The following is a 72089-nucleotide window of genomic DNA, read 5'->3' as shown; positions in this document are numbered from 1 at the left end:
AGGAGGTGGCCACAAAGGGTCAGGGCAGGAATTGGGGGGGTGACGGACTGTGCTAGGTCTGGGTCGTGAGGGCAAGCATGTGACCAGATGTGTTTTTTAACTCTTGCAACTATACACAAAAATGAGGGATTTTTATTCTCAGTAAAAAATGTTAAGGGAAAAAAACCCGTGGGTGTGGGGACCCAAGAAAGTTGATGCCATCACCTTATAGAACACGAACTGTCACACAGCAGACTCCATGCCTGGAACGCATGTGGGTGTTTCTTGTTACAGAGGCAGCCGGGAAGGCAGCGCAGCCCGGAGGTGATTTCTGGGGCTGTCATTCTACCAGCTCTGTGTTCTGCCTCCGTTCTGGGCAGGAGCTGTGCACACACGTCACTGCGGGGCATGACAGCCACCGGCTGGCCCTGGCCAGTGGCTCCCCACCACCACCAACCTTGGGGCTGTGACAAAGCCTTACTACCTTGAAATAACTCTGACATCACACAGGAGAGAGCAGAAAGTAAGAGAGCTAGAGCCAAGGTGCTGACCTCTTTGGCCTGCTGGTGGGCTAAACATTGGATTCCTCACTCTAAATCACCCAGTGAGGGAGAACTAGGCGCCAGGATGACATCCACCAACCTCCCTGCATCACAGGAGTGGACTCAGTGATGGATGCTTCCCTGACCCTGGCCTTCTGAATCAGAGGACAGGCTGCTGGAATGACCTCCACCGTGGTTGTGTGTCAGGATGCTCACTGAGTTGGGGGTGGTGGTGGAGGGACACCAAGCTGGTGGCCCAAGAGACCTGGCCTGTGAGCAGAAGGCAGGAGGCAGTGCATCATTCCTCTCCTGGGCCATGACGTAGGAAGAAAGTCTGGGGGATGACACGGAGCCCAGCTCCAAGGACAGAGATAAAATCTGCATATCCAAAAGCATTTTTATGGAGTCACCAATTCTACAAATTCCTACGGAGCACCTATAATGTACCAAGAACCATTCTAGAGCAAGTTGACCAAGAGGTTCCTGCCCTCCTGGACCTTATGCCCTACAGAGAAAGATTGTCAGTAAGCACCAGATCCAATACACCATGCTGGGGGGAGGGGAGGGGACTCAGTACAATGAGGAAAAATAAAATCTGGTAAGAGGGATGGGGAGAATCAGGAGCACAGAGGTGTGGTGTTGTTCTGGATGGGGCAATCAGGAGAGGCCTCGCTATCAGGTGACCTGTGAATAGAGAACAGGAGTGAGAGAATAAGGTATGCAATTACCTGGAAAAGTGTCCAAGCCAAAGGGACAGCAGGTGTAAAAGGCCCTGAGGAAGAAACTAGTGCATGTGTTCTAGAAGAGCCAGGAGGACCATATAGTGGAGATGTATGTAATGGGCTAAGGGAAGGGTGCCAAAGATGTTGGGTGGACCCTGAAGGCCTTCATACTATTTAGAGACAGGAGAAACCAGCAGGGCAGGAGAGCTTAAACAGAGGAATGACATGATCTGACTTGAGTCATATACACACACACCACTTGGGCTGATATGAAAAACAGAGCACAGGGGTCAAGATAGAAGCAGGGGAGGGAAAGGACACAACAGACGATGGTGGCCTGCATTACAGTGGCAGCCAGAAAGAGGGTGGAAGACAAGCAGAGTCTGGAGGTATTTAGGAAAGGCTATTACAGTGGAGCATGAGACAAGGAGAAGAATGAAGGAAAACACCAAGATCTGGGGCCTGAAAATCTGGAAGAAGGAAGTAGCCACTTACTGAGATGGACAAGACTATAGAAGGAGCAGGTCTGGGACAGGGAATAAATTGGGGTTTTTTAATGTTGGACTTGATAACAGTTTACAATGCCTATTAGTACACATGATGATGTCTTGGAGGCAGAGTCTGCAGATGTCTGAGCTGGAGATATAATTGGAACTTACTGAGCAGATGAAATTGCAAGTTTTGGGGATGGATGAACTCATGAAGAGACTTGGGGGTAGATCAAGACCAGTGCCTGTGGGTAATTTGAGGTCTAGGGGCTGGGCATTGAGAAGGAAATGGTAAAGATGGTGAGAAGGAATGGCTAAGGGGTAAGAAGGCATCCCAGAGGCCAAGCAGAGAAAATATGTCAAGAAGAGGGAAATTAGATGAAGACTGAGAAGTATCTGTGGACTTTAGCGACACAGAAGTCACCAGTAGCCTTGGCAAGAGTTTCATCAGAGTGTTACCAATGGAGAAAAGTTTGAGGGGTGTGGGAACAGAGATTCTACAAAAATGGCCCCCTGCTCTGCCAAAAGAAATGTTAAGTGTTCAAAATGGAAGGACAGGGTCACCAACACAAGGTACATTTTCCAGCTGTGGATCAGAGAAATAAAATTACCATGAAGAACATTATCGCAAGCTTCTGGTATAGACTGGGACAGAGCACCACAGCCCTGCCTCCCACTGGATAAAACTAACAACATCCAACACAAGGCAAAGAGCCAAGGAAAAGGCAAAACAGGCAGAGTAAAGAGAAGAATCAAAACTTAGAGAAGCAACACACCTAGGGGGTGAAGTTCTCGTCTGTTCGATTTCCCCTTCTCTCTTGCAGTGTTGGCCTGAGATGGGTTCCCAGCAGAGCTTCAGGAGAAGATAACTGACCTCCAAGACCAAGGGAAGACTTGTCTTCTGGCCACAACATCAGGAAGGGGGATGCTTGTAAGTCAAAGAGGATGGAAGGAAGACAGCAGAGAAGGGACTCCCCTCGTTCAGGTAAGAACCTGCTCAAGGCCCTAAGATGTAAAAGTGCATGCAAGGGAGGGACCCAAAGCAGCACTGCAAAGCCCCTACGCGTGGAACTGACATGAGAACCACCACCCATAGAGGAAGACCAAGTATAGCCTGAGCCCAGCTGGGCTGCTGCACACTAAAACAGAACCAAGAACACAAGCATTCTCCAGAGGAGTCTCCCAGCCGAAGATTCAGGATATCCAGCGTAGAAACCAAAATTGCTGAACACACAGAGAATGAGAGCAACCTAACTAATCCTTCAGGGAAAAGAGATACATGCCAACCCTGAGATGACCTAGACGCTGGAATTACTGAAGACGTCCGAGCAGCGGTTACAACAGATGTACAGGTGTACAGCTCTGGGAGTGGGGGGAAGGACAGGTGTTCTCAGTGAGAAGTAGATTCTATAAAAAGAACCAAGAGGTATGCATAATATCTGAAATCTTTTGAGAAGTATTTTCCATAGTAGAATGGAGGTGGCAGAGTGATGAATAAGATAAATTAAGATATCAACAGAAATTGCTCAATCTGAAAAACAGGAAGGAAGTAATGTAACAAAAAGAGCCTTGGAGACCCATGGGACACTATAAAAACATCTACTACTCATGTCATTGAAGTCCCACAAGAAGAGAAGAAAGATCAGCACAGTACAAAATATTTGAAGCAATGACGTTGAAAATTTTCCCAGATTCTGTGAAAGACATAAATCTGCCAATTCAGGGAGCTCGGCACATCCCAAAGAGAAGAAATTTTCAAAACAAAACACAGAGACCCATGTGTAGACACAGTGTATTCCACTACCAAATACTGAAGTTTTCTCTTGCTTCATCTTAAAAGCCTCCAGAGAAAAATGAAAACATTGTAAATATGGGGGGCAGAGGACAGCAATTAGGCAAACTGCAGACTTGTCACCAGACAGAAATGTCATCACAAAATTCTATACCCACCAAGAGTATCCCTCAGGAATGAAGACAAAATAAGACACTCTCAGTGGAAAACCAAGAAAATTCATCCCCAGCAGTACTCCTTTCAGAAATGCTAATGATGAAAGTAAATAAATAAAAGAAAAAAGAAATGCTAAGGAAAGTTCCTTGGGTTGAAGGAGAATGACACCAGAATCTAGAACTCCAGGAGTGAAGGAGGAACAGCAGATTTCATCAATATCTGGGCAAAAATAAAAGGATCATTTTTCCTCTTAAAAATGGATATGGGCGGGGCACCTGGGTGGCTCAGTGGTTTAAGCCTCTGCCTTCAGCTCGGGTCATGATCTCAGGGTCCTGGGATCGAGCCCCGCATCGGGCTCTCTGCTCAGCAGGGAGCCTGCTTCCCCCTCTCCCCCTGCCTGCCTCTCTGCCTACTTGTGATCTCTCTCTGTCTATCAAATAAATAAATAAAAATCTTAAAAAAAATGGATATGGGCATTGAAAGCAAAAAATTAAAACAACATGTGGTGGTGTTTCCAGGGTATATGGATGGAAAACATGTAAGTCCCACGAGAAAGGAGGTGTAGAAAGGGATCTACATGGTTGCAAGTGTTACATGCTATGTGAAGTGTAAACACTAACTCTAATTATACTGTTCAAGGCTAGCTAGAATTTTTTTTTAATTTAAAAGAAAGGCTAAGTATATCCATGGCAATCCCAAGAGCAAGCAATAAAAAAATATAATAATACAGAGCGATAAACCCAAAAGTCCAATAGATAAAGTGAAACAGAACACCAAGAAACATTCAAATAATCTGAAACAGGGCAAGAAAAAAGGAACAGAGAAACAAAAAAAACAGTGCAGGGAAGGAGAGACACAAAGAGTAGCCCTATATCCAACCAAATCAACAATTACACCAAAATAAGCCCCAAGCCACATCAATTGAAAGTTAGAGATTGTCAGTTGGAATAACAACAAAATGACTTAAGACTTAACGTAGACTGTCTACATGAAATCTACTTTAGGTGTGCCTGGGTAGTTCAGTCAGTTAAGCAGTTGCCTTTGACTCAGGTCATGATCCCAGGGTCCTAGGATCGAGCCCCGTATTGGGATCCCTGCTCAGCGGGGAGTTTGCTTCTACCTCTCCCTCTACCTGCCTCTCTGCCTACTTGTGTTTTCTCTCTCTCTCTGTCAAATAAACAAATAAGTATTTTTTTAAAGAAATCCGTTCTAAATACAATGATAAAAATTAGCTAAAAAGTCAAAGAAATAAAAAAAAACTAAACCATGTAAGAATGAATCAAATGAAAGCAGGAGCAGCCACCTTAGCATCAGACAAGGTTGGCTTCCGAACAAAGAATACCACCAGGAACAAAGACAGGTGTTGCATAATGGTAAAAGATCTATTAACCAAAATGACATAATAATCCTAAATGTGTATGCATTGAACAGGTATTCAAAACTCTTTATGCAAAGACTAAAAGATACAGAAAGAGCAACAGAAAAATCCACCACTCAACCTGTAGGTCTCGACTCCTTTTCCAGTAACTGAAAGAAAAAGTAGACCAGCCAAGCTGGCTGGCTGCTCAGAAATTCTGTATCGTTGCTGATTTTCCAACTGACATTTATATAACATTGCATTAAATAAGAGCAGAATGCACATTCTTTTTCCAAAGCACATGGGACCCTCACCAAGATAAACTATCTTAGGAGCCCCGACACAAAACTTGACAAATGTAGAATTGAAATCATATAAAACATGTTCTCTCATCATAAAGGAATTGGGCTAGAAGTCAAAACCAGAATGATAGCAGGAAAATCCCCAAACCTTTGGAAATTAAACAGTCAAGTCTAGATAACTCATGGGTCAACGAAAAAAAATTAGAAAATATTGTGAAATGAATGGAAATAAAAATACAACCCATCAGCAGGGGTGGGGTGCAGCTATAGCAGTGCTCAGAGGAAATTTATAGCATTAAATATTCCTAGGAGGAAAAGAAGGAAGGTTCCAAGCCGATAAGCTAACCACCCGACTCAGAAAACCAGAAAAGGAAGCGTGCATTAAACCCAAACCAAGCAGAGGGAGAAAATGTTAAGGGGTAAAATCACTGAAAATGAAAACAGGAAACCAATAGCGAAAACTCAATAAAACCAAAAGTCGCTCCTTTGAAGAGATCGATAAATTGATAAGCCACCAGTCAGACCAAGAAGAAAAAAAAAAAAAAAAGAGGAAAGACACAAAGGGTTGGTATCAGAAATGAGGTGATATTACTTCTAATCCAGGAGACATGAAAAAAGAATATTATGAACAGCTTTCTGCCTATCAGTTTGACAACATAGGTGAAATGAACAGAGTCCTTCAAAGACACAAGCTACCACGGTGGACTCAAAAAGAAATATATAAGCTGAATAGTCCTCAAACTAAGAAGGAGATGAATTTTTAGTTTAAAAAGCTTGCAACAAAGAAATGAAAGTCCCGGATGGTTTCACTGGTAAATTTAACCAAACACTGAAGGAGGATGCAAAGCTTGTTGTACAGAATCTCTTCCAGGAAGCAGAAGAGGAGGAGAGAATGCATCCCAGTTCATTTTGTGGGGACAGCATTACCCTGATATCCAAATCAAAAATATTACCAAAAAAACCTATAAACCAAAATCCTTCACGAACATAGATACAAAACAATTTCTCAATAAAATATTAGCAAACCCAGCAATATATAAAAAGGATAACACATATCAGCTGAACGGGGTGTATCTCAGAGATGTAAGGCTGGCTCATTATTTTAACGTCATTATAATTTGACCTGCCAACAGACCAAGAAGGAAAACTACATGATTATCTCGAAGGAAAAAAAAAAACAAAACACTGCATAAAGTTCAATGTGCATTTATAATAAAAGGTTTCAGGAGCTAGGACTAGAAGTGAATTTTCTTAATCTGATAAGGGACATCTAGGAAAAAACCTACAGATAATGGTGAAATACTGGAACTTTCCTCCCTAAGATCAGAAACAGTGAGAATGTCACCTTTCACCACTCCTAGCTCAAAATGAACCAGAAGTCCTACCCAGGTCAATGCAGCAAGAACAAGAAAGAAAAGGCATACAAATTGCAAAGGAAGAAATAAAACTGCCTCTGTTTACAGAAGGCATAATTACCTATGTAGAAAGTCTCAAAGAACCTGCAAAAAAAAAAAAATCCTACAACTAATAAATGAGCTTGGCCAAGTCACATCATTCAAGTTCCATATTTTAAAAATCAGCTTTATTTTACATACCAGCAACAAACAGCTAAAAGTCAAAAATTTAAAAAACAGTGCCATTCATAATAGCATCAAAAACCGTAAAAGACTTTGGCATAAATCTAACAAAATGTGTCATAAAATATGCTGAAAACTACAAACACTGATGGAAGCAACCAAAGAAAACCTGAGTAAATAGAGATGCTCTGTTCATGGATGAGAAGATGCGATATCATTATGATGCCAATTCTCCCCAAACTGATTTTACTGATTCAATCCCAATCAAAATCCCTTCAGAGTTTTGTTTGCAGGTATCCACAGCCTGACCCTCAAGTTTATATAGGATGACAAAGGAATGAACGTCCAAAACAATTTTGAAAAAAGAACAAAGTTGGAAAACTCACACTATTGACTTTCAGACCCTCTGTAAATCCATAGTCATCAAAATGGTATGATATCAGTGTACGGATGTCCACACAGATGAGTGGTAAGGAACAGACTGTGACAGGTTTGGCCAAGGATTCTGACAAAGATGCCAGGTAGAACAATGCAGTGCTGAAAAGTTGTCTTTTCAATGAACAGTGCTGAAAAAAAATTGAAGCTGTGAACAAGAAAATAACCTTGTCCCATTCCTTACCTCTTACACAAAAAATTATCTGAAAATAGATCATGCAAACTATATTTATAAAACCCCAAACTGGGGATGCCTGGGTGACTCAGTCGGTTAAGCATCCGACTCTTGATCTCAGGGACATGAGATCAAGCTCTGTGTTGGACTCCATGCTGGGTGCAGAACCTACTTTAAAAAAAAAAAAAACCCAAACTGTAAAGCTTATAAGAGAAATCATAAGAAAAAAATCTTATGACCTTATCTAAGAACATCCAGGCGTTCTTAGATATGACACCACAATCCACAAAAGGAAAGATTTTTTAAAACATTTTTCAAGACTTTAAAAAAAATCTGTTCTTTTTTTTTTTTTTAAGATCTTATTTATTTATTTGACAGAGAGAGAGACACAGCGAGAGAGGGAACACAAGCAGGAGGAGTAGGAGAGGGAGAAGCAGGCTTCCCGCCAAGTAGAGAGCCCAATGTGGGGCTTGATCCCAGGGCGCCAAGATCATGACCTGAGCAGAAAGCAGACAATTTTTTTTAACATTTTATTTATTTATTTGACAGAGATCACAAGTAGGCAGAGAGGCAGGCAGAGAGAGAGGGGAGCCGGCTCCCCACTGAGCACAGAGCCCAATGTGGGGCTCAATCTCAGGACCCTGGGATAATGACCTGAGCCGAAGGCAGAGGCTTTAACCCACTGAGCCACCCAGGTGCCCCCAAAATTCTGTTCTCTAAAAGATACTACAATGGGAATGAAAAACATTACCCTGAACGCGCCCGATCTCGTCTGATCTCGGGAATGAAAAACATTAGCCACACGACTGGTAGAAAATATCTGCAAATCACATTTCTGATACAGAATTTATATCCAGAATATATAAAGGACTGTCAAAATTCAATAATTAAAAAATGAGCGTTTTAAAAAATGGGCAAAAATTTGGACGCTTCATCACAGAAGCTCTATAGATGATAATGACACAAGAAGATGCTAAGCATCATTAGTCATTAGGGAAATGCCAAGTAAAACCATAATGACATACTACTACATACAAATTAGAAAGGCTACATTTTTTTAAAAAAAGAACAATGACAGTCACCAGCAAGGATGTGAAAGAATTGAAACTCTCATACACTGCTGATGGGAGCATAAATAGGTTTAAAACAGCTTGGAAGTTTCTTACGAAGTTAAACATCCACCTACCCATCAACCCAGCAATCCGATTCTTAAGAAAAATAAAAATTTATGTTCACACAAAAACGTTTACACCAATGAAAATCACCCACAAGTGGAAACAACTTAAGTGTTTTCCAGCTGAGGAAAAACTAGGGTATGTCCATCCAACGCTGTCCCGCTCAGCAGTAGAAAGGAACAAAACTACGGACCTGTACAATAATATGCAGAACTTCCAAAACCAGCATGTGAAACGGAAGAAGCCAGACCTACAGGCTGTATGCTTGCATTTCTAGCACGTTCCGGAAAAAAAGCAAGAACTATCAACACAGAGAATGGACCGGTGGTTGCTAAGGGCTGGGGGTGGTAGAAAGGGTTGACTACGTAAGGGCGTGGAGGAATCTGGGGGGACGAAAGAACTGGATTATATCTTGGTTACATGTGGAATCACATCAAAAAGGGTGATGCTGGTTTCCAAGCAAATCTTTTAAGTGAATTTTTGAAAAGAATATTTGGGGAATTATTGGTGACGTTTGAACACGGGTTGTGTCTGCAACGTCTGATTTCTTGCATTCGATCGCTATGTTGTGGTTTTGAAGGATAATATAGCCTTGATTTTAAAGAGATGCAGGAAGAAGTATTGAAGGTAAAACGCCATGCACTTTACTTTCAAGCAGATCTGGAAAATAACGCAGCACGTGTACACAGAAGAAACCACAAAGCAAATGTGGTAGAAGATATTGGCTATTGAGTAGAGGTGAAGGGCTTTTGAGAGTGCATTGAACTGTTCTCGCACCTTCGCTAAGTACGAACGGTTCTTAAAATTAAAAGCTTTCAGGAAAAGAAAGAATGGGAAGACGGAAATCAGAGACAGTGAGCGTAGACGATTTTGATGAGTTCTGCTGTGAAAGGAAGCCGAGAAATACAATAGATGTGGAGAGATATGAGGCCCCGGGGAGTCTGAGGTTTTTTTTTTTTTTTTTTTAATAGACGAGAAATAATATGTTGGTTTTGTGCTGATGAGACTAATCCAGTGGAGAAAAAAGTTGAATGGCATCAGAACAAACCACCGTTTTAAATACTTTTTTAAAAAAAGATTTTATTTATTTACTTGGCAGACAGACATCACAAGTAGGCAGAGAGGCAGAGAGAGGAGGAAGCAGGCTCTGTGCTGCACAGAGAGCCCGACGCGGGGTCCGATCCCAGGACCCTGAGATCACGACCCGAGCTGAAGGCAGAGGCTTAATCCACTGAGCCACCCAGGCACCCCGAGAACAAACCACAATTAATTCTAGACTCTGTACCGTAGGAAAACTTTGCCTGCTTTTCCAGCATCATATTGTACCCTCTCCCTCGGTGCATGGGCCTCCAGCCCTACTGACCTTTCTCTGTTCCTTCCTTCCCCAGGACACAGCCTACTCCATCCTCCCTGGGAGCCCTGCATTCCCCGTGCCCTCTGTCTGGAACACCTGTTCCACCAGTTCTGGAAACAGCGGCTTCTCGCCATGACCGTCTGGGTTCAAGGGTTGCCCCATCGAAGTTCTCCCTGTCCACCTGCTCTGCTCCCAGCCAGAATCACAGCAGCACTTATCCCAATACTGAATGATGCTGTGTGTCTTCTGGGGTGTTCTCTGTCTTCCAAGGGCCACCAGACTCTAGGACCCAGGGTAGTCAAGTTTTTGTCTTTTGCTTCCATGGTCCCACTACATACCTGGCCTATTTTTGTTAAATCAAGTTATGTTGAATGAATACAATTTTTAAAATACATCAGCTTGGGCACCTGAGTGGCTCCATTGGTTAAGCCAGTTAAGCGTCTGCCTTCAGCTCAGGTCATGATCTTGGCATCCTGGGATTGAACCCCACATCAGGTTCCTTATTCAGCAGGAAGCCTGCTTCTCCCTCTGCCTGCCGCTCCCCCTCCTTGGGCTCCTGCATGCAAGCACCCACTCTCTCTCAAATAAATAAAATCTTACATATTCACACACACACACGCACACACACACACACACACCAGCTAGCTGGCAGCATGATAGTTCTATAGGGACTCCACTCCCATGTTCCTAATGTTTCTTCTATCAGCCTCTGGTGACTTCCCTGCTCAAAACCCTTCACTAGCTCTGCTGCCAATAAGCAAGAGGAAGTGTGAACTCTGCTTGACGTAGGAAGGCACCAGGCTCTGGCTGCCAGCTGACCGCATCTCTTGGTCCCCTCCCCATGCATCTGAAGCAAGAGCTGTGTTGTATTTGCTTTGTGAGTCTTGTGTCCATTCCTCAGCTCTTCTCTCCTTGAAATTCCCTTCCTTGACACTTTTCCAGCCTTTACTATCCAAATCAAGCCTTCACTCCAGAAAGCTTCTAGCACCAGCCGACTCCCACATGGGAACTCATTCCTCCACAGACAACCATGACCCAGAACACCTGTTGGTGCTTACACTGTGCCAGGCTCGGGGCAAGGCCCTGCCCACATATTATCTCATTTAAATGCGATATAATCCAATGACAAGGGAATAGGACCATCTCCGTTGTACAGATGCAGGGATTAGAGTTTACAGCAATGAGGGCACTGGCTCCAAGACTCCAAGTCTCCGGGGCGATCAGGATTCCAGAGCCCAGGGTAAACCACTGCTGCGGCTAACCAAGGGGCTCATGTCAACTGGTTCTCTAGCCCTTCCTTTTCAGATGAGAACAACTACCTCTCATGGATGCTGAAAGGACAAGCAAGATTGCTTACAGGAAGGACTGCAGAACCATACTGCATTAGCTCCCGTTGGTCAGTGGGGCCTCTTATTGCTAGCTGTCTACCCCGGGTCTTCGCTACCCCGGGTCTGCACGGTATTTATGCACACAGGCACTCCAGGGTGTGTCCTCCAAGGCTTCCTCTGGGGACCCTAAAAAAATGCCTTGTGTTTGGTTGGAAATATTTTGTAAGGAACTCAGCACCTTTATCTACATTCTAGCTGGACCCTAAGGAGCCCTCGTGACGTGGGAACCTTACTCCGTGTTTGGATGTCAGCACTCGATCACGGCTCACCCTGCACACACCTCCCACGACCCCCAAGCCACAGGAGCACTTTGCTTCCATCGCATGAGCACAGACACCCTGCGGGCTGGATAGCATCACCGGCCTCAGGTGTTTATGTGAGGAAACAGAGGCACAGGCAGAAAACTCATCAAGTCCCCACAGCTACTGAGCACTGAACTGGGATATGAACTCAGAGTCTCCGGCTCCAGAGTTCATGCCTCTAACCCAACAGCCGCCTGTTCTCAGCCTCTCCCTGCTGTGGTTGGCACAGCACAAAGTCGCCTGTGTCCCGATCCCCAAATGGGCAGACAGGTTAGGTTAGGTAGCCGAGGGGGATTAAGGTTACAGGAGGAATTCAGGCTACTAATTATCTGATCTTGGGATGGGGAACACAGTGTGGATGATCCGGGTGAGCCCCAGGGAATCACAAGGGTCCCTGAAATGTGGAGGAGAGAGGAAGAAGGTCAGAGTCAGAGAACGATCTAGAAAAGCAGTGACACTGCTGGGTCTGGGGATGGAGGACTGGGCCACAGGCTCACGAGCGTAAGCGGCCTCTAGAAGCTGGGACAGGAAAGGAGTGGAAACTTCCTTAGGGCCTCTAAGAGGATCACAGCCCTGCCAACACCTTGATTTGAGCCCATGAGACTCCCTTTGTTCTTTGGACCTCCAGAACCATAATGTAATGAATCTTCCTTGTTTATAAGCACTAAGTTTGTGGTCCTTGGCCATAGCAGCTGTAGGGAACCCATATAGATACAAAAGCAGCTCACATTTCTTTCCTCTTCGTGGCTGACGAGGCCACAGGGGATCCATGGTAGGGTCCAAAGGCAAAGCCCCCATCCCAAACACCTTCCCCTCGCCTCCTGTGGGGAGATCCCATCTGCTGGGCTACCAGGTGAAACCAGACATTGTATCATGAGGCCAGATATGGTTCTCGGCGCTTCCCTATACATCAGGAACCAAGCTGGGGGAACAGACACCGGGGCTTTGCAACAGGCCTTATCAGCTCCAGAGTCCCCTCCTGGGGGCAGGGAGCTGAGCAGATCCCATCTGAGGCAGATGGACTAAACTTCATCATAGGAAGTCCAAGGACAGGGTAGAGTTGATCCTTCCAAAGGGCAGCTGGGTTCAGGGAGTGCCTTCACTGAGGAAGGGGGAGGAGAAGTAGAAGGGAGAGAGACAGAGATCGAGAGAGACATCAAATTTGCATGAGGGGAAGACAGGGTTTTAATTACTCCTTTTCTTAACTCCATTGTACCTTGAGGTATTTTAACATTACTCTCCTGGCAGGGAGGATTGATTGATTGTCTCTTGGCATTCAGAAACCCTGATTAATGTAAAACTAACCAGTCGTTCTGAACTCTGGGGAATTAATCACTTAAATGTGGGAATTACTCAATAAACCATTCAAACATGCAATAAACCAAGCCATTAAAAATTAATCGCTCGACATCCTGGCCATGTAAACAGGGCTAATAAGATCCTGGCAGCCGAGAGAAAGAAAGGGAGTGGGGAGCAATGCCTTTAACCAGCTGCCCCCAAGGACCAGAGGGGACTCGCCAATGTCCAGGCCACGTGTCACAGATCATCGGAGCAGGTGACATCTCTTCCCTGGGCCCCCCTTTCCACCCAGCCCGAGGACAAGGCCAGCAAGAGAGAGAGTGCTCACTGGGCTGGTGAGAGGTGGCAGGATTAGAGCTATACCTTTGACAAATATTTTAAGATTTATCTCTAATTTTTTATTTATCTGAGAGGGAGAGAGCAAGAGAGCACAAGCAGGGGGAGCGGCAGAGGGAGAGGGAGAAGCAGGCTCCCCACTGAGCAAGGAGCCCGATGCAGGGCTCAATCCCAGGACCCTGAGATCATGACCTGAGCCAAAGGCAGACACTTAACCCACTGAGCCACCCAGGCACTCCCTTTGACAATTATTTATTGAGCACCCACTGTGTGCCAGGCACTGTGCTGGGCTCTGCAGATAGGCCAGTGAACAGGAAGACCATGGAGCTGTCATGGGGTGTGCATATGTGTTATAGGGAGGCAGGAAACACTTGTTTTATACAATATTGGCTATAAAGAAAAATAAAACAAGGGACAAGTGTAGGTATATGGGAAGAAATTCCTATTATAAACAGACTGATCAGAGGAGGAGCCATTTGACCAAGATGTGAAGAGGGGAGGGCACCAAGCACACAGATATCTGGGGAAGAAGGAGGAAAAGACCTCGAGGTGGCAGTGTACCCAGCGTGGCTGGATGGGAGTAATCCGGACATGAGGTGTTTTTAGCAGGAAGCACGGGGTGCAAAGTGGCAAGGGCCTTGTCGGGAAATCCTAAAGGAAGATGTTGCTGGTTGCCACTAAGGCTTCTGAGCAGGCTGGGAAGGGTCGTCCCCCCTGCACATTAGAAGAACCACACTAGCAGAGGGACTCAGAATGGGTGGTGGGCACAGGCAGAAGCAGGGGGGCCAGACGGGAGGTGGCCCCCCAAGTCGTACACGCGTCAACCACGTCTGGTCTACAGCACCCCCATCTGGGTTTGGACTCGCCTTTTACTCAGCTCAGGGCCATGTCCCAAAACCTTCACCACAGTGACTGCTTCAGGGAGGGACATCGGCCCCAATATAAGCCAATGATGAGGACACATTAGCTCAGGGCTTCTGGAAAGAACCTTTTTTTTCTCTTATCACAGAAGGCCATTCTCCTGTTCAGCATAGACATGTCAGATCTGAAACTCCCACGTCCTTACTGTGATACAGCTACCCCCTGCAGATAAAGTGAGCCCAGAGAAAAGGGCAGAGCCAAGAATGGCTCAAAATTGGATGGGGGGTGGGAGGGAGCAACATCATGAACTTCTGGATCAAACTTCTCCTGAAGCCAGATTCCCTCTGGGGTTTTTAGTTCTTAGAGCCAATCAATTTCCTGGTTTTGTTTGAGCAGGTTAGATTCCTGACTGACACACAATTCTGATGTTGTCTGTATTCACCTAGCCATGACACATACCCTATGAGGTAAGTCTTATACCCAATTTTCCAATTTATAGATAAAAAATGGAGGTCCAGAAAAACTGCCCAGTGGCATACTGCTGGCATCTGGCAAAGCTGGAATTTGAACACAAGTCTTGCTGACTTTAAAATCCTTGCCTTGAGCTTATATTCTATCTCTAAAATCACAGAGACTTTGAACTGGGCCCAGTGACTGAATTCGGGAACAATGATGTGGTATACACTGTCCTCTGCTCCCGCCCTTAGCCGATATCATCACTAACGGGCATCACTTACCATATGAAGAACGCTTGCCTGCAGGGCCTTAATACAGTATAGACTCTCTCCACCTGCTTCCAGCCACCTGGAGGCCCCACATGACACAGTAACTGAACACAATCCTGACATGATCAAGAGCTAACCCTGGCAGCTGACCACAGCTCCCAAGCCCATACAAGCCACCCTCCTCCAGGCCCCATCCTGCAGAGGCCACAGAAGGAGACTGACTTCAATGCTGAAACCAGGAGAAGTGTCCAAGAGCTGGAGGTGTCTGGGCCCCTTGGGGAAACCCCAACCTGGAGGACAAGACCAGGGCACCACTCATGGGGGAGGCCAGGGAAACACCCTTGTGACCCACGTTGCCCTGGGTGGGTCACAAATTTGAAAACCGACAGAAGCTTCCAGAAAAACAGAAAACGCCATGATCGGTAAATGAAGAAACAAAAAGAGCTGAGCAAGCCAAACCATTAAATAAATTGAAATGGTAATCCAAGATACCCCCCAAAGGGTCGTAACCCCCAATGAGCACAGAGGTAAGCTGTGCCAAAAGGACCATCCCTCAATTACAGAATACAGGGAAAAAAGGAAAGCACTGATTCCATTTTATGAACTTAGTATAATCTGAATTCCACAACTGAGTAAAGATACTATAAGCAAGGGAAATCATAAGCGTATTCCACTTATGAATATAAGTAATAAAACTTCAACATAAAGTATCCGCTAACCAAGGTAGGAGCCAAATTAATGAACCCCAGAGGCAGCAGGGGTCAGACCGGGTCAGAGAGCCTGGGTTCCAATGCCAACCCCTCCACTCCTTGCCGGCTGCCTAAATTCTCTGAACCCTGTCGGGGACCCTGGACTCCACCCCCAAGGAGTATGTGTGCACACACACATATGTGCACATGTGCACACACGCACACACACACACACACATATCCTCAGTCACTTGGCCACACAACCCAACATCCACTCTCATGACCAAGACCATTCAGGCCCCAGAGAAGAAGCTGGTGCAGAAGCTCCCGCCCTGTATCACAGAAACAAGAGACCACCTGAGTGCAAAGGTTGGGAGCTCACAAGGACCCAAGCTCTGAGCTACAGGAGGCAGACTTTGGGCAGCGGAAGTGCTCTGCTAAGAGGAACGGCGAATTAACCACCATCTCAAACCTTCCTCTCAGCCCCCATGCAATAGATTCCTGCAGAAGGAAGGAACACGTCCTCGATTCCTGCAGGTTCCTGTTCGTGGGAGTAGAGGCTCTCACAGATTAGCCAGCCTTGGACGGCATTCCCAGCTGCCTCCCGGGGCAACTCAGGGACACTGGAAACATTGAACAAGTTACTTTCCCTTAACATTTGTATGTACCTGGATCTAGAGGCAATTATCTTGCCAGCTACATGGACAGCAAAGGTCAGAGTTCTGTTTTCGAACACATTCAGGCACATTCAGGCTTCAAACAACTTTGAATTTAAAAATTTTATTGATATATACTTTACCTCTTAATGTTCGCAGCTGATTTTGAATTTTAGATGAAAATCTTCTGAAGGCTTAGGAAAGTCTTTTTATTTTTTTATATTTAATTTATAGTTCATAAAAGTTTAATTTTGTATACTTTGTACGTAATTATGGGGTTTTTTTTCATCTTTTATCTTATTGCTATCCATAGAACCCAAATTATGGGAAAGGCTTGATTACAACAAAATTTAGTTATTTTACCAAACTGGAGGCAAGGAACGTCAGTTTTGTGGAATAAATACGTAATTTATGAATTATGGATGACTTCATTATTCATCCAAATATTTCTGGCTTATTAACAGAACCCTAAAATGTGAGATAATAATTAAATTCAGTGATCTTGGTATCTTGTAAGTTTGATCTTTATCAAGGTAGATTTCTGAGACAGGAAGATAGAATATATTTTATTTAACGGTTTGTTAACTTGTTTTATGACTTTATTTCTAAGTTGAAGTGAAATTTAAGGTCTATATGAGTAGGGGAGGTTTGCTTATTTCAGAACCAGTTTTTTTTTTTATTTTTTTAATTGAAGAATAGTTAACAAACAAAGTTAGGTTAGTTTTAGGGCACAGAATTCAATCGATGGTTCTACACAGTATTCGGGGCTCATGATGTGGCAAGAATCGCAACAACAGATTGACAAACACCTTTGATCAAATTTAACTTTCTATTTTTAAAAACTCAGCAAAGAATTGAAGAGAATTTCTTTAACTGGATCAATGCTACACCATAAAACCGACAGCAAATCTGTCTTTAGGTAAAATCTCAGCCCTGTTCCTTTTTATATTGGGAATAAGGCAAGAAGTCTGCCATCCCTTCTACAACACCATTCAATATGGCACTGGCGGTGCTGGCCCACGCAGTTGGACAAGAAGAAATAGAGCATAAAATAATTGGAAGAAGAGAGATAAAAGTATCACACTCACATTTAAGATAAAATCTTAGCATTGATAGAAGAAAAATCCGCCAGAATTGAAACATGCTCAGGACAATGAACAGCATTCCTCTGCATTTGCAATAACCAATGAGAGACACCACTCATGTTATCAAATAAAAGATATATCCTGGGACGCCTGGGTGCTCAGTTGGTTAAGCAGCTGCCTTCGGCTCAGGTCATGATCCCAGCGTCCTGGGATCGAGTCCCACATCGGGCTCCTTGCTCCGCAGGGAGCCTGCTTCTCCCTCTGACTCTGCCTGCCACTCTGCCTGTGCTCGCTCTTGCTCTCTCTCTCTCTCTGACAAATAAATAAATAAAATCTTAAAAAAAAAAAAAAAGATATATCCTATTTTAGAACTGACCCAAATCCCTGGGACTTATATGAGGAAAAGTTTTAAGTGACCAAAAAAAAAAAAAAAAGGAAATCTAAATATCATGGGAACATCGTTAAAATGCTAACTCCCCAAATTCATGCATAAATTTTAATGTAATTTCAATGTGAAAATTACAGGTTTTCTTTTCTTTTTTTTTTTTTTAAGATTTTATTTATTTGGGGCACCTGGGTGGCTCAGTGAGTTAAAAAGCCTCTGCCTTTGGCTCAGGTCATGGTCTCAGGGTCCTGGGATCGAGCCTGGCATCAGGTTCTCTGCTCAGGAGGGAGCCTGCTTCCTCCTCTCTCTCTGTCTGCCTCTCGGCCTACTTGTGATCTCTCTCTGTGTCAAATAAATAAATAAAATCTTTTTTTTTTTAATTTTTATTTTTTTTTAAAGATTTTATTTTTTTATTTGACAGAGACCACAAGTAGGCCGAGAGGCAGGTGGGGGGAGCGGGGGGCGGGAAGCAGGCTCCCTCCTGAGCAGAGAACCTGATGCGGGGCTCGATCCCAGGACCCTGAGACCATGACCTGAGCCGAAGGCAGAGGCTTTAACTCACTGAACCACCCAGGTGCCCCCAAATTACAGGTTTTCAAAGAGTTCAATCAAGCCATCCTAAAAGAATCTGGAAGAAGAAAATTGCTCAGTCTCAAAAGAGAAGAAAAAAGCCTCCAAGGAGGCCAGAAGAATTGTCCCAGAGGAAAAGCGATAAAAACAGCTATAATGCTCATATAAAAACAGATGAAGAGCAGAACGGCAGAGAGAGCTCAGATAGGAACCTCTTTGTGTGCCAAGGTGAAGCCTGATAAAGGTGGTCCCAAACGAGAGGGGAAAAGATAAAATTTGGGGCAGAGGGAGTGGCAGAGGGAGGGACTGACGTATAGTATAGACGGAAGTTGCTTGACAGAGAACACAGGACAGGATCCAGACGGATCAAAGTGCTAAATTTAAAAAGTAAAACTCTAAAGCTAAGGGGAGATATCGTTGGAGAATCTTTTCGGCCTTGGCACAGGGAAGGGCTTATAAAACGCACACACATACACACAATTTCTAAGGCCAATGGCAAAAAAACAGAAGAGAGATGTACCAACATAAAAGTGATCGATTTCCGTTCCGTGAAAGCAGACTCATTTAACAGACACACATCACAATGTGAGAAGAACCCGGCAATATCTAACAGCCACAAGCAAGGAATTCTTACAAACCAACAAGAGAAAAAAAAAAAAAAAAAAGACAACAAATGGAGGAATGGGTAAAGTGTCAAACTAGCCCACTGGGGGACGGTAATCCAATTAGCCATCAAGATACAAAAGTGTTCTAACAAACCTCGGACAGCAACACACATAGGAGAGCAAGGAAGTGTTCTGTATGCCCCAGATTAGCAAAACTAACAATCACCAACAGAGCAAGGGAGCCTGCCTTGGGTCAGGGATGGGGAGGAAGCTCTCAGACCCCTGGTGGGAGTGAGCCCAGCAGGACCCCTGGGTCCTGGAGCAACCTGCTGACTAGGCATTCCCACTCCTTGGTCTTCACCCCCAGAGAAGCAGCCCCCTCCAGCCTGTGATGAGGCTTTACAAGGACTTTCCCTGCAGCCTCGTTCTTGGAGAACTGGAGATGCCACGAATGTGGATGGCACTCAAGGAAGAGACAGAGCCCTGAACCCATCCATGGAGAGCTGGCTTGTCCCCGGACGTTCCAGCCATGGACAGAACTCGGAAACAGCACTGAGCAAACAAAGAAAACCAGCTCATTGGTAGCCCAATGCCGGGGACGTAAGTTAACACAGAAGCCTGCACAGTTTATATGAATACACACGTATCTGAGGACAGGCAACAAGCAGGTGCCTCCCCGTGGGGAGGGTCAAGCCGCAAGGCAGGGAATGAAAGATGTGCAAACAGTGAGACCAGAGGAAGGGCCTTGACCCGACAAATGGTAGAATGACATGAACTTGCTTTACCTGGGGGACAAAAATAGAAAAAAAAAAAATTTTTTTTTAAAGCTAACCTAGTTTTGGCACGTGAAAAGCGTGTGAGGAATGAATGCAAGGCAATCAGGCAAGATTCAATCATCCTGATAGAAATTAGGGCACGACTCAGACTAACGAATCTTGAAACCAGAGCTCTAAGAAAAGTCTATGGGCTTTTCACATCTCAATCCCTCCCTCCATCCACCCTCTCCCTCTCACTCTCTCTCTCTCCCCATACACCCCTCTTTTGCTGGCTTAATGTCCTTCCCTGTGTTCAGCACTTGCTAGGTACTCTGTTAGGCTTCCTCTGGGAGCCGGCACCCCTCCAGGAGGGCCTCCAGTCCTGCCTCCCAGCATCAGAGAGTCCCCTGCCCTTGGAGACCCCGCCCGGGCTGCCTATCCCAACTGCATGTTCGGTGCGCGGCTCCCCCACCTGACAGGTAGCTCTGTAGGCACCATGCCTTCCCCGAAGAAGGTGGCCCAAGGGTGGAGGGAAGTGAGGCCGTGGGCTCCATCCCTCAACGTGAACACCAGGTCTGCGGGTCTGCATAGCTCAGGACGAGAGGGCAGGCAGAGCTGGGCTGATGAAGGCCGCTCAGTTCCACTGCACATTCCACGGAATTACAAACCGATACACCCTCTGCCTTCTAGGCAGAACCGGCCTAATTAGCTAATTCTTTGAGATCCGGAGAGAACCCAGGCGCCCCTAAAGGAAAGACGTGGTGGGGAGGAGCTGGACTGCGGATCCACTCCAGGATTTGGCTACACGAAAAGCCTTCTGGAAAGAGGAGAACCCTCACCCCCCCCCCCCCCCCACATGTGATAGCATTCTGGCCTCCTGATTATTCCAGATCTCACCCCTCTTGTCTCCTGCAAAGCCAAGCCCTCAGCATCTTGCCCCCGCCACACCTCACACCCCCTTTCTGCTGGTAATATTGGTTACTGTTGGCTGCAGGACACGGCTGAGAAAATCCCACTGTCCCAGCAGGGTTTGGGCACATTTTCGGCACCACATAAAGTCCCTCAGTGGCCGAGGAGGTCTGCCCATAGCGGTACAGGCACAGGCTCCGAGGTCCTGAGGGAGTGCCCTCAGCCCCCATCAAGGCAGGAGAAATATGAGACTTCAATGCAGTCTGATTGGAAGCTTGCTCGCTTTCTGCTAAACCAAGGGAGTGAAAGGTGCTTCCAAAATGGGCTGTAAGCCTGGGTAGCAGGAGTGTGAGGGGTCCCCAGTGACAGTGATGGCTCTGGGGCACCAGGGAGGGCCCCCCACTGGCTGTAATGTGGGGGCCCACGCAGAGGGACACCCAGCGTGAGCTGAAGTGGACATTCCCACCCACCTCAGCCCTCGGGGCTGGCCTCTTCATGCTGAAGTGCCAGAGATGGGCCAGCTCACTCGTTCTGGAAATCCCCAGCTTGGAAGTTAACAAGCAAACTCCAGGAGCACAAGTTCATACTCCCAGAAAGCGGCCACCTAAACCTCCCGACTCAGTCGGCTGAATCTAGAGCATCCACCAGTTGCTGAAGAAGGGTCCACCTGGTAGAATTTAGAAGCCAAGGTCGAGAAGCATTCTATCAATATCTAAAGCCAAGTGCATCTGGAGCTTGAATGCTGGACCGGTCACATGGTAGCTGTGTGAGTCTGGAGGTTGGAAAGTTCCAGCATCTCTTGTGCCAGGATCTATACACACACACACACACACACACACACACACACACAGGGCCATCCCCACCCCTCCATCAAGTTAAAGCCCACCGAAACTACTTCCTGTTCCTCTTCTTCTCCTTCACCCCCCCGCCCCCGCCCAGGGAACCACACCATCCCCAGCAGAGACGGTCTGGGCATGCTCAGTAGCCACGGCAGCTGGGGGACCCCAGGATGTGCTGCCCCACTGCTGACTCCGCCCTGGTGAGACACCCACGGGGAGAAGCAGGCCCAGCAGCCTCCGTGGAGCAGAACCAGCTGCCTCTGGGCTCCTGTGCTCAGCAGCTTGGCTTTTAAAGGCCCCACAAGGGCTCCTGGGGGTTCCACCCTGGCAGAAAGGGGGCATCGGGGGGATGAGAGCCTGTACCATGCCACACCCCATGCTAGTTCGCTTAGTGGGCAAACAGTCCTGGAAATGCCCAAGCTCATCTGAAGGAGGGAGAGACCCACACAGGCACACCCCAATCCACCTTGGGCAAGCAGGGAAGGCAATCACCGCCAAGTTCGGGAACCAAAGGGCAGGTACCACCCTTCCAAGCTCACTGGGTCCACACCCCGTGTCTACACCTATCTGACCTCTACTGCTCTAACACGGGACCTTGGCCCTGCTTTTGAGTTTCCACTTTCCAGCCTCACTGACAGGAGCCAAGGGGAATCTGTTCCCCCACCGTTCTGGTGTGTGTTGCAACAGTCGCTCCCAAAGAGTGCTCTTTTTTTTTTTTTTTTTTTTTAAATTGCTCCTAAATCTTTCCTGGTGTAGCTAAAGCTTCCCTCTTCCTCCCAAGTAATGGAGGGAAGGGAACACTAAAAATAGAAGGAAATTTACATTTGCAGAACACCTGTTATATTTTACTACATTCTTACTTAATCTCCTAAGAACCCTGCGAGGTGGTTGGAGTGTTTCTAGTGAAGGAAATGGGCTCAGCCAAAGCCAGGTTTGCAGGGATGAACCCTCTCTAGAAGCAAGGCGTGGCCTGAAAACTATTCAGTGGGGAGAAAGGTGGGGGGGGGGGGCTTCTATCTGCAGCTTCTAGGAAGTGTCCTTGGTGGGAGAAGCATGCCCTTCTTCCTCTCTTCCTCCATTCTGCTGGCTGAAAGGCAGGCATGCTGGCAAGCTCCAGGAACTGACTGGAAGCATGAGGGGCTTGGGGAATGGAAGCTACACATATCAGAAATGGAGAGGAAGATGGGCCCCAGCACTGTGGGCCCCGTGCCAGGCCAGGGTGGACCCCAACTCTATACTATTTGAATGTGGGAGTGAATCAACTTCTCTCTTGCTTAGACCTCTTAGTTGGCATCAACCTTAAACTGATACAGGGACCTAGGATGTAATCCTCCTTTTGCAGACCTTATCAGTACACTGTCCTACTACCTCAGCATTTCAAAGGTTAAAGGGAATTTCTAATATTGCTCACCCACTCCATCCCACAAGAGCAATTGGTTTTTAAGTATGCTCTTCTCTGAGGGGGAAGAACTAGGCACTATCTGGAAGAGTAATTCTCTAGAATCTCTACATCGCCCTCAACTTGCCCTGTGATGGCAACATTAGTCTGTGGCAACCAGGAAAATGTTCTCTAACTTCATACAGAAGATATTAAGACACAGTGACATTAAAAAAAATTAAAGGAAAGAGGAAAGTAGAAAAAATAAGATGAAACCAGGACGGCCTACATACTTGCAGCAATCTGACAGAGCTTCCTAGCAGCCAAAGCAAAGAGGGGAACACAACTCATGGTGACAGTTGGTTGCTTCATACCTATCTTCCAGGCTTTGAGGCCTGAAAGCGCTTTCTCCTGTGGGACCTAAAGGGGTCAGTGCAGTCCGTGGACAACGCCAGCAACACCCCTGGTGGTTAATGTAAAAATGGGTCCTGGGGTATAACATATCCCACCCTCCCCACAATCCTGGTATTGTTCATGGTCATCCCTGTTTTACAGATGAGGAAACTAAAGCAAAGGAAGCTAAGGAACTCTGCCCAAGGTCATAGAGTTAAGAAGCAGCAGCGCTGAGATCCCAGTCTGGGGAGCTGGACTCCATCCTCCAGGCCCTCATGCAAGGGCCATAAAGTTAGCCAGACCTGGGTTCCTTTGTTTTTTTTTTAAGATTTATTTATTTGAGAAAGAGAAGGTATGTGGCAGGGAGGGGTAGAGGGAGAGAGAGAATCTCAAGCAGCATCCACACTGAACTTGGAGCCCGGCACCGGACTCCCTCTCATGACCCTGAGATCATGACCTGAGCGGAAACCAAGACTGAGCCACCCTGGTGCCCCAGCCAGACCTGGGTTCAAATCTTACCCACCATCCTCTGCTGACCAGCTTTGGATAAATGACTGCATCTCTCTGAGCTTTTGTTTCCTTGCCTGTGATGGGAATACTCCCATAAACCAACGGGGTCTTTGCAAGAAGACAAGAGAAATTTGCATATAACTAATATGGATGTGACTTTTCCAGGTGCCCTGGGAATACAGCTGAAGCCAAATGAGAGATGAGGAGGGCCAAGTACTCTCAGATTCCCTAACCCTCTCTTGTCCCCTGTCAGGACTGGCCACATGGCAGCAGAGCCAGTCCTAAACACCAACTCTCCCACACATATTGAGCACAGGAGGTCAGCCTCTCGGAGCCCAGAGTGCTGGCCGTGGATGGATGATGTCGGCAAGGAGATGAGAGTTTTATCAAGAAGCAGGAGCCTGGAGGAGCCATCAGAGCAGCAGGACCCCCAGAAAGCACAGAACCAACCCAAACCAGAGCAGACAGCACCCCACGCCACCACCTGCCCAGCCCACTAAAGAGTGAGCCCCCCTTCCCTATGCCCCTTCTGAGGACCTGGAGAAGCTGGGGGAGGGGGGTTAATAGAGAGATTTGGCTAGGACATGAGATGATGTTCGAATAACAGAAAGGGGCCAGAAAATACTGGAAACTGCCTGAAGACATTACGGTCCGAGAAAGGAGAACTCGAAGAAATCCCTGTTAAGGGCAAAAAGTGGAAAAATCAAAACCCTTTTTCCATTTTTACCCAGGTAGCATTAACAGTCTGTGGACAGAGCCCTTTGCCCAGGGCCCACGCACACGGCCGGTGGTCACAAGCCTCAGCTCCGCCCACACCAGGGTGAGAGCCCCAGTTGGCCACTGCAAACCGCCCCCTCCCCACAACTGGAGACCCCACAGAGTCATCCCTGTCCAGGGAAGCTGCTGGATTTGAACATTCCTACAACAGAAGACACGCTGTCCTCCCAGGGCCCCTGTCTCTTGGGTCCACCTCCTGTTCCACCCCACTGACCTCTGACTCTCCTTGGTCTGAGGTCTGCCACCAGTCTAGGGGATGAGTGATAGGAGGACAGTGTCCTCTGTCCTCACCTTCTCTTTCCTGGTACCTCCCGTCTTCACTGTTGCTGGGGAAAAACTTGGCAAAGCCCTATTCAAAGTCAAGCCAGGGGAGGCCACCACTAGGACCACAAGGGCTCAGGAGAGAGTCCCATGATCTCGGACAAGACAGGAGCCACTGTCCCCGCTGCCAACCTGAAGGTGGGGGGCAGGATGAGCAGGAGAAGGAGGGGATGGGTAAGAAGGGGCTTCCCATCACCTACCTGAGGCCCAAAGAGGGCAGAGAATAAATGTGCACAGAACCAGGTCTCTGCGCGGGTTTATATTTGATTATGAGAAAGACTGGGCTCTTTCCTGTGCCCGATGCCAAGGAAAACCCTTCCAGATAGCGGAAGGCAAAGCCACGTGGTCATACAACACTCAAGGAGTCCCTGGTTCACCCAGCCTGTTCCCACATGTTTGATCACACGGGCACAGGCGTGTGAAACCTGCCTCCGAGCCTCAGTTCCCCCTCATCAAGGAGGGCTGAAAATCCATCTGCTGGGAAGATGAGAGGCAGTGTGTTGAGGATAATGTGGGTAAGGCACTGGGCGGGGACCTTGGGCTACAGTAGGCGCCTAATAAGTGCTTGGGCGGGCCCTTCTTGCACTCGCTTGGCTGAGCTGCCCGCTCTCCGATGCAAAGAGGAGGGGATGCTGAGGCGCCCCACTGGGCTGCAGGCCCAACGCTGGAGGTCTGGGATCCAAACCAAGGAAAAGCCGGAGTCACGCACTCCCCAGATGGCGGGGAGGAGGGTGCCACGAACACGCATCTCGGCTCCAGTTCAGAGGCATCGGGGCAGGGCGGGGGAGAGCTCTTATTTTTCCCCTCTCTCTTCCTCGTGTGATGTGTTTCTGACACTAATCAGGGATCCATCCCCCCGGGAGCCAACAATAATGATTAATGGTGTTAAATATAGCCAGAGACCGCCGGGGCAAAATTAGGCGCCATGCATAAAACATCACTCGCCTCGTCAAGCAGGCAAATCAGCCGGGCACCGAGGCCGGGTGCCCGTGGACCAGCACCCACTGTCGGGCAGCCCGACCCAGCCGCCTCCCCACCGCTGCCCCCGGGGGTGTCTGCCCAGGGAGCCCGCCACGTGGCGTGTGCCCAGATGCACCCACTATGGACAGAGCCACCACCAGACCCCGGAAAACCCAGAATAAAGGAACTGGCATTGAGATGCTAGAAAGAAAATGTGCTTAGGACCCAAATGGACCAGAGCTCAAATCCCAGCTCTTCCACCTCCTAGCTGAGTGGTCTTGGGCAAGTCTCTTCCCACCCCCAAGCCTCAGCTTACCTTTCATAGCCAGTAAGGGTGTACCAAGTTAGGGGAGACCAGACATTTCTGTAGAAGGTGCTCAGAAGTTGATACTCCCTTCCTCCTCTCCCGCCACCCAACTAGCTGTGTGACGTTGAGCAAATTACTCAGCCTCTCTGAATCCAAGTTTCTCACCTACAAAATGATGCCTCCAGTCATGGGGCTTGGAAAACACCTAAAATGTGCTAACACACGCATGGACTATGCTGTGGCGAGGTAGGAGTACCGACTCTGTGCCGAGCGCTGTCCTAGAGGCTGGGGAGGGCCCCAAGACGGAGACGTCCGGTTCCCTGTCCTCAGGGAGCTTCCAGTCCAAGGGCAGAACAGAGGCATAACTACAAATCACAAAATATTTTCTAAAGGAAATAAAAGAGGCTAAAATGAAAGGTAAGTGGGACTGGAAAGGGCTGCTCCAGGGAGGGAACACAGGAGAAAGACCCCATGCTTCTAGAAGCCTGGAAGAGGTTTACTCCCACCTGGGTAACTACCCTACCCGGTCCACCCCCCATCCACCTCCCTCCCGTGACATGGATCCCCCCACCCTTGGAGTGGCTGGGGCACTGAAGTAGCTCATCCCCTAGGATCCACGGTCTCCAAACTTCTCATGGCGCACACGTCCCAATACGTGTTTGTTTATCATTGTAAACGCGCGCTGCCTTCCTCGTTTTATGTGCATCATTAAACAGACGCCGAAACACACCTCTAGAGGAGGAGATGAGGACGGAAATAGGAATGAAGCTCTAATTCTGTCTCCCGTGCTCCGTGGCTCTTTTCGCACCTTCCTGGGGATCCACGTAGCCCACTCTGATGACCACAGGTCAGGAGGAGCTCCTAGCCCGGAGGTAGCGCGCAGCAAGCCAGGACATCAGCTGGCCAACACGGGCCCTCCGCTCCCACCACAGAGGTCCCAGGAAGAAGTGAAGTTTACACGCTCATCTCCACTACATCTTCGACCAGGGGCACCCACTCTGGGTCTCTTCTGCAGCGTGCTGGCACACCGCCCCCGCCCCCCGCCCCCCGCATGCACACCCCTTCCTGTGGCCCGGGTGAGGCCTCCTCCGTAGCACAACCCTGCAGCCACTGCTCTGCTCTTCCACCCTGCAGGAATTCCTCCCCCACCCCCTTCCTCACCCGGCTCATTCAGCCAGCAGCCCCCAACCCGAGCGCAGGCTGCCCCAGGCCTCTCGCAGGCGGTGAATGGATGAAGATGGCCACGGCAGGCAGCCACCTTCCTGGGGGCTTGGACCAGCCCAGGTCCCGCTTCTCTGTGCCGAGGTCATTCAGCCTTGACACCCCTGCTCCTGTCTCCTGAGCAGGAGGCTTTGAGCTGAGGCAGCAGCCCCCTGACTGTGGCCTCTTTTGCTTTGTCAAGCTGGGTGTAATTATCTAAGTGACACTGGGTTCCTTGAGTGTGGGACCACTTCTTATATAATCCATGTCTTAAGTGTCTGGCCCAGGGCCGGGCCCAGGTCATACACGTGGCAAATATCAGACTGAACTACTGCAAAAGTAAAGCAAACACGTGTGGATAAGAAAGCCTTCCGGACTGACTCTGGAGACCCAGAAACCACGGAAAGAAAGATGGGTGTTCCTTTCTTTTTTTTTTTTTTAAGATTTTATTTATTTATTTGATGGAGAGAGAAAGAGCACAAACTGGGGGAGAAGCAGGCAGAGGCAGAGGGGGAAGCAGGCTCCCCACTGAGCAGGGAGCCCGATGCGGGGCTCGATCCCAGGACCCTGGGATCATGACCTGAGCTGAAGGCAGACGCTTAACCCACTGAGCCACCCAGGCGCCCAAAGATGGGTGTTTCTAACCACGTAACAATTCAGAAGCTTGCATGTGAAAGATACTGTGAACACAGGTAACAGACAACGGAGGATCTTGGACAAGAGGACTGACTGCTCTGCAGAGGCCAGAAGAGGGTTAACATGTACACAATACAGAATGCCGACAGGTCTACAAGAAGGGGACGTATGACCCTATGGAAAAATGAGCAAAGGATTCGCAGAGGTAATTCACAGGCGAGAGCGTCCAAACAGCCGGACAGCTCAAAAGCTGCTCAGACCCACTGCTAGTCAGGGAAATGCAAATTAAAAGTAATGACGAGATTTCACTTTATACCTCTCAACTTGGTCAAAGCTAACGAGACCAGGGGCGCCAGGGTGGCTCAGTGGGGTAAAGCCACTGCCTTCGGCTCAGGTCATGATCTCAGGGTCCTGGGATCAAGCCCTGCATTGGGCTCTCTGCTTGGCGGGGAGCCTGCTTTCCCTCTCTTCCTGCCTCTCTGCCTGCTTGTGATCCCTCTCTCTCTGCTAAATAAATAAATAAAATCTTTAAAAACACAAAAACCAACGAGACCAGTAACAACTCTTGCTGGATATAGGGAAAGGACAAGTCTCAGATTTCTGGGATAAAGGTGAAATGTTGAGCCTCTGGGAAAATCAAGCTGGCAAGGGCTATGAAAATTAAAAGCACACAAACCCATTGCATGACTTGACTCCTGAAATTAGGCGCCAGAGAAGTAAAATGTACGGATTGACCTAAGGACGAATGTGTGCCCGGAGGTGCCTCGTCATGCTATTTCTTATGGTAACAAACAAACAAGGAATAACATTCAGCCAGGGAACGGGCCGCCAATGACTGTACCTCCCCACTCTAGAATACTATATAGTCGTTACAAAGAATGTGCTAGAACGACAGCTCTTCGTGTGACAAGGGTTTCCGCAGGACATCGGTGAGTGAGAGGTGACCCGGGAACGTGAAAACATTGGTCTAAGTCTGTATGTGATTCTAAGAATGTGGGAAAATAGGAAAAGATCTATACTAGATGGTCTCGGGGTGGGGGCGGGAGGGTGAGGTCACTGAAGGAGGGTTAAGGGATGGACAGACAGAAGGAAAGATACGCTAAAATGTATAACATAAGAGTTATTATGCATTTATATAAAACTGTAAAAAGGCACTGACATGGGGGCACCTTGGGGCAGGGGGTATAGTCAGTTGAGCGTCCAACTCTTGGTTTCAGCTCAGGTCACGATCTTAGGGTCATGGGATCGAGCCCCGCGTTAGGCTCCGGGCTCGGCAAGGAGTCTGCTTATGATTTTCTCTCTCTCTGCCCCTCCCCAACCCCACTTACACGCTCTTTCTCTCTCTCTCTCTCAAAATAAAATAAGAAGAAGAAAATAAAAAAGTCACTGGCATTTGGATACAGAGGAAGCCCACACACATGTTCCCTCCGTCTATTATCACCCTTGACTTCGGGCTCATTCCATCCCCGACTTGCTCCCGTCTTCCCCTCACTTCGTGGTAATTTAGTCAAAACAGACAAACACATTTCAAGCAAGAAGATAAATACCTTATTCTTCTGGTACCCTTAACTCCCCAGAACACAGCCCACCACTACAAAGCAAAACAGATCTGATAGCCAAAATGGATTATATATTCTTCACTCCGAGGAAAGTGCTTCGAGCTAATTACTCTTATTTTACACAATGTAAATAAGCTTATTAAGTTCATTGTGGCAGACGTGCCTGAAGGTGACCCTCATGGTCTCCATGGTTGTAAACCGCCCCCCGCCCAACCCTTGCGTGTAGGCGCGCCTGGGGCTTGCTTCCTACCAACCGAACATTGCCAAGGGGACAGGATCCCCAACTGTTGTGTTTCCTTCTGTAAGACTCTGCCCTCGCAGGTTGAAGACCGAGGCTCCGCTGTCAGCCTTGAAGAAGTGATTTGCCGTGTGGCCAGCTGCATCTGGAGAGGCCCACAAGGCGGAGGCCTGTGGGCAGGCACCAGCAGCTGATGGTGGCCCACAGGGCCCAAGCACCATCCTGGCCACCAGCCAGAAGAGCACGAACGTCCTCGGTCAGACAACCACAAGGAAGCCGACTGTGCCAGCCAGCTAAATGCACGTGGGGGAGACGCTTCCCTGACCGGCCTTCCCATGGACACGCGGCCCGGATGGAACATTGGTGGCAGGCTCGTTGGACCCGGGGCAGAGGGCACAGCTCAGCCGCACCAGGGCCCCTGGCCCGCAAAAACGGTGAGATGGTCCACGTGTGCTGAAGTCTACTATAACGTGTTATACCGCAAGAGAAAATGAACACACTCATCAAAGTAAGAGAGAAAAGGTTGAATTGAGAAGAACACACGGAGAACTGTAAGGCGTGACCACTGGGATACAGAATAGCCAGTACAAACCAGCTGAGAAGTGTCTGGGGCCAAAGACCCTGCAGGCACCCCATCCCAGCAGGGGACAGATATCTGAGACCCCGAGAGACCAGGAAGGAGGTAAGGACAGGGACATTCGAACTCCCAGCTGCCCTTGCAACAACCTACCTACCCACCTAGAACAGAAGGGGCCGATCCAAATCCTCTTATCCACAATCAGTGAAACACCCTCCCTGGTGTTTACTGCACACACAAGCCCGAGCCCGGGGTCAGCAGGGTCAGCGCTGCTGTGGGCAGACCCTCAGAGCCCAAGTTTTACTTTCCCCTCACAGAGGATAAAACGGGTTCAGAGGTCACATGGCCAGCATGTCAAAAACATCCCCGCTGCGTCTCTAACTCCACCGCCCACACTCTTTCAACATTTCATGCGGCTTCCCCTGGGCCTCAGTCTTCCCTGTCCATAAAATGGGGAGAAGCATGGTGCCTTATCTCACGGGGAATAAAGGAGTTAATGTGCACACAGCATGCAGAAGAGTGCTCAGGAGGAGCAATGTGCTGTTCTATTGTTCTAGACTGCTGTCGAAACACTGCAGACAGAGAGGAAGCTGGGTGGTGGGGTCAGCTGAGTGTGCTCTTGATTTCAGCTCAGGTCGTGACCTCAGGGTTGTGAGATCGAGCCCCACAACAGGCTCCGCGCTCAGCCGGGAGTCTGTTTGACAGTCTCTCTCTCTCTCTCTCTCTCTCTCTCATTCTGTCCCTCCTTCCTCTCTCTCTAATACATAAATCAATCTTTTCAAAACTGCAGACAAAAAGAATAAAAGTTCAGTTTCTGAACAGTAACAACTCCTGGGGAAATGGGCATTTATAACTCATTCTTCCAAACATACGGTACTTTTTCTTCACCCACAGGGGTCAAGGTAACCAAACTTTCTAAGCTTCCTATGAGGCACGTAAGTAAGGGGCCCTCCTCCCATACCAGAGACAACAGGGCCTGACACAGTTGAGCATTTGGCCTGTCTGCATGGTTAGAGGCCAGACCTGTTTGGACCTAGAGGGGACCCAGACCTGCCTCAGAAATCCCAAACTCGAGCCAACGGACCAGGAAATCTTGAACTGGCCCAGGCCAAGAGCTTTATCGTTGGAGAATTTCAGGCCAATGGGACCCGAGAGATACATCCCCCAGAAAACAGAGCTTCTCTTAGAACGGAGGAGAACATGTGGCCTGCCGAAGAGCCCAGGAGATGACTGACATCTCCAGCACACGACCATGCATTCCTGGGTCCCCTCAAGCTCACGAGAGACTGACAGCTCATCTCTGGGCCACACCCAAGGGCCAAGGGGTGCCAACAATGCAGAGAGCCAATGGGCAGAGAAACAGGACTCCTCTTCCTGACTTCCAAGCCTCTTCAGTCCAGGACACAGCATGAAGTCACGAAGGTCTTAAATAATGCACACCACCTTCACGGAGAGCCCCCAGGCCTAACCCGACACCGGGACCCAGCCAGAACCCCAGAAAGCATGAAAACAGGTGGTCTCACCCTCCACTCCCAGCACCAAAGGCTGGTGTCAGGAAAGTGCTCACAACACACTTCCCCCTACGGAAGCAGATACACGGCAGGAGCGGCAGGGATGCTCCCGGCACAATTGTTTATAGAGAAGGAAAGGAAACAGGACCATTTGTCCAAAGAACAGAAGACTGGTTAAGTCACGGAGCTTCTGGACAACAGAACCGTGTGCGGCTAGTATCGATGTTTCGTGAGCATTTCTTCCCACACAAAGGTGTTAAACATTTTAAGTTAAAACGTGAGCTTCCCTATTAACGTGTTTATCACGCTCTTCGTGCCAAATGAAATACGGAAGAGAAGGTTCGGAAGGTCATAGATCACGGCGGTCACTGTGGCTTTCTGGGTAAGGAGATTAAAGGGATTTTTCTCCTTTTGCTTATCTGCATTTCCTCATTTTCCCTACCACGAAGAGATCCTGCTTAGTACGGTTTAACACATACAGACAAAAAAAGATGAAATAAGTACTTTAGCTTCTAAAACCAGGATGCACTTTCTCCCGCATTATCTCTTCTAATCCTCAAACCAGAAGCAGATACAGGAGCTCCAGCCCCACTTCCTAAGTGCCGCATCCGACCTGAACTGTGGACGCTGTCCATGGCTCCGTCCACGACACTGTCCACAGCTCCATCCACGACACTGTCCACAGCTCCATCCACGGCACTGTCCATGGTGCCGTCCACAGCTCTGTCCACAGCATTTGGGGCTGTTTCCCCACATTTGTTCTGAAACTCTCCGCTGGTGGTAGTGCGAACCAGGATCTTTGGGGGCCCAGAGATGGGCTTTGGGGCATGGGAGGCACCTGCCCCTAAAATTGTACATCAAAGGTCTGTGTGTTTGTAATGTACATTTTTCTGGGGAAAAATCTGGAAAAAGTTATGTTCTTAAAGGTGACTGTGACTTCTGAGGGGTATAACCCACTGCCGTGGTCCCCTGAGAATAGCCCTCTGCTCACCTCCTCTGTTTCCACCAGCCCCTTCATTGATGCCCATTTTCCAGATCCTCCCCACCCCCACCTTCTATCTGGGATTCCCATGACCCATCCTCTGTCCTAACAGTCCCACCTGCCAGAGATGTGTCCTGCAAGAAGATTGTCCCTTATCTTGGAGTCTCTGACAAATCAAAGCAAGCTATGTGTCTTTGGGGGGATTGGTGTACGTGACCAGTTTTCTTAGGAATCTGGGTGGTTTGTACCTACCTAAAGCCCACCCATCAGGAGCCCCTGTAGTGGGTTGAATAATATTCCCTAAAAACTCACGTCCACCCAGGACCTCAGAATACAAACGGATTTGGAAATAGGGTCTTTGTAGATGTCATTTGCTAAGGATCTCATGATGAAATCATCCTGGATTTCGGTTAGGGCTTAAATCTAATGACTTGTAAGTTCCTAGTGTCATAAGAGAAGAAGATACAGAACCGTCCAGGAAGGAGGACAGAGGCAGGGAGCAGAGGGACGTGTCTACAAGCCAAGGAGTATCAGAAGGCACCAGAACAATCCCCCCCGGAAAGCCTTTGGCAGGAGCACGGCCCTGCCCACACCTTGATTTCAGAGTGGTGATCCATGTTTCAGACTTCCGGCCTCTGGAACTATGAGAAGAAACACTTCCATTGTTGGAAGCCACCCCGCTTGTGGCCATCTGCTATAGCACCCCCGGGAAATGGACACAGCCCTCAATCCCAGAGAGATCAGGGCACCAGGTCAGAAGCTCTTTGGTACAAGCGAGAGTCCACAGGTCTGCCTGTGCTCCCTGGACATCCTTCACCCTTCGTCCTCAGCGTGCCTCCACCCCTGCTCTCCTCCAACGCTCCTGATGGCAGACTGGTTCCATCAAGCCAGGCTCGGCAGCCAGCCCCCTCCGCCGCATCTCACACCCTCCCCTCACCTCCCACGTCCTATTAATAAAACAAAGTAAAAATTAAATTACTTCTAACACACCCCCGGTCTGCTTTCAAGAGGGCTGGATGGTTTGAAATTCTAATTTGCTTTCCAAGGTCTTAAAATAATTTCACAAGAGCCCCAACGATGCCACCCCACCCCCGCCTGCATCACGCAGCGGGATCAGACAGCGGGAGTCCGGGCTACGGCATCGGGCTGAGAAGGAAGGAGGGACAGCGCTTGGACAGCGGGAGAAGTGGGGTCCACTTCTGGCCCCCCTGCAGACTGCAGCCGCCATCTCAGAGGAGACCCCCGCCCTCTCGGGACCCCCGTTCTGCCGTCCGCAATATTCCATGGGAAGCATTCCGAGGTCCGTCCAGACTAATGCCGCTCCTTGGCCACAGCCAGTCTCAAAACAAAAGGTTCTAATCTGTTTTGATTCATGGACTGTGGCAGAGTCCCTGGTGCTCACCCAGATCCTGGTCCCCGTCCCCGGCACATGGGTGACTCGCTTCCCGGCCCCAGGTAGGCCATGAGACCAGTTTTGGCCTGTGAAGGTGACCAGGTGAAGGTGAGAAGAAGAGATCACTTTCCAGGGAAAGGAGTCTAAAAGGCACCGGGCCAGGATGCCTGGGTGGCTCCGTCGGCTAAGTGTCCAACTCTTAGTTTCGGCTCAGGTCATGATCTCAAGGTCATGAGATCAAGTCCCACATCGGTTCTGCACTTAGCGAGACGTCTGCTTAAGATTCTTTCTCTCCCTCTGCTTTTCCCCACCCCTCTCAGAAAAATACAGAAAATCTTTAAAAGGATTTTAAGTAAAAAAATAATAAAATAAAAGGCACAGGGTCCTCTCCATGGGCTGCCCCTCTAGCAGTGACCACGGAGGCCCACGGAGAGATGGAAGAGCCACAGATCTATCCTGGAGCTCAGAGGTACAATGTGAAATGGCACCACCCTGGAGAATCCCCCAACTCGTCTCAGAGTCTGCATGGGCAAGAGCTAGAGTTGCTTGTTTTAACCCACTGAGATTCCAAGACACATTCATTAATGCAGCACAGAGTGGCCTACCCCAACTAACACAGGTACAATTTCCTTTTAAGGATCTGAGGATGAGGAACCAGGGCAGGAAGTAAAAGGGCCGTTCCCGAATTTGCAACCGGACAGCAGTCAAGCCCTGACAGCGTGGCACAGAATTTAACGGACAAGGCAGGTGAGGGGTGGTCTTGGAGCTCCTCTCCCTCCAGCCAGGTGCAGGGCACAGGGCAGAGGTCACACCCACAGAGATCTAGCCAGGCTGACGCTGAAGGAAGAGAGAGGGACAGAGGAAGGAAAGGGATCCCCAAGAGGAGTCAGCAGGTGCAAATGCCCGGAGGAGAAACCCAACAGGAAGCTGCGGACCGTTCAGCGTGGCTGGACTCTCAGGGCATGTTGGAGCTGGAGAGAGAGAGAAGGGAGCACTGCGGATGGAGAGGGACTGGAGGTTCTTCCGCGAGGCTGTCCCACCTCCTAGCAAAAACCAGCCCTGGGGAGAGGCAGGCCTACAGAAGGGGCCAGAAACAGGCTCAGCTTCTCCTGACCCTGAAGAGGCTGGTGTTGACAGTCTGTCCATCATTGCTTCTACGCCGGCCCACGTGCCACCTCATGCAGGAGCACGCAGTCCCTGTCTGGGAGTGGGGGTCCCAGGATGTCCCACCACGGCCAGCCTTCAGCCCTCAGACACTCTCTGCCTGAGGTTCGTCAGACACCGTGGTGCTCAGGACAACCCACTTCCACCGTTAGAGCAGAAAAGGCCCTTAGATCTCTGATCACTCCCTTTCCTTGTACCGAGAAGAAAGATGGGCACAGAGTGGGGAAGCAACTTGCCTAAAGTCACACAGCAAATCCACGGCACAGCTTTGTGGCCAGAAAGCACACCAGGCCCCAGACATGCTGTACTTTCTTTTATCCCCTGCTTCGTAAGATCCCAGGGCCCTTGGGATTTCTGTTCCACCAGAAGCTGGCCCTTCCCTGAATCAGCAGGCTCGCCCGACAATAAACCTTCAGCAAACCCGGTGTCACTTCTACTTTTCACACAGGAAGGAAGGGAAAGGACCCAGGGTCTCGGTGGGAACAGCTGTGCTTGGTGCCTTTCATGGTTCCTGGGGAGCCCCCAGCCCTGTGTCCCTTCCCCACACCCCACCCCCAGGAGCCTGAGAGCCATCCTAGTGCACAGACCAAAAATACTACAACCTTGCAGCCCCTCTGCCCAGTGAGACTCCAGTGAAAAAAAGGCCAAGCCCTTTGCAGCACAGCTAGAACAACCTCAACACTCGGTGCCAGGATAAACCCCTCCTGCTCATCCCCAACCTCCCAGAGCTGCCTCAGCCCACCTTGGCATAGGGGGCACATCCTGACTTGCTATTGGCGAGGCACATGCCCTTGGAAAAGCACACATCTCAAGATAGAGCAATTCCTAACTATTCTCCAAACCAGCTGGGACCAGCCTGTCTCCCACTCCAGGCCACCAACAGACACCATACCCACTCTGCCAGCTTCCAGGGCACGCAGCATGGCAAGGGAGGAAAGGGTAAGAGACAAGTCTCCCTGGCCTCAGATGGAACATTCTAGCACACACACCACCCCACTGCTCCCTCACTGTCATAGCAGACATCACTAATCCATCATCAGATTCTTTCCCACCAAGTCCAAGTGCAGCCTGGGATCTCTCCGCGTCCCGCTTAGCAGCGGTCATCTATCAGAGCCGGTGCGCGGAGTGAAAACACCTTCCCACACCTGCTTTCGCCAGCCAAGGATCTCAGACACGGGGGCTGCCTTCCACCTCTGGGCACACATTTGTCTGGTGATGCGAGTGAAAGAATCAGGACACACTGAGGAGCGGGAGTAACGCATGCCGAGGGCCCTGGGGTAAAGAATTTCAGGAGGCACTCAAACGAGGGATGCTGGGCACGCAGAAGTCACTGGCGGGGATGGTGGGTTCATGCTGTATGTAAACAGGCGGTCGCACTCCGGAGAGGCTAAGAGGCTCCTCGAGAGCCAGGACATGGTATCTAGGATTTCCTGAATGTTCTGACCCAGCGGAACATGCCCACGATTTGCACTTTTGAGGGGCTGGGCTTCTGCCATGCTGAAGTCCCGGCTTAGGAACAGAAAGCAAAGGAAAGGGACAAATAGGTCCCTCTGGAAGCAAAAGCATGAAAAGTGAGGCCACCCTAGGGATCGGTGCGAGAGCGGGGCTTATTTAAAACCCTGACAAGTGAGCTGAGCGGAAGAGTGTGCGTGAAACTGCCAAGCTCGCAGATGGCACGGCTGCCGGGGAGGGAAGCTGAGGCCATCGGGGACACGTGGCAGGGAGAAGCGGGGAGAGGAGCGTGGAAGGGAAGCGGAGTCTGCTCCAGAGAGACGGGCTCCGGGAGAACGCGGCTACCCAAACCCCCAGGGGGCTCTAGGCAGTCTCCCTCCCACCTCCAGGAGCTGCCCCTGCAACAAAGGGAGTAGAAGGCTCCAGAACAGGAGGCAGAAGGGCTCAGGACCAGCATACAAGTCCTGGCTGCCTGCTTCCAGGCACGAAGCAGTTGGACTTGTCAACCCCCAGAGGATCCCTGCTGTCTTCCAGGTCCAAGGGAGCGCCTCTCAGACAGCTCTCACCAGAGCCCCGTGGAAGGGGAAGGAGGGAGGCCCCCTCCTGCCCTGGATCCTGATGCTGTGCTCACCACAAGCTTCTGTCCACAGCTCTAAAGCATGCTATGGCTCCCTGTGGCCCTCAGGGGCATGTCTCAAGTCTTAGTTAGGGAAAAGAAGCTAAGGGGTGCCAGTCCTGTCCCATCACTTATTCATGGGCTGGGTGACCTGGGCTGATGACCCTAACCTCCATGCCTGGGCATCTCCATAGGCAGACAATACCCCGTGTTCCCATGGCTGCAGAGGAGAGATGGCATGTGACCAGCACTATTGGGTTATCAGTCTCCCTAAGACATTCAGTGCATTTTCTACTCAGCCCCCTCTCTGTCATGCCCCCCTCACCCTCAGAGATGAACGGCAGCCATAGAGAACTTTCTGCAGGCTCTCGGGCATGCCGCACTCCTACCTATGTGCCCTTCTGCCTGCAGTGCCCTGCCCTCTACCCCACCTTAGACTCCCATGTAACTTCTCCTCTTCCAGTCCTCTCCTTGCCTTGGAGGAGTGACGCCTCCTCCTAGAAGCCCTCCCGACTCTCTGAGGAAGATCAGCACTTCCCTACACTGCCCGGAAATCCCTCCTAGCTCTAAGACTTCCCCTCCATACACCACGCTGGGCTCATGAGCCCTGGTCTGTCCTCCCCATTGGACTGAGAGTAGCTGAGGCGGGCGAGTGTTGGGAGAGAAGGAGAAAGAGAGAGGAAGGAAGAAGCCTCAAAGGAGCTCCAGAAGAGAAGTTCTCGAACATTAAGGGCGACACGGAACTGAAGCAAGCCAGCACGGAGGCTGTTCCTTTGGTGTTGAGTCAGGATGAGGGCCGAATTGGCCCATCAGACTTAGCTCTCACTGGTGTGCGTGACCTTGACAGGGAACAGCACACACCCCAAGTCCAGGCTCACAAAGATTTCCTTTTTGGTGTCACCTTTGGGCCCACCTGAGCTTTGAATGCTGACGGCGCAGCCTGAGCTGGCTGGACCTCCTGGCCGCTGGCACCTGTCTGTTGACTTCCCTCTAGAATGCACCGCCTCCCCAGTGCAGGGCTTGTAATGAACTTCTCGGTCACTCCCATTGTCAGGCCAACCCTCTTTCTTCCACTGTCCTCTGCTGCCAGGCAGAGCTAAGCCAGGCTCCAGAAGCTAACCCAGAGGGTGGGCAGTGCCAACCTCTGCAGGCTTCTCCCGAGACCCCCATTCCTGCCCCGCTTACCTGGACCTGTTGGGCCCCAGACTTCCTGCCCAATGTTGGTTCCGGGTCTCTAATTCCCTGGGGTGACTTTGCCAACTCCTGCCCTATCTGGCCTCAGGGTGCCCCCTGTATTTTGAGAGTGAGACTGGATTCCGCTCTCCTTTGACAAGTCCTCTCTGAGGAGTCAGAAGGGCTGCCCCCCCCCGGACGTTTGTGGGGAGCATTTCTCAGGAACCTCTAGGCCTCTCGCCTCAGCCCCAGGCTCCAGGGCTGGGTCCCCTGCATCTGAACAGGTAAATGAATAGGCTATAGGCCAAGTCAGAGGGGATAGATGCATCCAAGTAGGTGAGAGGGGACACTGTTGTCAGATACGGGACATAGATACTGGCACCAAGACTCCAAAGAAGGTGCTCTTCAGCCTCTTTCCAGCTGCCTCCATCCAGCCTCGAGTCTGGTGCCCTCAGTGGAGGTCAGAGCAGGGGGGCCCTGCCCTCACCCTCTACACCCCTTGCTCACTGTACTCCTGGATCTCTAGCTCCCTTGTCTTCCTCAAACGCTCCAGGCATGGGCCTACCTCAGGGCCTTTGCACTCGCTGTTCCTGCTGCCGGAACACCCTCCCCCAGACAGCTGCACAGCTTGCTCCTTTACCGCGTTAGAGTCTCTACTCAGTTGGTAATTTTCTATGGGCTTTCCTTGGCCCCTGGGGAGTTAAAATTGCAAATCTCCCTAAATATTCTCCAGTATCCCTTTCCCTGCTTTATTTTCCACCATTACAATTAGCACCATCTACGGACCGTAAGCTCCATGCAGGCAGGGGTGTGGTCCTGATATTTATTGAGCACCTACTATGTGCTGGGCACTAAGGACACAGCAGAGGACAAGGCAGCCTACACCCTACCCTGGAGCTGGAGCCAGTGATCAGCCACACTGCCCAGCAGGACTGAGAGCACGCCCTTCCAACTGCCCTTGTCTATGAGAGGGCGTGAAGTGGCGCCTCTCGGGTCAGGGGAGAACCAGAAGCCCATGGCAATGACGATCCCACCGCTCCCTCTAAATGACCCTGCAGAGGCGGCAGCATTTCCCCACTTTATAAAGCAGACTACCGAAACTCGGACACCCTGTCCACCTCACAATAACCAGTATATCTTCGGCACGGGCTCCGCACTGTCCTACTACTTTGCAGGGATCACCTCTCTTAATCCTCTCACTAACCCTATGAGAGAGAGAGCCTCTGATTATCCCCATTTTACAGACAGGGAAGCTCGAGCACAGAGAGGTCAAGCATGATGCCAAAGTCACACAGCAGACAGGAGAGCAGAAATCTGAGCCCTTGTGATTCCATCTCTTCTCCACCAGGCCAGACTAACCCCCTCCCCAAAATGTATGTAAGGTAAGCCAACACTCCAGAAACGCTCACTCCAGAAAACTCCTGAACTTCTTTTTTTTTTTTTTTTAAGATTATTTCTTTATTTATTTGACAGAGAGAGACACAGTGAGAGAAGCAACAGAAGCAGAGGGAGTGGGGAGGGAGAAGCAGGCTTCCCACTGAGCAGGGAGCCTGGTGCAGGGTTCAATCCCAGGACCCTGAGATCATAACCTAAGCCAAAGGCAGATGCTTAACGACTGAGCCACCCAGGCGCCCCAACTCCTGGACTTTAAAGCACAGTTAATGAACATACAGAGGCGGGCCCCGGCCACCACCACACCCCGATCTGGCCATTTCCAACACGGCCTGCCCTGAACACTTGCTCTGTGTGAAGAAAGCGCTTCCTGGGCATTCTCACTTTGCTGACATGACTTGGGTCCTCTCGTCTCACACAGGAAGGCCCAGAGAGGTGAGGCAGCTTGCCAAAGCTCACACAGCAAGGCGTGGTGAGCAGTGAGCACCCAAGTCCCAGCCCAGCGCGCTCCTGACTTCCACGCCGTGCCCCGCGCTCAGCTGGTGGCCAGGATCTGCCTGAACAAAGAAATCCTCCGCTTCTCCTAAACACATAAAACAAGTCTCTAATCCTTGTTATTAATGTAAATAATATCCCAGCAAAGCAAGAAAGCTCCCTGCCTCCCCAAGGGGCTTTGGGGATTACGTCTACAGTGTCCGACGCAGCAAGGACAATAACCAATTGACTCTTATTAAAACTCCAATAATGTTGGTGTGATTGCAGCTTTGATAAGAGCCCTGCTGTGAGCGGGGGTCAACCACATTAGGAAAATGTAATTAGACTAATAAATTCCAAGCAATCCTTCTCTCTCTCTCTCTCTCTGCTCTAAGGAGGAGCCACTCACAAGACCTCATTACTCACAGGGAGGCCCCACCGTGGGCTCTACTGCAAAGGAAAGTGGATTCTTAGACCCACCTAGTCTGGCCACAGAAAGACCCCCCAGGCTCCCACAGCACAAGAGCATTGGGGACTTACTGCCCAAACAACAGAAAGCTCAGGGAGCTGCTGATGCTGGGTGGGCTGGGGGTTTCCTACACAAGCCAAGGTGGTGCCTTGAGATTCCAAAAGACCAGCTTCGGGGGGCCAGTAAGGGGACAGACTTGAGAGAAGGAGAAGCTTCACCCCATCCCAGAGGCTGTCCTAGCCGCAAACTGCAGAGTACAAGCCTGTCTTCCATGGGGAGGTGGACCTTACAAGGAAGTCGGTGTTTCAGAAGAGACCCCGCCACTCATCCTAACTCCTGACCTTCCAACATAGAGTCAATTCTGCCGTCACACTTGTCTTGAAAACACAGACATGCTCTGCTGTGATTCATAGATCAGGGAACAATGTAAGCATTGCACGAATGTCTCATGGCTCACACGTCATTTCGTCCACAAGAAACACCGGGTGAACAGAAAACCACATGGCTGAGCCCAGCAGCCAAGGAATGCGGGAAACATATGCACCTCCCCAGACAAGGGCCCCGCCCACCAGCACTTGCCCCGCCCACCAGACCTGCCCCACCCACCCGCGCCTGCCACTACAACATTCCACTCTTCCACAGCGTTTCCCATGACTTTACCTTCTGCCACTCCACAAGCAACCGGATGCCCTCTCCCTATCCTCTCCCCGCCAGACTATTTTATATTTTTTCTCTCTGCCCACTGGGCTTTCACTCTCTTTACCTCTCTCCTATTCCCCTGGTACACAGGGCAACCGGTGCTGGAACTGGGGGGGTTAGCGAGAGTAAGCGTAACTCCCATGTGCAAACTTCAGGTCTTTTTCCAGATGAAGCACCACACTGATTTTGTAGGTGTGTATTCCTTAGCCTTAAACGTAGCTGGAACTCAGCCACCTTTTCATTAGATTCCTACCCTTTCCTGTGTGTCACTGATAAAGAGCCTGAGTGCTGTGCTGAACCCCATTTCCCTTCTAAATCCCATGGGATCGTACTGTGCAATTTTGCACTGCACAGTGATTTAGAGGCACACGTCTGTCTATCAGGTTAGAGCAGAAGGGGCTGCTCTCCACATGGACAAACCATACCATGAGCCAAGAGTGATGGAGGGTCATGTGCCCACCGCACAGAAGGGGACACAAAGTCCAGGATGAGTCCAGATTCATCAATCTCCTACTTAGCTCACACTGGCCCCCTGGTCTCGGATTTTTATGTTTATTGCACATCTTTTCTGTGTCTGATACCATACTAAAGCACTTTATAGTCAAGTTGGAGACAAGAGGATGGAGTGAGAACGGGCTTCAGAGTTCGAGTTCCTGAGTTCAAATCCAGATCTACAGTTCAGCTTTGTGACCTCCAGCAAGTTATGCAACCTTTCTGGGCCCCGTTTTCTTGTCTGTGAAGTGGGAATAGTTTCTAGAAAGATGGTAAGGATGATAAAATTAAAAATGCAAGAGGACATGTACTGTTTTACACTGTGACCTGAAACAGGGTCTGGGGCAGAGGAACCACCCTAAAAATCTTGGTCACTCTCCTTATCAGGGCTTAGCTGAAAGGTGACAGGGGACGGGGAGGGTGGATTGGGGGGTGAGGCACTTGCAATCAGATCCAGCTGCAAATGCTGACTCGCCAACTTCCTCCTTTGAGGCTCTTCTGAGCTCTCAGCCTCAGTCTGCTCATCTATAAAGTGGGGTAGCAGTGGCTTGCCCCTCACAGGGTGGCCATGAGGATTCATGGGCTGCCCAAGGCAAGTCACTCATGCAGAGAGCCCAGCCCACAAAGCAGAGACCAGGTGGGTGGCATGACCCTGGGCATCTACCTGCAGGCGTGGGCCTGCCTCAGCTGGACACAGTCGTACTCCTTGTTAGTTTCCCCAGCAACGTCCCTCCCTCAGGCCCCAGACTCCAGTAGCCCCACAGGTGCAGGAAAAGAATCCACTCTGGCTTTCTGGTCCTTCCAGAGGTCATCCTCAGGACCACTGACTCCTTGTCCAACATTAGAGTCTCTGGATCTTGATGGAGAAGGTCCCCGGCCTGTGGGCAACCCAGACTCTCCTGCTTAATGCCCATCCCTCCCCCAAGCTGCTGGCACAACAGGTTTGGGGGAAGACTCCCCTACGGCAAACTGCTGGCAGACAGACCACATCCCAGAGGACATGCTCCCTGACCCTCACAGGCCACACACTAGCTCTGGGATGAGAGGCCAGAACTACAGTGGACATGAATGAGCACTGCTTGAAAATCGACTATCCGCCATGTACCATGCTAGGCATTTTATATACAATCACAGCTACTTTGTCAGAGAGATTCTCGACCTCCACTTTACAGATGAGGAAACTGAGGCTCAGAGCAGTTAAATAACCTTTCTACCATGGAGCACAAAGGCAGAAAGCAGCAGAGCTGCGATGGGACCCAGATCCAGGACAACCGCCCATGTGTTTCCACCAAGCACGCCTGCCCGCCTGGCCAGCAGGTCTAGCCAGGTGTCCTGCCCCATCCCCCAGCTCACCCACTGGTTCGACAGGGTCAGTGTTGGCCCCGTGCACATCATAGGGTTATTCAAGAAGCAAGGAAAGGGACAAGGGGCTTTGAGTATTAGGAAAAGGGACCATGGGAAAATAGGAACCCCACCCACACAGACACACACCCTCCTCCCAGTGACCAGAGCCACAGGAACCCCACTCAGACCCCAGCAGCATCGGTCCACCTAGCAAGCCAGCCTCCCCCATCCTCAGTGCATCAGGGGCGTCCAGTCTCTGCCTGAGCACTTCTAGTGACAGGAGCTCACGAAGCCCAAGGCCGTCTGTTGCAACGAGCTGCTAGAAGCCTTGGAGCCAAAAATCCATCTCCCTGTCAATTCTGCCCACAAATCCTGGAGGATACCTCCGCCGGGATAACATCTTCCGTTCCTGAGTGGTATGATTATTATGCATGCTCCCTCCCCCGGCCAAAATCCTCTCTTTCTGGGCCAAATATTTTAATGCTTCCAACCCACCCTCCCAGGATGAAAAGAATAACGGTCGACCATAAAGGTAGCATCAGTGACTAACACTTAACGAACACATCATCGGCATTATCCTACAGCAGGAGTCAGCAAACCACGGCCCATGGGCCAAATCCAGCTCACTGCCGGCTTTTATGTGGCCTCTGAGCCAAGAGTGGCTTTTGCACTTTTAAAGCGTTGGGGGAAAAACTCAGAAAAAGAAGACTCTTGGGTGACACATGAAAAGTATATGAAATTCAAATCCCGGTGTCTATAAATAAAGTTTTATTGGAACACAGCCACGTCCATCATTTCCATATTGTCTATGGCTGCTTTCAAGTCGCTACAGCAGACTTGATGAGTTTGGCAAACAAGATGGCCCATAGAGCCTAAAATGCTTCCTAGCTGGTCCTTTACGGAAAAAGTATGCCCAAAAAGTTTGCTGATTTATATGCTATAAGTTTTACATGCACCATTTCAATCTTACAATAGCCTATGAGGATATTAGTACCATAGTACCATAGTCTTCATCTTATAGATAAGGATGCAGAAACTCAGTGATATAAATTGCCCATGTCCCAGAGCCCCACGTGGTAGAGTCAAGATTCGAACTCAGGCAGTCAGACTCCAGTGTCCGTGTCTTACCCACTCCCGCAGTCTTCCTGGTTGCTGCCTGGGGCTGAGAGCACACACCCTAGCTCCAGGGCAGCCATCCTTCTCCACCATCAATGGGCCCTCTTGGCTTCGTTGTGCCTGGTGGGAATGACCAGAACACCTGCTCTGCCTACTGGCCACTATGACCCCCGGACCCTCTTCTAACACTGTTGGCTCTTTTAGGTCTTTCCCAAGCCTACCCTAAAAAGGACCAGCGAACTCACTGCTCTCTGGATACTCCAGAACTGATCCACAAAGACCCTCCAAACTGGGAACAGTAGCAGATGTGATATAAAGTCAATAGCTCTAGCCAGAGGTCTCTAAAAATTCATGAGAGCCAATAAATCTTGCTCTTGGGCTGCCCACTGGCTTCCAATAAAACTGTTCCACCCATGATCTTACAAAGATAGAAAGCAGAAATCCCTGTGCAGTCCAGGCTAAAGAAACCTCAAGGCCACCCGCCCTGCTTTTCCCTCTCCAAATCTGGAGAGGTAGCATGCTCTGTTGCCATGGAAACCAGGCTAGGCTGTGTCTGCTCCAGGAAGGATTAAAGACAGACATAAGAGGCAGTAGTCCAGAGGGACAGAGACAGGCTCAGGGATTCCTAATCTGTGATTAAAGTTTCTCAAAGACTTTTCTACCCCATCATCACTTCTGAGCTCAGACGTGCATTATAAACCTCGGGCTCATCAATAATTACAAGTCAATAGATCTAGAAGGCAAATATTTGATTTTTATTTATACGCATATGAAACGGAGCTGTACCTCGTCCAGCTGGAAGAAACCCAAATAATCCCACTCTGGCATTGCCAGCCGGTGACCCACAGGCCGATTTCAGCCCAGGAAGCTGCCTTCATGGATGGGCCTGTATTTTTTTCCCCAAAATTTCTAAATGCTAACATTTAAATTTTGAAATATTAAAGAGTGCAACTCAGATTTCTGGCTTTTCTTAAAATAATTCAGAGATCTGGCAATGGCAGCCCTATAAAGTGACAACCAATTAGACCAAAACAGGATTTGCCCCTCCAGGCAGGACCCCTGCATCCCCAGCATCCTCTTCCCTCACCCAATTCACATCTTTGTCTTTCCTGGAGGGTGGAGGGCCCACCCTACGCTAGCATTTGCATTCATGATGCCCCAACCCACCCTGAGTACCGCTACTCCCATTTTACTGGTAGAAATACTGAGGCCCACGGAGAAGAAACATCTTGCCTAAAAACACACAGTGAACTCCTTACCCAATGTCCAGGGTAAGACTCAGCTCAGACCTGCCTGGAAGGAAAGTTTGGAGGTGGGGTTAATATCTGTCAGCTACAAACGTGTCCAAGGAGAAAATTAGATTTTTCTGCTGACTCCAGTTCTGCAAGCTTTGTTCTAGCACTTTGCAGGGTGGGGGAGGGAGGGTGGAGGAAAAAAGAGAAAGTCTCCTCGGACCCGCTGCAACCCCACTGCCCTAGCCATGTCTGCCTGGTCACAGCCACACTCCACACACCTAAGAATATGGAGGAAAAAAAATATGTGGACAAAAGCCCAGAGCCGCTCTGCAGGGTGCCCAGCTTCACAGCTGATGATTCTGTAACCCAGACAAGGAGAGAACGTTAGCCAGGCCTGGGGTTAAACCCTCTCTTCGCTACTCGCTAGCTGTGTGACCTTGACCAAGTCGCCTCTCTGAGCCCTTGCGTCTTTCTCTGTATAGCAGGAGTAAGCAGCAGTACTGTCGAGTTGGGTCACGGTACAGGCTAAAAAAGACCACAACAAAGCACTTAGTGGAGTGTAGGTATACAGTAGGTGCTCTATAGAAGCACTCCTCCCAGTCCACTTCCACCACAACCAGATGCAGCTGCCCTCTTAAGCCTGAGCTCCTCAGACAGAGGTTCAATTACATGTTCGGCCTGTCACTTCCGCAGACTCCCCACTCCCTCGCAGTCACCCACCAGCAGCTCTCCACTTCCACGAAAGCCTCTCCACTTCCACTTCCATCCCAGCCTCTGTGATCTTGCCCGAGCCTCACTTGGAGCACCCCTCACCCTCCCTACCAAGAGTACCCAGCCCTCAAGGCCCAGTGAGACCCAGTGTGGCTGCAGCCTCCCCCAGACCCAGAAACTTCTGTCTGCCCTGAACTCTGGTCCCCCAATCACTCAGAGGAATCTGGCCCTATTCTGTAACCCTCTATGTGGGACAGACACAGCCCTTGGCATCTCAAAGGCCAGGACAACTCGCACATCTTTGAGATCCTTGCTGGGGACAGAGGGCACGTGTAGCAGCCAAGCACCTGTCCCCTCTTCTTCGGACACCGGCATGCGCAGATGCTTTTCCAGGACCGACCTCCCCTCTAAAATGCACTCTTGGCAGGACACCGCCAAACCAGGATGGGTCACATGGCCCACACCCCATCCCTGAGATGCCTTCTCTCCCGGGACCTGGAATTTCCAGAACTGCAGAATCATTTCAAGATGACTGGGACCACCCATCCCCGTGGGATCTTGGAAGGCTTTGGGTCCCTGGTCTTTCACAACCAATCCTTCAGCCAAGCCTCTGATTGTGCAAGCTGCCTCCTGATCACCTCCTTTCCTGCTGATGTCGACCAGAGTCCACATCCGTGGTTTTCCCCCAAAAAAGAGCTCTACCTGAAAGTGTAAACCCTCGCATCACCTAGATACATGCTCATCCAGCTCTCAGAACCGACCCCACAGACACCCAGTCTCGTTGGAGGGACTCGGGCACAGCCAGACACACCATGACCCTCATGCTTTCAGGAAAAGGCCAAGTTGCCAACCACTTAAGTAATATGGCTTAACACCTTCCAGCATCAGCCCACAGAATCCAAGGGAGCCAAGAAGCCACGGGGGGGGGGGGGGGGGGGGGGGGGGGGGGATAGTTCTTGTTTGAAGAAATAAATAAACAAAGGCAACAACAAAAGGAACTGAGCAGATTACAAACAAACTAGGTATTTCTGCAGATGCCCAAAATAGATATTGAACACCTAAGTAGGATAAACACAGCGTGCACAGATCTTTATTCAATATCCGAGAGCAAAGGGCTTCCGAAGCTCCGAGAGGCTGATGCAAGGCAGCCTAGTGGGCCCTGAAGAGCAGCACACCGGGGCCGAGGCACAGAAGCAGCCAGACTCACCCCCAGCACAAGTGCAGGGAAGGTCCTAGCTGCCAAGGAGGGACACACAGAAGTCAGCCCGACAAGGAAGGGTCAAGAGGAGAGATTTCAAAGAGACTCCTTAGAACCACCCTGGTCTAGGCAGCCGGTATCATCTCTCCTCTATACCACCAGCTTCTGGGTTGTCCTTCTGCCTCTGCCTCACCCCCCACCCCCAACCAAGAGCCTATCTTCAACAATGGGAGCCAGATGATGTCATTCCCTCTGGAGGAAGCGGGACTCAGATGCACCATTCCCCCCCTCCCAACAGCATCTCTCCACTCACCCTTCTGACCTTACCTCCTACCATCCTCCCTACAGGTCCTCAAGCATGATTTGCACAGGCCTACCACAGGGCCTTTGCACATGCCACTCCCCGTGCCAAGAATCTCTTCCCCATGTTCTCCTGCTTCCTTGTGGTCTCTGCTTAGCCTATCCCTGACCACACTGGGTAGGCTCCCCCTCCCATCACTCCACATCCCCCTTCCATTCATTCTTCTCCATAGCTCTCCTAATCTGAAACTGTGTCCCTTGTCTGCTTGTGATTTGCCTCCCTCAACTGAAATGGAAACTCCATGGGGGTGGGAAATTTGTTCTATTCAGGACTGAATCTGTAACACCTAGAACCATGCTTGGCAATAACAAGGATCCATAAATAAGGCTGAATGAGTAAATGAATAAGGAGGTGGATGAAAAAAATGGACTAATGAGTTCCCCGAACAAGAAACACTACATGTCCAGGAATGTCAACTTTCTGCCATTCGCACGGCGGGATGGTTAGAAGTTCAGGGCTGGAGACTGCCTGGGCTCCAATCTGGGCGTTATCACCTTCTGGCTCCCTGTCTTCAGGTCAGCACCTGCCCTCTGGGTTTCAGGTCCCTCATCAGTAAGTCAGGGACCATCACCATGGCTGGTTGCCAGGAGGTACAATGCGTTTAACTTGTAAGACGAGGAGGACAGTGCCTGGTGAGCCCTCAGAGCCCAAAGTCATGGTTTTTGCTTTTATTAATGCTCTTCTATAACAATTTGAGCCAGGTGATAGAATCATCAGGGGCTCCTCTTTCACAGGGCACCTACACAGAAGGGACAGTGACAAAACTCACACTGTGGGTGCAAGAGACACCAGCCCGGCCCTGCCACTCCCACACTGCACGATGTCGCAACTCACACAACTTCTCTCCCCGGCCGGGTCAGGGCCACACACTGCCTCTGGCTCACAGGGCTACTGCAAGGCTCCAGATTGGACCAGGGATGGGAACACAGGGCTGGGGGAGACAACGCATCTCTCCCATGAGTCATTACTGGATCTGCAGAGCGGCCACGGAGTCAAAAAGCCAGAGTTCAAAGGTGACGCCTCCGACACACGCCACGAAGCCCCGGCTCCCTTTGGAGATGTCAGCAGTGACTCCAAACCCTCAATTACAAGGGCAGGGAGTGTTCCCGCTACTCACATATCGGTCACAATATCACCCGAGAGCTGAGGGCTGTGCAGGGGAAATTACAGTAATTACTTCGCGGGAGGGCTGGCTGCATGAACTCCGGCTGATCTGAGCCTGGGGTGAGCTCTAGCTCCCCGGGAGCTGGGGGAACCTCTGCCTCACCTCGGGGCCCCGGGGAATGATGCCGATGTCACTTCATCGACTCAAGAGCTGCTGTCAAGCCAAGCAGGCAGGAGAACAAGGGTATCAGTTCGGGGCAGCAGCGCCCACCACGCCCACCAAGAGCCAGACCTCACCTCGAGGGGCAGTGGGGACAGGACATTTCATGCTGGGGAGGAAGCAGAGGTGATGGCGTGTGTGTAACTAGCCCCGGGCTCAGGGCAGACCCTCCAAAGAGGCGAACCCCAAGCTGGGAGTGGGGGAGCCAGCCGTGGAGAGGGACCGGTCCGTAGCGCTCAAGCTGGGGGTGTGGCTTGAAGGCAAGGAAGGGCTGTCCCGCCTTAGGAGGTTCACTCCTACAGAAGTGTGAGCCCCTCCTCATGCCAGCCCCCGTTCTAGTCACTGGGAGACAGTGGTGAACAAAGGGGATAAAAATCCCCAGCCCCAGGGGACCAGGACCCACCATGACAAGAGGAAGCCACCTGCCACTGCCCTTCGCCTGCTGCCTTTCACGCAGTGGGGGAAGCGTCCAGCACCTCCAGTTGGCCTCCTCTCCCCACCGACTCTGGATCCCAGTGGCACCCCCCACCCCGCACCTGCCCTCTGGCTGGAGCCCCCCAGCGGCTCCACAGAGCCCCCTCGGAGTTAGAAGTCCCCATTTCCTGAATCTGGGTCTCAGCCACGATGCCCTGGGGGAGCTTGTGACAAAGCACAGATGGCCAGACCCAGCCCCGGATGACGGATCCTTCGATCTGAGCAAGGCCAGGGTTTCATTCTGATGCTTGGGAACCACAGGCAAAGCCCTCCTCCATTGGTTACACTCAAATGAGCTCACTGAGGGCAGAAACCACCTCCCCGGAGCCCCATGTCCTCAGGGCCTGGCACACAGTAAGTGCTCAGGGGAGGGTTCATGCTTAGCAGAGTGAGTGGAGAAATATTTAACTAGATCAAACCCCCTTTCCCCGACCCCAAGGTCACTGTGCTTCCACCAAGCAAGACACAGGGGTGACCTGCTCTGAACCTGGCCATCCAGAGTAAATAGAAGAAAGGGGAGGGACCAGAGACCCAGGCACAGAAATGCCTGCTTCTGAGCCTCAGTTCCTCATCCTGAGAACGGGAGCACTGACTCCCTCTCCTATCTAGAGCAGAGAATTCAAGGCTCAGGGGATTGTGATCCTGATAGTTGCAGACCCCCCACAGGCCTCCCAGCCCAGCCCCTCCCACCTGAGAACTGTCCTCTCTGTCCAGCTGAACAATCGGCCCCTGCTTGAATACTCCCAACAATGGGATGCTCACCACCTCACTGGAAAACCCATAGCACCATGAGGCCCACTGGCCCACTGCTGGAAAGTTCTCGTTTAGGAAGCCAGTCCTGACTTCTGACCCCACAGAATAAGGCTGATTCTTGTGTCATCTGCCCGAAGGGATGTCACAGGAATAATATCAGGTCAGGTCATTATAAGGACTAAATAAAATAAGGCACCCACAGGTGCCTTGCCCAGGGCCGACCAACGTCAAGGGCTTGAAGCATCTTGCTGCATCAGCCAGAGACTGCAGGACTGGAGGGCAAGATGTAGGCAGGTCCCAGGGCCTTGGAAGCTGAAGGAAAGACAGAGGGTTTGTCCTCAGATCTGCCATGGAGGGCCTCCTCCACGTCTCCCATGGGGGGGCGGGGGGAGCGCAGACCAATCACAAATAAGTGATCATGCCCTAGAACGGACCAGAACACAGCAGCCCTGGAGCATAATGCAGCTCTTCCCAGGTACTTTCTGCCACTGCCCGGGGCCCAAAGCCCAGCACCACCCCTGGGCTGTGGGCAGGCGCCCGGAGTGTGAGCAAAGAGGCCACAGCCTTCTGCAGGAGGCTACGTGGAAAGTGAGGAAGAGAGAAGCAGCTGCTGGGCCTCGCAGCACACCAGCTTCTGCATGAAGGCCCCCGGGGACCCAGGTGGGCAAAGTTGGGAGGACTAAGGGTCTGGAGAAGAGGAGAATCTTTTTGCAGAAATATGCAGCTATTAGAAGGCAGGCGCTTGGCCACGCTCAGGCGGCCTGCGGAGCGGGGCTGGTGGACGGTCAGTAGCATGCGGGGGAGACAAGGAAGGGGAGGCTGGAGGGGGCATCAGGCTGGGGGTGGGGTCGTCCGTGGGGGGGCCCCCTCAGGAACCCGAGCCACTGGAAGGACCGAGGCATCTTCAGGATGGAGGACCGCAGGGTCATACACCAGGCCTGCCCCACCGCTGTTCACCAAGGGGAAGGGCCAGCCAGAGGCTCGCACACACATCAGGGGCCCCCCTCTGCCGCACCCATGTGGCTTTGTTCCGGTCCTTTGCTGTCTGCGCGGGTCTGGGACGCATCATCGAAAACCACGAAGACCAGGATGGGAAGCATAGAGGACCCACTGCCTCATTTAACCTCGGTGGCCGCTGTGGGGTTACCCTCCTCACTGAGCAAGGGGAAACCAAGTCTCAGACTGAGGCCCAGAGCTCTGTCTCTAAGTTCCCCAAGGGCAGACACCCACCTCTCCACACACTACACCTTGTCAGGTCCGAGGCTCCCAGCCTCTTGCCCCTGGCAGGGCTGGGGGGCGGGGTAGACATTTAGGATCATGTTGCTCTAAGCCTTCTCATGCCCAAGGCGTGCTCATGAACCCAGAAACCCCAGGAACTGTCCCACGGAGAAGGCCTCTGGCCAATGAGGAAGTGAGAAGAGAAAAATATGTAAGCGATCCCTTGAGACACCTCTCTGGGCAGAGGAGGGATCCCCGGCACCCTCCTCCCTCTGGGAAGGTCACCAGACTCTCCTCGCAGGCTGGAAACAAGGGGCCCGGGGAGCCGTGGAGGGGCTGGGGTCCCTCCTCTGGGGTTCAACAATGGGGAAGAGAGGGCAGAGTGGGGCATCAGGGGGAGCTCTGAGCTCTCTGGGTCTCCCAACGCCTGGGCCAGGAGAAGGCCAGGCGCACGGGATCTAAGCCTCCCTGAGCTTGAGGCGGGAGAACCATGGGACAGAGGGGTACAGATGTGCCTAAGAGGGAACCAGGAATGTTCCCCATAGAAGACCGCAGCACCGCCTTCTGCCCCGGCACAGCATCTGGCATAAGAGCGCATAGTTCAATACGTAAGTGCTGACTTTGATAAAATGACAGGAAGTGTGAGCTCTGCCTCCTGAAACCAGCTGGACCCTCTCTCCAGCCAGTGCAAATCCCTAAACCTGGTTTGTCATGGGTGAAATCAGGACAGCTGAGGGCTAGGGGGGGCCATCCTGACATCCAAGCAGGTGGGAGCTGGGGGAAGGTTAACAGAAGAGCGGGGAGCACAGTGACCAGGAGCCATGCCCAGGACCACCGCAGGAGTGGCCCCGATGGAGACCCCCTGTGCCCACCACCCACCGCCCACCTGCAGACATCATGATACCCAGGCAGGAAGGAAACCACCAAAAATCCCACGGCGGCCCCAGAGCCCACAGGTACCTTTGCTGGGTCCCCTCTCTGTCAGGGGGGCAGGAGGGAATTCCGGAGACTTGGCTCACTCCAGCCTCAAAAGCCTCCCCTCCACCGAGGTCTCAGTCCTCAGAGACAGGAGCCTGAAGCAAGGCATACACCTACCGACCAGCCTTTCTCCTCGCCTGCCCCAAAGAGGCAAGCAAGGAGCCAGCCACAGGCTCGTTCCATTGTCGCCCGGCCCTACGAGTTAGCCTTATCGTCCGCACTCACAGGGAGAGAAACTGAGTCCCCACGAGGTCAGGGTCCTGCCCAGCAGCCCAGCCAGAAGCCAGATGGTCTCCTCCACAGCTGTCGTCAGGGAGGACCCAGGGGCTGAGGACGCTCAGGGAGAAGGCTTCCGCCACGGGCACAACCAGGCCGGAGGGCTCAGTTCCTCATGCCAACGCAGCCCCCCAGCCCGGCCAGCCCCATGCCCTACCCTGCTCAGCCCCAGGCCCGTGGCTCCAGAGTCAAAGACCAGGGGCCTCCAGGCCCAGTGTAAACCGCTGTTGAGCAGTCATGCTCGAACCATCTGGCAGAGAGAAAGGGACCCCGGGAGAGTGACCAGCCCCGAGCACAGCCACCCCCAGAAGGACTGAATTCTGATGGCCACTGGCCACACATGCGGGCTTTTCTACAGCTGACTCTGACGCACGGAAGTGTGGTCAGCTGTGGGGGCCCAGGCATGGGCCTACGGTTTTAAAGGGCCCAAGGGGTGGGGAGGCGGGCAGGTGGGCAGGGGAGGTAAGGAGGGACAGGTGAGAAGACCCCTGGCCCAGCGGGCAGGAGACTATGGGCCTTCCGATGCTTGGGCCACAGAGCCCTGCGTTTGAGGGTTTGGACCCTGTGAACCCCTCTACCCTGGGGTGGACTTGGTTATGTTTCAGTTCCTTCCAGCAAGACAGCCCACCTCCCTGGTCCTCTGAAGCCACCAGGCCCCTGGTTACCCCCAAAGTACAGTCTTGTTAAGCATCAGAAATATAATAAAGAGGGGCACCTGGGTGGCTCCGTCAGTTAAACCTCTGCCTTCAGCTCAGTTCATGATCCCAGGGTCCTGGGATCGAGCCCTACATCAAGCTCTCTGCTCAGCAGGGAGCCTGCTTCTCCCTCTCCCTCTGCCTGCCGCTCTGCCTACTTGTGCTCTCTCTCTCTCTCTCTCTCTCTGTCAAATAAGTAAATAAATAAAATCTTAAAAAAAAATAAAATTCTGTCCCCTCCCCAAAGAAAGCAGAAGCACCTGGGGTTCAGATAACCTCAGATGAGGCCCCCCCGCAAAACCCTCCTGCCCACAATGTCACTTCATCCCCAGATGCTGAGGGGGTTAAACAAACCGAGCCCTAGAGGAAAGCCATATATTAGAAGCCGAAGGATGCGAGGGCCACATTTCCAAAAATCTTCCCGCCCAGGGCTCCTTTGGGATGGGCCATTTTAGAGAAGTGACGGAGGCTCCAACCTTACAGGAACTGCCCCGCAGGGTCTGGGACAGCAAGAACCTGGCCCAGAGAGATGGCTGCCCTGTGCAGGAGGCTGACTCAGTCCCCAGGGGAAGAAGGGCAGGAAGCCGGGAGAGCAGAAACCAGCATCCATTAAGCTCCAACAGTGTGCCAGACGCTGCCCAAGGCCCTTCACACCCAGGATCTTCCTAAATGCCACAATAACCCCCAAAGTTCCAATCCAGCACCCCTCTTCTTCCTCCGTCTGCAGGGAAGGACCCAACACCACAGCGGCCCAACCCCCTCCAGCCCAGACCGCGATGGGGACCTGGCTCACTCTGATAAGGACATCTGCAGCCTTATTTAAGAGTCGCTACTCCACAGAATTAGCGGCACTTACCCCCTCCGATCCATCCTTCTCCTCCGATCGCTTTTATAGCCAGTAATAACTCTCCAAAATTCCTCAACAGATGGAAATCTTATTTGACTAATCATGGCCGTTTGACTAGCTGGGGTGCGGCCGCTCAGGACTCAGGCTGGCAGGGCGCCCACCGAGGTAACCGTCAGGGGGCTGGGCAGAGAGCCCAGAACCCAAGGCCACCTTGAGGGTCCACTCTTCAAAAGGAAGGATCAGCAGGGCCTGGGAAAGTGCCAAGCCCTGGGCAGCACTGGACAGCAGGGGCCCTAGCTTTTCTGGGTCCAGAGGCACCTGTGGATGGGGCACTAACACCCTTCCCCACTCCTTTAGGTTCTCGGTCTCTAGATCCACGACACTTAGTGCCAGGGAGAAAGCAGGACACCCCAGCTCAAGCATCTAATAACAGCAGCATTCTGCATTCTGACTACCACCCCTTAGGCCCTCACTCCTGCCGGCCCCGTGCCCAAGGCCCACAGGCTTTATCCCATCAGTCCTCCCCACCGTCCTACGGATGCACGAGAACATTCCCATTTCACAGATTTGCAACAAGATCATGGAGCAAAGTCACAGGCCTGGAGTCACTAGGCTGAGCTGCCACCTCCATCTAGGAAGTTAAGCGTTGGTGCCCCTCCCCCACACACACACAAGGCCAAGAGATCCTTCTAGAACTCACACTGAATTTCACCACCACTATTTAAAAAAAAAAAAAAAAAACAGGCTCATAAAGCTCCCAGCAAGCCCGCAGCACCATCTAGACAAGACGAAAAGCCCCTTAGCCTGGCCTTTGCAGGGGAACCCCACTCAAAGCATCTCTCCAGGAGATAACATATTACACCGAAAGCCGGGTCCAGGGGAGAATATGCAGAGCAAATTATTCATAACAGCCCCGAATTGGAAATATCACTGTGAACAGGGATGAACAAACAGTGATTTCCAACACGCCACGTAAATCCGTCTGCAGCCAGTGGGGAGGGAGCACCCACACCCCATGGGAAACGTCCCCCGTAAGGAGTGATTCGCTGTAATGGACGATGGGATTCCCGAGAGGCCGGCCGGAAAGAGCCGAAGAGAGCTCCAGAGAAGAGTGTCAGGGAGGGGTCCCTCTGGGGCTGACACAGAGCCCCCAGGGAAGCATCTGCCTGCCCCAGGCTGAGAGGTGTCCCTCCAGAGCTAGCTGGAACCCCCAGAAAACACACACACACACACTCACACACACACACAACCAGGGCCGCCAACCAGACTCTGTTGAACAAGACAGGCCTGTGGCCCACCACATGGCAAACACTTGGCCTGGTGCCACAGCTGTGGAACTTGCTAGAAATCCACCCCAGGGAAACTTACCAGAAATCTGCCCTGGGGGAGACCGCACAGCCGCCTCTGGTGAGACACCTGACCTGAAAAGCGCCTCCAAAGGGGCGCTGGGGGAGCTGCGGGCCGCTGTGCAAGTAAGAGCTGGGCGCTGGAGGGGCTGCAGGAGCTGCAGGGGCTGCAGGGGCCTGGGAGCCTTGAACCGGGAAGCAGGGCCCCGTGTGGCCGCACGGGCTCCCCAGCGCCCTCTAGTGACCGAGCTTAGCAGGCTGCTGGCAAGAAATTTAAAGGGCCCAGCTCCATTTCCAGCCAGCAGGCAGGAAGGACCAGTCTGGAGTGGCAAAGGCGATGGGGGGGCTAAGCCGTGCCCTCCATCCCTTTGACTCCTCAGCCTCCATAGGAACCCTCCTGACGCAACCGAACTCCTGTAAACACGACTCTGTATTTCTACCCAAGAAGACGCAGCCATCATTCTTATACTTCCCATAAAATGGACCTAACAGCCCCCAAAGTCACCTCGGACCGTATCTGTTACTCCTCAAACTCGGTCACAGTCCCATAGGGTACTGTCACCCAAGGACAAAATTGTAAGGTTCATTTCCCAAAACTGGCATGTAAAATAAAAATGGAGGGATGCCTGGGTGGCTCAGTCGGTTAAACGTGTGCTTTCGGCTCGGGTCATGATCTCCGCCGAGTCCTGGGATCGAGCCCCGTGTCAGATTCCTTGCTCAGCGGGGAGCCTGTTTCTTCCTCTTCTCCCCTGCTCATGCTCTAACTCTCGCTCAAACAAATAAAATATTTAAAACAAATAAATAAATGGAAAGGGGAGAGAATGGTTCTTGGCTAAGTATATTTAGGTCTCATGACCTAATTACCTCCTGAATTACTTATTCAGGAACTGGGGGGACGACCTGGGGGGGGGGGGGGGCGGGGGGGGGGGGGGGTCCGTGGGCCATGGGGAACCTTGTGCATCAGGCTCCACTTTCTATCACCTGACCGCCAAATGGCCCCCTGTGGACTTCAGGGTCAGAGAGGCATTGTGGGTTCCCAGGAATCAGTGTTGATCCCTGACCCACCTATTTCCCTTTTCTCAGTCCACATCACTCTGATAAATGGCCCAGGCCCCTCGGGGGAGGTTTGGAGGGATATTTACAGTAAGTACCAGCAGCAGTGACAAGGCTTCTTCTGCAGGGGGACTTGGCCGCCCTAGGGCTTTCTAGGCTTATGAGCTGACAGCTATGGAACCTGGAGGAGAGGCAAAGACCCTCTGTCATGGCAATGCATGGCAGGTTTTGGCGAGCAGACCCAGAGATTTTTATATCATATCTATCAAGGCTGTAATTTATTTCATTTCCAGGGATGGTGGACACTGTGATCCACCAGGCACCAGCGGAGATCCCTAGGGGGCAAGGCATTCTGATTGCCCATATATCCCTGCTGCCTGGCCGTGGATATGCCATCCTGGAGTAGCAGAGACCTCCAGGATGCCCTGATACCCACTGCAATCAGGGAGGTAATCTCAGCGGAGGCAGCCTCTCAAGCCACACCCAGCCTACAAAAGCCACGGAGCATTTCAAGGATGCTCCCCCACTACGTATCTCTCCATGCCTCTGTCCTCCGCTCTTTCTCATGGAACACAGCTGGCAGGGAGGCGGTACAGATCACACATCACACATTCAGTCCAGCATTCCTGCCTCCCCATGCCTTTGAACTCCTTCTTCCTCATCATGACATCACAGCTTCATTAACCTTGGGCTACTATCGGGCCCAGATGTCAGTCAATCAACCAAGGAAGCTGTCCGAGCCAAGGTCAGCAGCACATGCTAATAACCAAATCCAGGTCATTAGCATGGAAGGAAGTACAGGAAGTACATCAATGACAATGAAATCTTCCCCACCTAGTGTTATATCCTGCCCTCTTTGGTCTAAAATCCTTAAAATCAGGGCACTGGCGTGGCTCAGTCGGTTAAGCATCTGCCTTCGGCTGAAGTCATGATCCCAGGGTCCTGGGATCAAGTCCTGCATCAGTCTCCCTGTTCAGTGGGGAGTCTGCTTCTCCCTCTCCCTCTACCCCTCCCCCAGTATGTGTGTGCACACACGAGCTCTCATGCATGCTCTCTCTAATAAATAAATAAATTCTTTTTTTAAAAAAAAGATAAAATCCTTAAAATCCACTCCTATGCATGGTCCCTGGAATTCTGCTGATGTGTATTAGCAAAGTCTTGCCAGTCTTGGGGTGCTTCCACTAGTGTCCTAGTGGGACTACTGAGGTCTCGGCCTTTGGTAGAGGCTTCTAACAAACAACGGTAGTCTTGCTAAGTCTCGAGGAGAATGAGCACCCCTTCTTAAGAGACCTGTCCCCCCCACACTCCAAGGTAATCACAGGGTTTTTAAGCAGAGGGGAACAATCCTCCTCAGACACAGGCGGGAAGGCCACCAACAGCAATAGTGGGGGGCCTGGAGCCACACGGAGTTTAAGAGCGTCAGTTTCATCAGGGACCAAGAGACGTCCCCATTCCATGTTTCAGGGCCCCTTTCTTTCCCAATCAACGCCCCAATTTTTACCCAAGAAATCTGTTAAGACGTGAATTCCATTGTGGTTGCAATTCGGCAACCAACACAATTAAATTTTATGTTCGATTTCCAGCAAACACCAGCCCTGCTGCTGTTAAAAAAAAAAAAAAAATGAAAAGAAAAATAAAAATAAGAGCTCCTGTAAAGGCTGTCAGGACGGCTCTCCAGACCTCGGACTGTGACTTGAGCTCAGCCAATGGACCTGCGCTTGTCCTCTCCTCACTGTAAGCTCTAGAACCCTCGAAAGAATCCGTCCCACCCCCTACAGTCCTCAGAGTCATCACCACTGCCATGAACGGTGAGCGGGAGCATCGCTCTGGCTCCCAAGGGACGTGCCTTGGGGGCACCTCGTCTCCATCAGGCTCGGAGGGGGTAGCTGGTTAACCGCAGGGCCGCCGCATGCTTTGGGGGACTAGCACCCCGTCTCCTATCGGCAAGGAGCTCGGTACCGCGCTCCAGCCCACGCGAACCAGCCCGCAGACCTCATCTCGGCAAACCCATCTCCCGGCATCACTGCTGACACCAGTTCTATGTCGGTTTGGGCCTAATCAAGAAAAAGAAACCACCCAGGGATTCCAACAGGGAAAGTTCCACAGGAAGAATTATTAACTTCTAATAGGGGATTGAATGAATGTGGCACTGGCTAATAAAGAATAAAGAGAACTATAATTAATGTAAGAATAGCAGCTAAAACAGCAGCCACAACCCACACAGCTGAGATAGAGCCCCTGAGGAAGAGACCCCCCACCCAGGGCGGAGATAGAGCCCCTAAGAATGCCACCTGCCTCCAAGAACAGCCTCCTCAAGGGGCTTTGGTAAGACCCTCAAGGATGAGTCCCCACCACCACAGATATGAAATAAATTCCCCAAGAAAGAGTCCCCTCAGGCTGAGGTAGAGCTCCCGACAAGGGGCCATTCAGGGGCCAAGATAGACCCCTCCCAAAGTAGAGCCTCTCAGGAAGAGACCCCCCCCCACACATACACATCAGGCTGAGGTAGAGCCCACCTGGCAGAGCCCCACCCCCACCCGGGACTGATAGAGAACCACAAAAAAGAGAACCCTGGGGCTGACAGAGAGCCCTTCCCCCTACAAGTCACCCCCACCATGAGACTGAGATAGCCTCCTCCCAAGGAGAAACTCCCACCCAGGGCTGAGCTAAGGTCCCCCCAAAAGTGTCCCCTCCTAAGGCAGAAAACAACTCCCCTAGAAAAACCCCTGAGCCGAGGAAGAATCCCCCAAACACACACACACACACACACACACACACACACAGAGCCAGGGCCGCCAACCAGACTCTGTTGAACAAGACAGGCCTGTGGCCCACCACATGGCAAACACTTGGCCTGGTGCCACAGCTGTGGAACTTGCTAGAAAACCACCCCAGGGAAACTTACCAGAAATCTGCCCTGGGAGAGGCCGCACAGCCGCCTCTGGTGAGACACCTGACCTGAAAAGCGCCTCCAAAGGGGCGCTGGGGGAGCTGCGGGCCTCTGTGCAAGCAAGAGCTGGGCGCTGGAGGGGCTGCAGGAGCTGCAGGGGCCTGGGAGCCTTGAACCAGGAAGCAGGGCCCCGTGTGGCCGCACGGGCTCCCCAGCGCCCTCTAGTGACCGAGCTTAGCAGGCTGCTGGCAAGAAATTTAAAGGGCCCAGCTCCATTTCCAGCCAGCAGGCAGGAAGGACCGTTCTGGAGTGGCAAAGGCGATGGGGCGGGGCTAAGCAGCGCCCGATGGGATATTACTCAGCCATGAAAAAGAAGAAACCACTGATACATGGATTAATCTTCTAGATAATTAGGTTGAGTGAAAGAAGCCAGACTCAAAACCAGCACATTCTGTCCATTCTCATTCATGAAGTTCAAACACAGGCAAACCGGTTTGCAAGGATAGAAATTTACAAACAGGGTGGCAAAGGGGGGACGTGTTTGACTGGAAAGAGGCACAACAGGACCTTCTGGGGGGTAAGGGATGCGTTCTCTGTTGAGAGTGGGACGGCGGTAAGAGAGGTGTAGACATTTGGGAAAACCCTGCACACTGAACATTTGAGACGAATTAGAACTCAGTTCTTAAAAATTAACCCCCAAGGTTGCAAATCCAGTCACTGTGTGATACCTTCATAGGTAGACAAATACGTTTAGTCAATAAATACAGGCCTGGATCACGCACCCTTTGCTTTCCTCACATCAAACCGCTCGACGGTACCCCCAAATCACAAAGCTGTGGGGGTCCCCCCATCTGCCATCTCACTTTTGGTGGCTTCGGTCACCCACAGTCAAGGCCAGTCCAGAAGCAGGCAGATAGACTGTCAGAAGGCCAGCAGCAGCCTAACGCTCCATCACGACGCCCCTATCATGCCCCTCGCCTCCTCTTGTCACGCAGGCATTTTCTCCCCTCATGTCACCGAAGAGGAAGGCAGAGTACAGCACAATCGGGCATTCTGAGAGAAAGAGAAAGACCACATCCGTGTAACTTTTATTACAGCATATTGCTATCATTGTTCTAGTTGTTATTATTATTGTTGTTAGTATCTTACTGTGCCTAACTTATAAACTTTATTGCATGTAAGTATGAGATAGTTTGGTACTACCCAGAGTTTCAGGCATCCACGGGGGTTCTGGGAATGGATCCCTCGTGGATCAGGGGAGAACACCATGATGGCCTGCTTTTCCGGATTCCCGTAACTCCCTCCTCTGACTTCAGGACCAGTTTTATGATACTGATGTGAGCTTCTAAGGGGCAAAAAGTACTCCCCGTACTCATACAGCATGTCTCGAGTGTTCTGCACCTGACCATGTTTCTGGTATACCCTAATGCAAAACAAGCTACGCAGGAGTCCCTTCTCTCATCCGCATTTTACAGATGAGGAAGCCAAAATCCAGCTCATCTCAGTGTCTGTGCTCTTAACCACTTTGTCTCTGGACTCAGGCTGCCTGGGTTCAAATGCCGACTCTCCCGCTTGCTGAGTGTGGGTCTCAGACATCACCCTGAGCCTTGCTCTACCCATCCTTGAAACAGGGAGAACCACATTTTCCCCTCATAGTCAGGAGGTGCAAGTGAGTTGACCCACAGAAAATGTTTAGCCCAGCATCCATCCCGGAGCAGGCGCTCACCGTGGGTAAACAACGCGATGTCCTCAATTCTAAAACTTTAAAACACGTTTTCACATGTTAAACGTCTCTGAAACCAGAATATGTCAATGACATCTCACCATCTCCCCAGACGGCGCCAGTCACGACACAGATGCCAGCGCCCGTGGGGGCACGAACCTGGTCAACACCGTTCGTCTTGTTGGCACTTCCACGTCTTAGGAAGTATCGGATAGCTTTCGGTGAGAATAAAATAAAAAATCGATGAGCTGGGAAAGCGTCGCGGCATACTTTAGCTGGCAGCTGCTTTTCTTTCTTAGCGGCGTGCGAAATTAACGGTGTGTCTTACAGTTGATGGTTTGTTGGATCTGATGAAATGCACCACAGTATTATCATCGCTGTCTGTCTTCCCTGCTGCGGACAATTGGATTATTGTACCCTATTCTTCCTGCCTCCCCGTCAGACAGTTAGACAGCCTTGCCTTCATCACGTGACTGCAGCGCCTCCCACCAGCGTGGGGCTTGGCGGAGCGACCCGGGGCATGTGCGCTAGGCGGGACAGTGCTCCGCTTCCAAAATGCAGCCTTAGGGGACATCACGTATTTCTGCCCAGCCATGGAAGCAGGCCCTGCATAGCCACTGGTGCAAGAAGAGCAAGAGACCAGGGTAGCGGGCTGCTACCTGCAGCCCGCAGCCAAGCCCCTCGGCCGCAGCCCCAACTGCAACGAGCAAGAGGAGTAATTGCTCATGAGCCACAGAGGTTTGGGGGTGCTATTTGCTCTGCAGCACTGACAGAGCAGCAACAGCTAATTCATCCACGAAACTGTATGTGCTTTGAAGACAAGGCCCATAGCTCATTTATCTCTGTATCTCTCTATCTCCGTATCCGGACCAATCCCTGGACACAGTGGGTGTAGAGAACACTCAGACAGATGCTTAGAGATGGAAAGAGCAGGACTGGGAGTCAGACAGACCTAGATTCAGATCTCAGCCCTGCCACTTCCTAAGCCTCAGTCTTACCTGTGAAAGGGGCTCTGAAGTCACAGGAGTGAGGGGAGGGGCAGCGATGGGGGTCAGGGGCTCTATTCAGTGCCTTGAGCTACCGGGCACTCAGGACACACTGCTTCGCCTTCCTGACCAGGTCCTTGTGAGTGAATACATGACTGAGACCCCCCCCTCCCCGCATAACCCATTTTTGCAAGCCAGAACCTGCCAGAAACTCTCTCCCAGATGTTCCTGGCACACAGTAGGCAGGATCTGGCGGGATGGAGGGTCTGGCAAGAGCCAGGAGAGACAGTCGCCAAGCTGCTCCAGTGGTTCACACACACCCCCACCAGAAGCCCCCTCTTACCCATTCTATTTTCAACCTGCTTGGCAACCGGGAGCCTGGATGGTGCCAGGCTCAAGCTTGGTGGACTTTCTGCTCCCCCAGGATTTTCTGCCCCAGTTATTCCCTGTGATACAGGCAAGGGTGGGGAACACCAGGGATAAAGGGCTGTCCATCTGGCCCTTGCAGTGGGACAGGGTGGGCTGGCTCTCCTGGCAGGCGATCTGCCGGCCGAAGGGGCCCGCCAGTGTAGGACCCCTCTGGACCAGCATGTCCCAGGATGCCATAGGTCCCGCCCTGGAACAGAGTGATCAAAAAGGAGCGCCAGATTCCTGCCCTGACTCACAGCCTGCTGGTGACCCAAGGCACGTCCCTCAAGCTCTCTGTATCTCCATTTCTCTTGTCTCTACAATGACTATATCTGGAGAGTCTCCATGGTTCACGTCAGAGACTCCCTGGAGCCTGGGGGAACCATGGAGAGGAACTGTGTTGTGGTGCCTACAGCCCAGGCCCTCGGAGCAGACGACCCCAAAGGAGCTGTCTTTGGGGACAACAAGAGCCCCATACTTCCTGGCCCATGGGGGTTGGGGGTTCAGGGGGCTTTCCTCCCAGCCATACCTTCTCTGATATTTCTCCACCAAAGAAGCCCCACAGGGCCATGGCCAGGGAAACAGACCACAGTGGACCTTCCCCATGAACTTTTCCTTCTGTGGCCTCCGAGATGCCCCGGGTTCCTGGCCTCCTCCAGCCCGCTCACTAACAAGCCCTTTGTTGCCGTGGTTTTTCTGAGCCCTCCTCAGACGGCGAGCCCAGAAACGAGCAGCAAATCAGGGAGTCAGCCAGTCTTGGCCTGAAGGGGCTACAGAGGTAACCTACACACACACACACACACACACCCTATACACACATACACGTGTGCATACATACACGTGCACACAAACACATTTGCACATGTGTGTGCATGCACGCATCCTTGTGTGCACCCATACGTGCGTGCACACGTGTGGTACACCCATGTGTGTGTTCTACATGTCCATGTCCATATTTGCAGTTATATGCACACACCCATGTGTACATGTGCATGAATACACACGCACACACACAGACAGACACACACACGTACATGCACACACACACACACACACACATACACACACACAATGATCCTGGGTCTCAGCCCCACACCTCCCCATGCAGGCCATGGCTGCTCCCTCTCCCAGAAGCCCAGCGACCGTCCCCACCACCATGCCATTTTCTGCCTCTCCCCCCTCTGCCCCAGCTGTTTCCTTTCTGGCAAAGTCTTCAGTGCCCACCAAGGTCAGTAAGGCTCAGGGGGCACAGATGGTTACAACTGAGCAACTAGGAACCCTGATCATGAGCTCCGTCTCACCCTTGCCATGAGACCCTGGGGGTTGTCAATGATACTGTCATTTATGATGTCGCTGTTCTGTCACCTATCACGAGGCCTTTAGCAGGCGTCATGTACTATGCAAAGTGCTTACCTGAATTCATCCTCACAACAAAACTACAAAACAGATATTGTCCTCCCTGTGTGCTATTTATCTACTCGTGGGTACCAAATTACTCCAAATCTTAGCAGCTTCAAACCACAAACGCTTGTCACCTCAATGCTGTATCAGAGGCACAGGAACCTGGGAGCGGCTGAGCCTAATGGCTCTGGGTCTCCCATGAGGTCGCAGCACGCTGGTGGGCAGGGCAGCTGTGCCATCGTAAGGCCCGACCGGGGCTGGGGCGTCCACATCCAAGCTCGGCCACGTGGCTGCTGGGAGACCTCCGTTCCTCACCACCTGGGCCTCTCTGTGGGCTGCCTGAGTAGTCTCAGGACACGGCAGCCAGCGTCCCCCAGAGCTGTTCATCAAAGAGAGGAAGAGAGAGAGAGAGAGAGAGGACCCAAGACAGGAACTCCAGCATGTTTTATAACCCGGTCGCCTAACCTCGCAAGTGGACACCAGGCTTTCTGCCATATTCCGTTGGTCACACATTCTGAGCCTGGCACAGGGTCGGGGGAGACTGACGAAGGGCATCAACACCAGGAGATGGGGATCATTAGAGGCCGTCATGGAAACTGGCTCTCACACACCATTTTACAGATGAGAAACCGAGATTCAGATGAAGTGACTTGCCCAAGGTCACACAACCAGCGAGTGATGCAGTGGGTATCTGGAGGCAGGATTGTCTAACTGCAGCATGCACACCCTCACTCGCAGCCTTTCCTCCCTCTGACAGTAGCGTTTCCCCAAAGGTTAGAGGTGTTAGAAGTCAGACCAGGTGATCTTTAAGGGCTCTTCTATGTGGAAAGTTCCAGGCTTCATTAGCAAAGTACAGAGTGGGACTTGAATCTGTCCCCTGACTTCCAACCATCAGGCTCTTGTCTATGTCAACATGGCAGCCTTCAACCCTGGTCTCAAGCCACCTCTGGGTCTCATTGCCTCTTCTGGAGAATTGGAGGAAGCAGCGCACAGATAAGACCTAACAATGGTTCCAAGTGTGATACAAGTGAGGACAGGGATCATAAAGAAGAAAGTGGTGATACCACTGACAAAGACGAAGGAGACAAAATTATGACAGTGGTCATAGGAGTGATGACAGCAGGCGGCATGTACCTGGAGCACATCCTACAGAGCTAACAGCTTACATTCCCTTGGTCCAGCAGCGTGGACACCCATGCGCACTAGCATGGTCTCTTCCCCACTCCCGCCCCAGGGGATGGGCATGCACCGTTGAGTCTGAGAAGCGTGCAAACTCCCTATAACCAAGAACTAGCACAACCATCCGGGAAGGGGAAATACCATTCTTGGCCCCGTTTTGCAGGTGAGAAAACAGAGAGTAGGACATTTTCCAGCCAACAGGAACAGAGACAGAATAAAGGTCTAGATCCTCACCCGACACCCTTCCTGCTCCTGCCCCTTGGGCGGGAGACTCCATCTGCCCCTGGGTGAGGCGAGGTTCCAGCCCAAAAGCCTGGTCCCGTCACCTCTGCCATCAAACCTGGTCCATTCCTCCTCCATCAGTCTGCCTCCTGCTGCTCACAGCCCCCCAGCCTCACAAGGTTGTCAGCGGGTACAGCACAGGCGAGGAAGCCTGCCTGGTAAACACTGACCTTGTTCCAAATTACTCCAGGGGAAGGACACTCAGAATCAAGAGACAGCATTCGACACAACAGCACACACACAGCTCAGAAAGAGGGGGGGAAAATTAAGTCTTTGAAATAACATTAATCATGATAATGCTTTTGCTGGTTCCCTCCCTTGGTGTTTGCGGATGTTCTGTCTTGAGGTAGGTTTAACCCTGCAGGGTCCAGACTCTCCCGGAGTCCCCAGTGCCACATGCTCTCCATCCCTTGGCCAAGAAGCTTTCCTGCTGCCATCTTTGCCCACCTCCTATGAGCCTTCCTAGGCCCAGGTGTCCCTCCGAGGCAAGGTCCGAACTCAGGGGCTAGGTAGGCAGAGAAAATCACTGGAGGAAGCAGCTGTCATTGGGACTTGGGTGCCAGCTCATCGTGGTTTGCTTCATTTTACAACTGAAAATCTGGTGCCCCAGGCACTGCCTCTGTCCCACACAGACCACGTAGGGTAGCCACCCCACTCTGATCACTAGCACATGGTATTACGGATGGGATGGTGTCCCCGACCTCCATTTACATGCTGAAGACCTACCCCCGATGTGACTGTCCTGGGAGATAGGGCTTTAAGGAGGTAATCATGGTTAAATGAGGTCATAAGTCCAGGGCCCTCACCTTATGGGATGGGTGTGCTTGTGAGAAGGGAGAGAGAGAGCAGGAATGTGTGTGCACACAGGAAAGGCTACGTGACACCACCAGGAGATGGTGGCCCTCCCCAAGCCGGGGAGACAGAGCTTAGGAGTAATCAACCCTGAAGGCACCTTGACCTTGGACTTCCAGCCTCCAGAACCGGGAAGAAAACAAGTGGTGTTTTGTTACGGCAGCCTGAGCACGCTAATATACACAGAAAAAAATACAATGGTAGCAAAGGCCGACACTTACACAGCTCTCGCAGGGCTCTGGGCCCGATTCTAGATCTCTGCACATGTTAGCTTATCTCGTCTTCATAAAGACCCCAGGAGATGGGTACTATTATCATCCCCATTTTGTAGGTAAGGAAACTGAAGTACAGAGTTTCGGGAACTTCCCCTCCAAAGACTCACGGCTCGTAAAACTCAGCACTGGGATTTGAACCCCTTTGGGCTCAGTGTAAAGCTCGACTCTTTCCCTGCGAGGCTGGGGAAATTGAAAAATTGCCCGATTTTCAAAGGCTGGCTGCTAATTAAGGGAAAAATAATATTTATGGGCATGAACAAAAGTGTCTAACTCTCAGCTGCCAGCTTGTAATTGCTGCTTGCGGAGGATTTCAGCAAGTTAGAATTAAAATTTCGTCCGCTGCCGCCACCACACAGCTACCTCTCCAGTATGAGCGTGGATTCACAACAGTGGGGTCGAGAGACATGGCCAAAACAGAGAACCCTGGAGTCCCATGGGAGTTTGGAGGTTGTGTCATCCAAGCCTTCATTTCGCAATCGGTACCACTGAGCTCAGAGAGGTTAAATGGATCACTGAGGTCACACAGCAAACTAATGACAGGGCCAGAGAGTCCTGCTCACTGGTCGCCTATCAAATCGAGGACAAAGGGGGCTCCTAGGCAGCCTCTCTTTGTTGCATTTCTCTATGTTTCTGAATATGGCTTTCTATCTGTCTGTCTGTCCATCTGTCCGTCCATCCATCCATCCCCTCAGCTAGCCAGGGGGCCTCCTTGAAATCAGGGGTCTTGTCTTCCCTGTTTTTGTATTCCCATAGTCACAGCCAAGTTAACCCCTTCCTAGCTGCCATCCTTGGACAAGGCACCTCGCAACTCCCAAGACTTAGCTTCTCCGCCTGTAACGCTGAGGGTACAGCAACACCCACTTCCCAGCATCATGAGGAAGAGGCGAAGTGGGCGCGAGGCAGGTGCGCAGGAGCAGGTCACTGTGACCACCTGCCATCACGATGGGCTGGCGCCCACTCCTGTTCCCCACTACCAGCCCTGAGCTCTTCAGGGGATGGGACCTGGGACCAGCAGGTGGGAAGCCTTGCTGCAGGGGAGGGGCTGGGGGTGAGCAGCTGCACCCGGTCATAGAGAAAGGAGTGTGGGGCAAGGCTGCAGAGAGTCAACCAGAGACTCAGCACCACAGGACACAGAGGAACAAGGGTTGGCCCATCTGCGAGGGCAGCCAACCCATCCCAGAGGTGGGGAGGCAGATGGGTGGGGGAAGGCATCCGGCCTCAGTATCTTTTCACTGCACGTGCCCTGGGACCGCTGCTGGCGCAGCTTCCGGAACCGGGGGGGGGCTGCTCTGGTTTCCCCATCACCAGCTTCTGTGGAAAATCAGGCCAGAGAGCTGAACTTGTGTTCCATTGTTACTGGTTTTCAATTATACCTCCTTTTTTTTTTTTCCTTTTTTTAAACTTGGGGACCAAATGGGATCCAGCCAACCAGAGATTAATCTGTGGCTTAACTCGGTGGTATAGTAAACCCAAGTTTACTATAGTAAACTTGGGTTTACTATACTGTTTACTAAGTCCTCAGGCTTCCAGGGAAAGAGAGGCAAGAAGAGGCCGGGGCGGGGTGGGGTGGGGGGGCTTGAGGTCTCCGCTCAGTGTTTCTGCCTCTCAAACTCCGGCTGCAGAGAACCCGCTTCCTTGGGCACCTTTGATGCCTTCTTTCTTCCTGCAACAGCTTATGAGCACCTTCTGGGCGCCGGGCCCTGGCAGGCAGTGGAGAGGCAGCCAAGAGCAAGCCAGCCAGGGTTTTTGTCCAGGGAGTTTGCCATCTGACTTACTCACTGAGACTCTTAAAATTCTAGACAGAAAAAATTAAAAAATAAAATAAAATAAAAGATGAACTGTTCATGGTCAGGATTTTCCCCAGACCTATCAGCCCAAGACTTATGCAAGATTATGCCAGTGTCCCTAATGACATATTATCAAAGGACTAAAAGACAAGACCCACACCAGGCACTTTACAAGGATCATCCATCCCATCTTTAGGTAAAATATTATACTCATTTTACAGATGAGAAAACTGAGGTTCAAATGGACAAAAGTTGCCTATGGTGAGAAAGAGACAAAGCTGGGACTTGAACCCAGACCTGAGTGATCCCCAAACCTGTTCTCGTCACCACCAGGCTGCTCTGCCTCTCACAGAGAACTGTGGTGCCCTGGACCCTTCCCCACACCCGGATCAGACGTGAGTGTGATCCCAGAACGCCTGGGACTAGGAATGAGAGTGAGGGCCAGGATGTGCGTTGGTAGCCACGGAGATTGGTGGGCACTCGTCTGGCCTTGGCCCTGACTGCAAGGTGGGGGTGCACAGCTCTCCCAGTGGCACTTTGTTCTCGCCTTTCATCTCCATCTTGTCACTATAGCGAAAGGACCTTTTCTCTTCCGTGGAACGGAGGCTGAAGAAAGCCAGCGTTTGGGGATCTGGGTTCCTATTTCAGAGATCAGGTGGTGTTAGGATGCACAAGGGGAGTCAGGTTCCCTGTCCCCCCAAACCCAGGAAGCACGGGAGCCTTGGGGGACCATGGCAGCCCTTATTCAAAACCAGACTTCTCTCTCCCTCCTTGTAGTCTCATTTTTTCCCATTTTTAAATGTATTTTTACTCAAGGGGAATGACAGGCGAGGGTGAGGAGTGGAGCTTTTCCCCCGTATTCGAGGGATTTTCTGGAAAGGACTCTCTTGCTCCTGTGGAAGTGGGCAGATCAACCCATGTCCTGGCGTCCCCATCCGGGAGAACCCCTTGGAGCAGCCGAAGGAGCTGAACCTTGGATGGCTCAGGATTCCTTCTGGTTCAGCAAGTTCTTCTGAGGGATGTCAGACCTCCCACTGGCCAGACAGAGCCGGCCTGGCTCCCTCCCCCATTCCCTCCACCCCCCACCCTGGTTCTTCCCCTCCTCCGCCTGGCACACAGCAGGCATCACCAACACCACACAGTTCCCAGGAGGGAACATTCCCAGAAAGAAAAGTCCACATGGTCCATTTCCTATCTCTCTGGGCTCACCTGCCAGTGGTGGTCTCCAGCTTTCTTGTCAACACAAGTCAACCTGGAACTCAAAATATAATAAACTCCCTAAATAGGTCTGCGTAAGGGGCGTCTGGGTGGCTCAATCATTAAGCATCTTCCTTCGGCTCAGGGGATCATGACCTGATCATGACCTTGATCTCAGGTCCTGAGATTAAGCCCCACATTGGGGGGGGGGGTCCCCTGCTCAGCGGGAAGCCTGCTTCTCCCTCTCCCACTCCCCCTACTTGTGTTCCCTCTCTCCCTGTGTCTCTCTCTGTCAAATAAATAAATAAAATCTTTTTTAAAAAAAAATACTGTCTGCACAAGATGACCTTTAAAAAGAATACAACGTTAAGCATAAAAATATACACAGACACCAAACTGTGAACAGTGGCTGTTTTTGAGAAGGAAGAGGGTTACCAATGACTTTCACCCTTTAATATATTATATATACGTTTCCACTGTAAGTAAACATTACTTTCTGGATCAGGAAATGAGACAGAGCTATTTTAAAAACAGATGAGAACCAGAAACCCATCTGTTTGACAACTGAGTGGTCTAGAGAGGAGAGAGTAAACTACGGCAGGGGTCCACCGGTTTTTATAAATAAAGCTTTATTAGAACACAGCGGCCCCCATTCCTTTTGTATTGTCTATAGCCGCTTTAGCCCTACAACCTCAGAGATGAGTAGTTGTGACAGAAATTGTATGGCCTACAGAAATAAAAAATACTTACCATTTGGCCCCTTCCAAAAAGTTTGCCCTGGTCTAGAAAAACATAACTTTGTGAAGGAAAAGTTAGTGTCCAGTGCCAAGGCAGGAGTCTCTAAGACGTTTACAGGTTGGTAATCTGGACATCACAGAAAACTGGGTCTTTCAGGATTCAGAGGCCATTCAGTCCGTCCTCTGCCTCTTTTCCCCATAGATGATGGTCTCTTCTGCTCCGACCAATCACCCAAGGTGACCAATACCACAATCACTCTCTGTCAACATAAGTCCTTCCTTAAAACTTACCTAAATCTCACAGCCCCAAACCTCCTGCCTCACAGCTCAGACCCTGGGCTCCACCCTGGGCACTTGGTTGGGTCTCGCATTGTTATTGGCTGAGACCTGGATCTTGCTCAACACCCCCTCACGCCTAAAAGACCCCAACCATCGGAAGGGAAGAAGGTACCGTGGACAGCCAGCCTCGACCCTTCCCTTCCTGGGCTCAGGGATGTGCACAGTGAGGGGCTGACCAGTGGGGTCCGCCACACCAGCATTAAGAGGGAGCTGATAGCTCTGGAAGCAGTCGTTAGCACTTCTGGAAGAACGATCACTTTCACGCTGTATAAACACCCATCCAGACCCGTTCCATGGGGGTAAGTGAAAGCACAAGAGCATCTGGGCTGATTTATCTCAGCCAGAGGAAGCTAGAGAAATTCATTTCCCCCTCTAAACGATCTGCTCTGGGTCCTAAATATTCAATAATTTCCTAGCTGGGAAATGGATTTCCTCCCCTTCCCCATGGCAGGCGTTTTGCATTCTTATGCACATCATCAAGGCGTTAAGGGGCACATTTTAGAGCAGGGTCTGGGCCATAGCTCCTAACCCTTTCCCAGCTCAGCGGGACTTGATAGCACGTCAGGGTCACAGAGACCATTTCCCAACCCCCCACGCTCCCTCCACACCCCTGGGTCAGGGCAGCCCCACCCAGTCCCTGAGCCAGACCTGTGGTGCTTGTCCCTCCCCAGCCTACCTGGTCTACCTCCTGATCAGCTCAAGAAGAGGTCTGGCCACCTAGGTCTGGAATTCAGGGAGAGCCCAGAGCTCAGAGCCCCTTAACTGTCCATTTGCTTATCTGTCTTTCCCACTGGGGGATGGGAGGGATGACTTGGAAGGCAAAGCCAGTCTCACTCAGGTTCATTCCTATACCCCCTTGCATCTGTGGCACCCTGGGTGGTCAGTAGTCAGTGAATGAATGAATGGATAAGCGAATAAATGACAAATAAATAAATAAATAAATAAATAAAAACAGAAAGGTAGATGGATGGCA

This window comes from Mustela nigripes, chromosome 14, assembly GCF_022355385.1.
Source record: "Mustela nigripes isolate SB6536 chromosome 14, MUSNIG.SB6536, whole genome shotgun sequence".
NCBI classification, from domain to species: Eukaryota; Metazoa; Chordata; class Mammalia; order Carnivora; family Mustelidae; genus Mustela; species Mustela nigripes.
The sequence above is the reverse complement of the archived record's forward strand: the minus strand, read 5'-3'. Positions refer to the sequence as shown.